The sequence below is a fragment of the Trichosurus vulpecula genome, chromosome 3 (genome assembly GCF_011100635.1).
Source record: "Trichosurus vulpecula isolate mTriVul1 chromosome 3, mTriVul1.pri, whole genome shotgun sequence".
Taxonomy (NCBI): domain Eukaryota; kingdom Metazoa; phylum Chordata; class Mammalia; order Diprotodontia; family Phalangeridae; genus Trichosurus; species Trichosurus vulpecula.
Window position 1 is genome coordinate 431,381,729 of NC_050575.1, and position 71,889 is coordinate 431,453,617.

General features: G+C 44.9%; 2 protein-coding genes across 2 annotated transcripts; one reads left to right on the plus strand and one right to left on the minus strand.

Annotated features, from left to right (window-relative positions):
• Window positions 1-933: 933 nt before the first annotated feature.
• LOC118842821 (zinc finger protein 420-like) lies at window positions 934-43,275 on the minus strand. Its single transcript, XM_036750134.1, has 10 exons — window positions 42,904-43,275; window positions 38,106-38,232; window positions 37,330-37,425; window positions 32,287-33,612; window positions 21,498-21,734; window positions 19,293-19,949; window positions 18,006-18,094; window positions 16,650-16,734; window positions 4,901-5,014; window positions 934-4,446 (listed from the first exon to the last, which is right to left on the minus strand). The coding sequence occupies exons 1-10, from the start codon at window positions 42,946-42,948 to the stop codon at window positions 3,614-3,616; spliced, it is 3,609 nt and encodes a 1,202-aa protein (XP_036606029.1). The 5' UTR covers window positions 42,949-43,275; the 3' UTR covers window positions 934-3,613.
• Window positions 43,276-57,194: 13,919 nt separating this feature from the next.
• LOC118842822 (zinc finger protein 32-like) lies at window positions 57,195-58,848 on the plus strand (the record flags this gene model as incomplete). The annotated part of the gene is made up of 1 exon (XM_036750135.1): window positions 57,195-58,848. A coding segment is annotated over one exon (663 nt), but the record flags the coding sequence as incomplete, so codon positions are not given.
• Between the last annotated feature and the right edge of the window lie 13,041 nt (window positions 58,849-71,889).

Sequence of the window (71,889 nt, forward strand, 5' to 3'; positions counted from 1 at the left end):
AGCAGTGAGGTGATTGTGGCAAGAGGCAATGGGGACCCACCCCAAGGGAGTGGTAGTGAGTGGGAGGCAACCAGAGGTTCTGAGGCAGCTATCTCTCAATCTGTTAATGAAGAGGTCTCCTGGCTTCCCTCCTAGAATACACACTCTCCAAGCTGTGAGCGAGCGAGAACTTGTCAAGGCCCAAGACCAGTCAAGCCTGATGGTGACTTCTGAGGATTCACTAAGCACAAATTATACTTCCAAAGGGAACCAGAAAGCAGTGCTAACAATCCCAAGGTACTGGGCAAGAAGCTGAGTACTGAATTAAAATAATTACAGCTCACATTTATATAGCACCTTAAGGTTTGCAAAGTGCTTTACAAACTTTCTCATTTGATCCTCCCTCACAACCCTGGGAGGCAGACACTATTATTATCCCCATTTGACAGAGGAGGAAACTGAGGCAAACAGAGTGACTTCCCCAGGGTCACACAGCTAGTAACAGTCTGAGTCAGGATTTAAATTCAGGACTTCCTGGCTCTGGGCCATGTTCTATCCCCTTGTGCTACCTAGCTAGTCTTAGGGGTAACAGGAGGTGAGGAATTCATTCAGAAGAGAAAAGGAGATTGGGGGATTGAATAAGAAGCTGGCCTCTGAGAACGAGATTTGGATTTGTGGACACAGGAATGGGATGGAGTACAGCTAGTAATAGTTACAAAGAGCAGATTGCCTATATGTGGATTTGTTTTGCTTGGCCAGGCTTATTTGTTACAAGAATTGTATTGTCTTTTCATATTGGCAGCAGGGGGAGGGGGAAGTTCAGGGGAGGAAAGGGAGCTAGCAATAGGGTGACCACAGAAAAAAGCCAAGAGAGTCACCAAAACATTTGGTAAAAATGCTCAAAAGAAAAGAGCAGGAAATTCAGAGGGAAATGAAGACAAACAGGACAACCTGGAAAGGAATGGGCTGAATTTATTATTTCCCTTTAAAAAAACAAACTACATGGAACAGATTCATGGCTTTACACATAATCCCTTTTCTGTTTTACTTTGTATCTGGAAATGTTCTTATTTTTTAGTGTCCATTAACTTCAGGATAAAAAAATAAAAAAGGTAAAGGCAAGAATGTGTTTGCCTGAAGTCTTGCAAATCCACCACTCACAATGGCGTTAATACTGAAAAGGAAAGTGACATGGGAAAACCAACTCTGCGCACTTACTCAGCCGGAAGGAACAGTATTGGCAGATACCAAGAAGGAAGTCCATCAGACAAAAATCCCAGAAAGGAGCAAGTGACAAAACCCCAGGTCTTGGACGTGTGGACATGTGCACAGGCAAACTACTGCTAATGAGTAAGACGAAGCACAGATCCTAGCAAGAAGTCACATGTGACATTGCATCCCTAGACTCCGTGGAAGAAGACCCATACCTTAATAAAAAAAAATCATTTTGTTAGAGAAAGTCTCCACATAGGAAGGAGGTAATCCAGAAACCCTGGGGTGTGGGGAAGGAAGGTGGACCTCATCTGTGTGAAGGCTGTCGGAAGCAGAAAAAGGCTAACCAGAGAGCCCCTGGACAGAAGCAAAACCCAGAGGCATGCTCCAGCAGGGACAGTCAACTTAAGTTCCCTGGACGTCTCTCTGTGTGAGTCCAAAGCAGACATTCGTTGGAGGTTTGACAGTTTCCTCCTTCAAAAGGCGGAGGAGCAATAAGGGGAAATTGTATTCTGGATGTGATCCTCACCAACAAGGGGCAGGGTGGGAGGAAGGGCAGGGAGGTTGCCATTCATCCCAGGTCTGGGGAGAGCACGTCCAAAAGGCTGCTCAGGGAAAGAATGGGCAGGATCCCATGGACTCAAGTTCAACACCAGTTTGCCCAGAAGGAACGGGAAGCTCTCAAGAATGAAATTTTGAAGAAACAAACAGAAATAGTTCTGAGGAAGAAAAAGGGGATTTGTCTAAAGAGATGGAAGTGGATGCCCAGGAAGCTTACCACCCATCTTGGCACTGAAAAATGAATGGACAGTGGACAGAAGTGGCATCACCATCCCCTGGGAAGCACACTGGCTTTGGAATCAAAGGGACTCAGGGATGAATGCTTGTTACTTTCTTTGTGGCTCTAGGTAAGTGACTTCCCATCTCTGGACCTGTTTCCCCATCTGTCAAATGAAGGGGTTGGCTGAGGAGACCTCTAAGGTCCCCTCCAGTTTTCAATCAAAGATCCAATGATTATAAATACCAAAGTGTGGAAGAGCTTGGGAGAGGAGTATCAGGGCTGTGAATGCAGCTGAAGAAGCCAAAATGGATAAGAAAGTGAAGAACAAAGAAAAGCATTTTTCTTTGCTTTGTTTAGTTAAAATGGGGAAGGAAGATCTCAAAGAAGGGGTAAGCCCCCTTCCTGGAGTCCACAGCATGTGCAGCTGTGGCCTGTTCCTCCCACTTGGAGGATCTGTAGGAAGAGCCACAATAGCCAGCCTGCACACAGCAGCTCAGCTTGTCCACTGTGTGCCTCCACTACCCTGGGCCTGCAGCTTCAGCTTTAATTATGAAGGTTGGACCAGACTGGGCTTGCAGCCTTCTGAGGGTCCTAGATCCCTTTTGCAATTAGATGAAGCCTATGGGCCTCTCCTCAGAATAAGGTTTTAAAATGAATAAAATGTATACGATTGTAAAGGAAACCAATTATACTGAAACACTTACCAAATATTAAAAACAAATCACGGCCCCTGGTTAAGAATCCTTGGCCTACAAGGTCTCTGAGGTTACTTCCAGCTTTTAACCCATGATCCTAACTATCTTATCATGCCTGTGAGACTCATTCTTCAGGATGGTTTTCAACTTTTATAGCTGACTTGTCCACCATCACATAGCTAGTAAGAATTAGAGGCAGGATGTGAAGTCAGGCCTTCTGGATTCCAAATCCAGCACTTTCTCCACTACGCAGTGTAGACATTGAGATTTCAAAGCTGTGAGGCTGGCGGGACCATGGAATTATAAACAGAAAGAGAACTCTGAAAGGGGTTGGGGGGCACTTTGGGTTTTAGAAATATCTTTTTGAGGCTTTGGTGGGTCGTTCATGTGGAGTTGTATAGGAGACAGCTAGAAACACAAGACTGGATGTTAGGAGAGAGGTTGGCATGATGTGTGCCGTCTGAACCCCTTAATGAGTTCATGGCAATGGGTGTAATGGCCAAAGGAGACGATGGGGAGACAAGTGGCCGAGCTTGAGACGCTGGACACATGGAATAAGTGACTAAGTTTAGAATAAAAGAAATAAGATGGGAGGCAGCAGCAACTCAGGAGATTCAAAGAGATTTGGGGTTATTCTTGATAACTGAGTAAAGAGACTCCTCCATGAGCACAATGACCACAAATATCAGGAGGAGGGCGTCTATAAACATAAGCCCCAGAAAGGAACTTAGGCCAGGGGATAACTAATTCCCAAAGTGGGTGATCTGGAGGGCAGGTAGGTCACAAGAACACAGGAGCTGGGGAGATCTGACGAGAGGACAGGGACGAAAGATCAGCAGCAAAGAGGCCTCCTGCTCCCGTTCTGCCGGAGGAGAGGACCGTTGTGGGCCTGCCCTCCATGGGTCCTTGCAGGCAGCAGCAATGTGCCTGTCCCTCTGGACATCTGCTATACATTGTGATGCTGCTGGTGCCGGATGAGAGCTGAGCTGTTGCTGAAGGCTTTGACACACTGGTTACACTTATAGGGCTTTTCTCCAGTGTGTATCCTCTGATGGATGATGAGGGCCGAGCCGTGACTGAAAGCCTTCCCACATGCACTACATTCATAGGGTTTCTCCCCAGTGTGAACTCTCTGGTGTTTAATAAGGGATGAGCGACGGGTGAAAGCTTTCTCACATTCATTACAGTCATAGGGTTTTTCTCCAGTGTGAGTCCTCTGGTGTTCAATAAGGGAGGTGCTTCGAGTAAAGGCTTCCCCACAGTCCTTACATTTGTAGGGCTTCTCTCCGGTGTGGATCCTCTGATGGCGGATACAGGTCGAGCAGTCACTGAAGGTTTTCCCACATTCCTTACACTTATAAGCTTTCTGACCTACACGAATTCTCTTACACTTGATTGGGTCTGAAAATTGCCTGAAGATTTTCCCACATACACCAAGTGTGCGGGGTTTCTCTCCCCTCTGATGGGGGTCGAGTTTTGAGTCTGGACCGAAGGCTCTCCAGGTTCCATCCAGTTCATGGCCGCTCTCCCCACAGGTGATCTTGGGGGAAAATGTCATTTTCCTGAAACTCCTTGGGAACAAAGCCCTCCTGGGACTCACTCGAGCAGGGCTTATCTTCTGTCTCCCTAACTTGTCTTCATTTTCACCCACTTCTCTTAATGTGGAAACTGGGGCAGTATTCCTTCTGGGCCTTTTTGTTACTGAACCTGAGAGTGTTATTGCTTCAGAAATATCTTCCAGAGCAGCTGGCTCCTTGAACTCTGTTCTAGTCTCCCAGGCTGTAAGAAACAAGAAATGAGTCTTTTACTGGGAGAAGGGAAACTACTCTAGTGGAGATGACAGAATAACACCAAAAACCAAGCTTCTTGAGGAGGTCACTTGGGCTTCCACAGTCTGACTCCCCGGTACTTTCCAGCCACTGAGGGACTCTAACGCCTTGCTGCCACCTCCTAGCAGATGAGAAGACCTCAGACCCCCTGCACTAGCACACAGTAGGCACTTAAATGCTTATGGGCTGACTGAATGTGCGAGACAAAGAGACAATGACTGAGGAATGGTGACCTCCAAGCAGCGGGGACAGACAAGGATCTCTGCTGAATGTCTCCATGGTCACCTCTGGCTCCACAGGATGGTGGCGAGACTGAGGAGACATCCCTGGGAAGATCAGAGATGCCATCATATCAACAATCACTTCTAAACTCTATGTATATTAATCAACCCACACTCTAATACCTGAACAGGTGTCCCTTGGGCCCAGGGGCTCTTCACATCCCTGTGCAGTCAGGATCCGTGCTTCTTTCCCTCCATCCAACTCAGGGATAAGATCGGGTTTGGGAACTGAGACTCCTGGGGGTAGGAAATGAAGATGGTCATGTGAATGCAGAGCTGCCTGCCCTCAACCTCGTGGTGTGGGGGAAAGGGAAGGGACGATTCTGGAGAAGACAGTCCAGGGAGGGAAAAGGAAGGTGCTCTCTGAAGGGGTTCAACATCACCCCCTGGTGTGGGTAAGAGGGGAGGTTCAGTCAGGCAGCAAGCACTTATTAAGCACCTACTATGTGCCAGGCACTGCACCAACTCCAAATGAGCAGAATACATTCGTCCTTTCTACCTCCCCACCTGCTGAAATCCTTCCTTCCCTTCCAGCTGCCACCTCTTCCATGACACCTTCCTGGCCCCCGCCTGCCCCAGGCTGAAAGGAGGCTCCTTCATTCTTTTTCTTATAGCTGGAAGGGACCCTGGAGGCCAGAGTCCAACTTGGATAAGAACACTCATTCTTTCTACATCAGACTCTACAAGTCACCTATTTTTTTTGGAGATTTTTTATTTTTCATTTACAACACTCGGTTCTACATAATTTTGAGTTCCAGATTTTCTTTCCCCCTTTCCCCGCCTCCCTCCCCAAAATGGCATGGAATCCAATGTATCTTCTACCTATAGCTTCACATTGAACTTATTTACACACTAGTCAAGTTGTGAAGAATTATGACCCATGGAATGAATGATAAGAAAGAAGAAACAGAACCAAAAAAAACACCCAAAAACAAAAATGAAAGAGAAAAAAAAAAAACAAGGGGAAAAAAAAGGCCAGCATAAAGTGTGCCTCAATCTGCATTCAGACTCCATAGTTCTTTCTCTGGATGTAGCTAGCATTCTCCATTGTGAGTCCTTTGGAGTTGTCTTTCCACCTTTTGTTGCTGAGGAGAGCAAAGTCTTACAGGGTTAGTCATCACGGAATCCATATATCTGTGGTTGTGTATAATGTTCTCCCGGTTCTGCTCTGCTCACTCAGCATTATATTGTGTAGGTTTTTCCAGGTTGTTATGAAGTCCATATCATCCCCATTTCTTATAGCACAATAGTATTCCATTACCTCCATATACCATGACTTGTTCAGCCATTCCCCAATTGATGGGAATCCCCTTGATTTCCAATTCTTTGCTACTACAGAAATAGCCGCTATAAATATTTTTGTACATGTTGGTCCTTTTCCTACATGTGTGATCTCTTTGGGATACAAGCCTAGAAGTGGTATTGCTGGGTCAAAGGGTATGAACATTTTTATAGCCCTTTGAGCATAGTTCCAAATTGCTCTCCAGAATGGCTGATCAGTTCACAACTCCACCGGCAATGTAACAATGTTCCAGTTTTCCCACATTCTCTCCAGTATTTATCATTTTCCTGTTTTGTCATTTTAGCCAGTCTGACAGGAGAGATGTGGTACCTAAGAGTTGTTTTGATTTGCATTTCTCTAATCAGTAGTGATTTCGAGTGTTTTTTCATATGCCTATAGATATCTTTAATTTCTTCCTCTGAAAGCTGCCTGTTCATATCCTTTGACCATTTCTCAACTGGGGAATGACTTGTATTCCTATAAATTTGGTTGAGTTCCCTGTATATTTTAGAGATGAGACCTTTATCAGAGACATTGGTTGTAAAGACTTTCTCCTACCCTCCTAATCTTTGTTGCATTGGCTTTTTTATACAAAAACATTTCCATTTAACATAATCAAAATTATCCACTTTGCATTTTGTAATGCTCCCTATCTCTTGTTGGGTCATGAATTCTTTTCTTTTCCATAAATCTGATAGGCAAACTATTCCTTGCTCTCCCAAATTGCTTATAGTTTCAGCCTTTATTCCTAAATCATGAACCCATTTTGACTTTATTTTGGTATATGGTGTAAGATATTGGTCTATGCCCAGTTTCTGCCCTACCATTTTTCAATTTTCCCAGCAGTTTTTGTGAAATAGTGAATTCTTAGCCCAGAAGTTGGATTTTTTGGGTTTATCAAAGAGTAGATTGCTATAGTCGTTGACTTCTCCATCTTGTGTACCTATCCTATTCCACTGATCCACAACTCTGTTTCTTAGCCAGTACCTGGTAGTTTTGATGACTGCTGCTCTGTAGTACAGTTTAATATCTGGTATGGCTAGGCCACCTTCTCTAGCATTTTTTTTCATTAATACCCTAGATAATCTAGACCTCTTGTTCTTCCAGATGAATTTTGGTATTATTTTATCCAGCTCTGTAAAATAATTTTTGGTAGTTCAATGGGTATGGCATTGAATACACTAATTTAGGTAAAATTGTCATTTTTATTATATTAGCTTGGCCTAACCATGAGCAACTGATATTTTTCCATTTATTTAGATCTGACTTTATTTGCGTGAAAAGTGTTTCATAATTATGTTCATACAGGCCCTGGGTTTGTCTTGGCAGATAGACTCCCAAATATTTTAAAATGTCTACAGTAACTTTGAATAGAATTTCTCTTTCTATCTCTTGCTGTTGGGCTTTGTTAATAATGCATAGGAATGCCAAGGATTTAGGTAGGTTTATTTTATATCCTGCAACTTTGCTAAAGGTGTTTATTATTTCAAATAGTTTTTTACTTGATTCTCTAAGTAAATTATCATGTCATCTACAAAAAGTCATAATTTAGTTTCTTCTTTGCCTATTCTAATTCCTTTAATTTCTTTTTCTTCTCTTATTGCTACAGCTAACATTTCTAGTACCAAACTGAATAGTACGGGTGGTGATGGACATCCTTGTTTCACCCCTGATCTTATTGGGAATGCATCTAGCTTATCCCCATTACAAATAATGCTTGTTGATGGTTTTAGGTAGATGCTATTTATAATTTTAAGGAAGGCTCCATTTATTCCTATGCTTTCTAGTGTTTTTAATAGGAATGGGTGTTGTATTTTGTCAAAGGCTTTTTGTGCATCTATTGAGATAACCATATGGTTTCTGCTAGTTTGGTTGGTGATGTGATCAATTATGCTGATAGTTTTCCTAATATTGAACCAGCCTTGCATTCCTGGAATAAATCCTACCTAGTCATAGTGTATTATTCTCATGATAAGTTGCTGCAATCTTTTTGGTAATATTTTAATTAAAATTTTTGCATCAATATTCATTAGGGAAATTGTTCTATAATTTTCTTTCTGTTTTGACTCTACCTGGTTTAGGTGTTAGTACCATATTTGTATCATGAAAAGAATTTGGTAGGACTCCTTCTTCACCTATTTTCCCAAATAGTCTATAAAGTACAGGAATTAATTGTTCTTTAAATGTTTGATAAAATTCACATGTAAAACCATTTGGCCCCGGAGATTTTTTCCTAGGGGGTTCATTGATGGCTTGCTCAATTTCTTTTTCTGAGATGGGGTAATTTAGAAATTTTACTTCCTCTTCTGTTAACCTGGACAATTAATGTTTTTGTAGATATTCATCCATATCCCTAAGGTTGTCAAATTTATGGGCATACAATTGGGCAAAATAATTCCTAATTATTGTTTTGATTTCCTCTTCATTAGAGGTGAATTCACCCTTTTCATTTTTGATACTGGTAATTTGATTTTCTTTTTTTTTTTAAATCAAATTGACCAAAGGTTTATCAGTTTTATTGGTTTTTTCATAAAACTAGCTCTTTGTTTTATTTATTAATTCAATAGTTTTCTTGGTTTCAATTTTATTAATCTCTCCTTTGATTTTCAGTATTTCTAATTAGGTATTAAACTGGGGATTTTCAATTTGTTCTTTTTCTAGCTTTTTCAATTGTATGCCCAATTCACTGATCTCCTTTTTCTCTATTTTATTCACATAAGCATTTAGAGATATAAAACTTCCCCTAAGAACTGCTTTTGCTGCATCTCATATGTTTTGGTATGTTGTCTCATTATTGTCATTCTCTTGAATGAAGTTATTAATTGTTTCTCTGATTTGTTCTTTGGCCCACTCAGTCTTTAGAATTAGATTATTTAGTTTCCACTTAATTTTTAGCTTATTTTTCCATGGTTCTTTATCACAAATAATTTTTATTGCATTGTGATCTGAAAAATATGCTTTGACTACTTCTGCCTTTCTGCACTGGATTGTGATGTTTTTATGCCCTAGTACATGGTTAATTTTTGAGTATGTGCCATGTACCGCTGAGAAGAAAGCATATTCCTTTTTATCCCCATTCAGTTTTCTCCAGAGGTCTATCATATCTGCCTTTTCTAAAATTCTGTTCACCTCCTTAACGTCTTTCTTATTTATTTTGAGGTTAGATTTATCAAGTTCAGAGAGGGGGAGGTTGAGGTCTCCCATTATTATGGTTTTGCTGTCTATTTCTTCCTGTAACTCCCTTAACCTCTCCTCTAAGAATCTGTATGCCATACACTTGGTGCATATATGTAAACAATGATATTGCTTCATTGTTCATGGTGCGTTTTTAGCAGGATGTAGTGTCCTTCCTTATCTCTTTTAATTAAATCTATCTTTACTTTTGCTTTGTCTGAGATTAGGATTGCTACACCTGCTTTTTTTTACATTAGCTGAAGCACAATATATTTTACTCCAGCCTTTTACCTTTACCCTGGGTTTATCCCCCTGTTTCAGATGTGTTCCTTGTAAACAGCATATTTTAGGATTATGGTTTTTAATCCATTCTGCTACCTGCTTCTGTTTTATGGGAGAGTTCCTCCCATTCACATTCACAGTTATGATTTCTATCTGTGTCTTTTTCTCCATCCTATTTCCCCCCGTTTATATTTTATTTCTCCCTTTCCCCTTCCACTCCTCAACAAAGTTTTGCTTTTGACTGCTGCCTGCCTCAGTTTACCCTCCCTCTTGATTACCCTCCCTTATCTTACCATTTTCCACTTGCTACTTCTTCCCTCCCTTCTGACCACTGCCCTCCCTTTTTTTCCCCTTTTCCCCTCCTACTACCTGTAGGACAAGTCAGATTTCTATGCTTATCAGGGTACGTTATTCCTTTCTTGAACCAGATCTGATGACTGTAAAGTTCAAATATTGCTCTTCTCATTCCCTTCTCTCCCTCTACTATAATGTGTTTTTGTGCCTCTTCATTTGATGCAATTTACCCTTTTCTACTACCTCCTTACCTCTTCTCCCATAACCCTCCCTTTACATCTCTTAATTGTTTTTTATACTTATATCAGTTATTTTATACAGACATCCACAGCCCATGTGTATCCCTTTCAATTGTCATAATAGCTGTACTATTCTCAAGATTGACATGTGTGTGTGTGTATATATATATATAAACATACATGATATAATCCTATATAAAGATGTAAATAATTTACCCTTATTGATTAATCAGGTTTGTGGGAGCTTTTTCCCCCGTTTACCTTTTTATGTCTCTCTTCAGTTTTGTATTTGAAGATCAAATTTTCCATTTGAGTTCTGGCCTTTTCATCAGGAAGGTCTGGAATTCCTTTATTTTGTTGAATGTCCATCTCCTTGCCTGAAAAATTATGCTTAATTTTGCTGGGTAGTTGATCCTTGGTTGTAGTCCCAGCTTCTTTGCCCTTCAGAATATCATATTGCAGTTTCTCCTGTCATTTAATGCAGAAGCTGAAAGATTCTGCGTGATCCTTACTATAGTTCCACGATACTTGAATTGTTTCTTTTTGGCTGCTGGCAGTATTTTCTCCTTGACTTTGTAATTCTGAAATTTGGCTATAATATTTCTTAGTGTTTTCAATTTGGGATCTCTTTCAGGGGGTGATTTTTTTTTTACCCTCTGGTTCTAGGACCTCTGGGCAGTTATCTTTGATAATTCTTTGAAGATACTGTCAAAGCTCTTTTTTTCATCGTGGATTTCCGGTAGACCAATAATTCTTAAATTGTCTCTCCTGGATCTATTTTCCTGGTCAGTTGTTTTTCCAATCAGATATTTCACATTTTTTTCTATTTTTCCATTCTTTACATTTTGTTTTACTATTTTTTGATGCCTCATAGAGTCATTGGTTTCCACTTGCTCAATTCTAATTTTTAATGAGTTGCTGTCTTCATTTTGCTTTTGAGTCTCCTTTTCCAATTGGGTGATTTTACCTCTCAGGGTGTCATTTTCTGTATTTAGATTCTGAATCCCCATAGCCATTTCACCAATCTTATTTTTTAAGGACTTCATTTCGTCAGTGGTTCTTTTTTTTTCTATTTTTTCCATTTTTTCTTTTACCTCCCTAATTTGATTTTTAAAATCCTCCTTTAGCTCTTCCAGTAATGCTTTTGGGGCTTGAGACCAGTTCACACGACCTTTTGAGGCATCAGATGTGGGTATAGTTTCATTGCTATCCTCTTCCAAATTGGTATTTTGATCATGCCTGTCTCCATAAAAAGAATCAATGGTCCTTAGTTTTTTGTGGTCTTCTTCATGTTGGTTAGCTTTTTCCTGAATTTCTGCTTTTGGGGCTCAGGGCTCTCTCTCCCAGGTTTCTTGTTCTGGGGACTGTGAGTCTAGTTACTGGCTTTGTGTATTATAGCCTTCAGTTTCCTGAGGTGTGGGGGAGGGGTCTGGCTGCCTGAAGGCTCCTCTTCCCCTGAAGCTGCTCTCTAGCACTGTTGCTCTTCAGCAATGGTCTCAGCTGCTTGTTTTTTGTGCTGGTGTCTGCCACTTCCCCTGGGGGTGCAAGGGTACGTCGGGGCTCATGGTGTTGACCCCTGCTGGCTCTGCCCCTCTGGGACTCAGGAACTCCCACTGCTCGGCCACTGAAGCCCCACTTCTGTCTCCTCTATTCCAGCGTTTTCTCCCAAGGAATTCTCTGGGTCGGGGGGGGGGGGGGGCGTGGATTAGAGCTATTTACCTGGCCATTATGTCTCCTGGAAGTTCAAGAAGATGCATTTAATACCTTTGGGCTGCAAGCCTCAGGAGTTGATGTCTCACAGCTGGTGGAGTTGTGCTGTTGCCTCTCCTCACTTCCATAGACTCCTGTCCTATGTTGGGATCTTTGCCGGTTTGGGGCACCCAGCTTTCTCCCAGCCTGTCTCACTGGTTGGTTTCCACGGCTGCTTCCGCTCTGGTGCTGTCTGGTGCAGCTCTGCACACTGAGCATTCTCCCAGCCTACCGATGCATCCCGTCAACCTTTTGGACTCTCCTGCCTTGGAAATTTGCCCCACTCAGACTGCTAGCAGTTTGTAACTCCAAGTTACCTATTATTAACTCTGCTGAAAGGCCTGCAAGCACGCTCCACTGCTGGGCAGCTCTAATTAATAGGAAGTTTTTCCTGAAATCAAGCCTCCAGAGGCCTTGTGCAATTTCTAACCTGTCTCCTGGTCCCCCTGCCAGGGCCAAGCAGAACAAGTCTGGTCCCCACTGCCCTTGGCAAACCTCAGCACTTCTGCATGACTGGTTTGGGGGCCAAGGACATGGCACACTTGGCCCATGTGGCCAACGGGGCAGGTCTTGAGGAGATCCCAGGCTACTCTGCCTGCACCTGGTTCTTCTGCATTATGTTCACTCTTTCTTGTCAGTGAGCACCTCAATATCATTTGCTGCCACACTCTGTGGCCTGGGCAGAGGCAGCTGATGCCTGTGGCTAAGTTCCTATATCCTTTCTTGGACTTTGTCTCCTATGACGTAGTGTGTATCTCAATGCTCATCTTTGGTGCAGCACATAGAGCGCAAGGCTGGGAGTCGGAAGACCCAAGTTCAAATGTGGCCTCAGACACTGACTAGCTGGGTGACACTGGGCGAGTCACTTCCCCTCTGTCTGCCTCAGTGTCCTCATCTGTAAAATGGGGGACACAACAGCAGCTGCCTCCTGGGGCAGCCGTGAGGACCCAATGAGACCCTCCCCATTCTGCCATGTTTGGCACTTGGGCTTCCACAGTCTGGCTCCCGGATATTTTCCAGCCCCTGAGGAACTCTAATGCCTTGCTGCCACCTCCTAGCGGATGACAAGACTTCATACCCCCTGCACTAGTGCCCTGGGCCTTCTGTCTCCTGCTGGGCACTGTGGGTCCCCTGAGGAAAGGCTCTGCTGGCTGGGCCAAGTGTTTTCCACCTGTCACCTCCTGCATCCTGCCCAATCTCCTAACTGGGATTTGGAGAACTCCAAGGCAAAGACCAACCCTGCCCCCCTTCTACTCTAGGTCTCCCCCTCTAGCTGCACCTCTGAGGACAGAGGGAGCGGGCCCTCCACTCTACTCAATAATGAACATTCTCACCCCTGGACATACCCTTCACATCCCAGAGATACTGAATTCCTGTAGATCACCACCTGAACCATTCCACATCCTCCACCACCTGATTCCTCATTCTTATCCCTCATAACCCTCCCACTACAAAGTTTCAACCTAACTGCACCCAGACCTCCTTTCAATGTGCCCTTTGGTGTGCCTGTGGCATAGACAACAAATTTCCCTTCATCTTAAAGCTTTTCCTCTCCCACTCCTTCCATCTATTCATTCTTATGAAACCTGGCTTTCCCTGTCAGCCTCCTGGGCCACCCTTTACAGTACTGGCAGCACCTTCCCTCATGCTCCTTGGCCCACTGTTTGAGCCAGAGGAATAGGAATGCTCTTTGCTCCCCTCACTTGGTTCTTCCCTGTCTCCTTCACTTTTTCTTTGAGGTTCATGCTCTTTATATCTACCACTCAAACCTAAATCCTGGGAGCTATTGTCCAGACCCCCCCCAAGTTATTCCTCTTCCTTGCTAGCTCACAACTTTTTTCTCCTCCCTCCCCAACTCCTGCCCCACTACTGGGAGACTTCATCATACCTACTGATTCTCCCTCAAACACCCACAAACTACTCACCTCCACTTCACCTCAGGCATGTAGAGTCACATCCTTGATCTTGTCATCGCCCACAAATGTCCTGCCTCCACATTCAAGAATTCCGATGTCCAACCCTCATCTATTGGCTTTTCACCTCTCCCTCTTCCTTCTACCAAACCCTACCCTTCAGCCACACTATGACCTCCAGTCCTATGACCCCTCGATTTTCTCCCAGGCCATCTCCCTCCTAGCCACTCTCTCCTCTTCTTCCCATCTTGACTCCTTGGTAAACCAATTTAACTCTATGCTGCCCTTCTATATTGAATCCCCAGCCCCCTTATCAAGTGGCTGATTGCACAGAGCCAAGCCTCAGTGTTGGATCACTCCCACTGTCTTCACTCCTGTATGTGCTGCTGAACAAAGGTGGAGAAAACCATGCAACCATTCTGACTTGATCCACTACAAAATTTATGTTACATAACCTCAAATGGACCCTCATCGCTGCTAGGCAATTCTACTATGTCTCCCTCATCAACTCATTCTCCCACCCTCCACAGAAGTTCTTCTAAACCTTTTTAGTCCTTCTCAAATTTCCCATGGCTCCCCTCACCCTGAGAGGGTAGCTCTCAGTTGAGACCCTTGCCTCATATTTTACAGAAAACACTGAGGCCATTCACTATTAGCTCCCCTCTTCCTCATTTCCTACCACTCATCCCTGTCTCCTTACTGACGCTAACTCCTCTGCCGACTCAAGTGGTCCCATTCCATCCATCTCCTCCAGCAGATTGCCCCCCTCCCCCCAGCATCCCCACTCTTGCACTTACTTTCAATATTTTCCTATCTCTTTCCCTACTGCCTACAACACATCCATGTCTCCCCCAGGCTGAAAAACCCTCTTGATCCTCCCTAACTTTCATCCTACCTCTCTTCTGCTTTTTGCAGCTAAACTCCTGAGAGATACCATTTACAACAGACGCCTCCACTTTCTCTCCTCGGCCCCTTACCATCTGGTTTCCCACCTCATCGTTCCTCCAGAACTGCTCTGCCCAGTAACCATTGATCTCTTAGCTGCCAAATGCATGGCCTTCTCTCAGTCCTCTTTCTCCTTGGCCTCTCTGCAGCCTGTGACCCTGTTGCTCACTTTCCCCTCCTTGATGCTCTCTTCTCTCTGTTCAGGACATTTGTATGTATCCAGCTCTCTCCTGGTTCTCCCCCTACCTCTCTGACTGCTCCTTCGCCGAATCCTCCTACAACTCAAACTCTCTGACCACAGGGATCTGTCCTGGGTCCTCTTTTCTTCTTCCTCCAAACCACTTCACTTGGTGATCTCATCAGCTCCCATGGGTTTAATTACGAGCTTTAGGCAGATGATTCTCAGATCTCCCTTTCTTGCCCCAATCTCTTGGCTAACCTCCAGTCTCACTTCTCCAACTGCCTTTCAGACACCCCAAACTGGATGGCCAGTGCACTTCAACTCAACATGTTCAAAACCAAAGCCATTATCTTTCTCCCTAATCCCTTCCTTATTGCTGTAGACTAGAGCAACCCCATACCCCCAGGCCCTCCAGCTCACAACCTGGGAGTCATCCTGGACTCCTTACTTTCTCACCCCCACCCCCCATATACCCAAAGCCTGTTGATTTCGCCTCTGCAGCATCTCTCGAATTCACCCCCTCCTCTCCTCTGACGCTGTCCTCACCCTGGCCCATGCCCTCGTCACCTCATGCCTGCTTCACTGCAATAGCTTTGGGTAGCTGGGGGATCCTGCTTGCCTCAGGTCTCTCCCCACTCCAGTTCATCCTCCATTCAGCCACCAAAGTGATTTTCCTAAAACGCAGATCTGACTATGTCCCCCTCTTCTCAAGGAGCTCCATGGCTCCCTTCTGCCTCTGGGTGCAAATACCAAATGCTCTGCTTGGCCTTCAAAGCCCTTCGTTAACCGGGCCCCTCCCCATCTCCAGGCTTATTGCACCTTCCTCCTCACACCGGCCCTTTGATCCAGTGAAACAAGACCCTCCCTCTGCTGACTCCAGACATTCTCTCTGGCTGTCCTCCATGCCTGGAATGCTCTCCCTTCTCATCTCCACATACCGACTTCCCTGGCTCCCTTTAAGTCCCAACTAAAATCCCATCTTCTTACAGGAAGCCTTCTCCAACCCCTCTCCATTCTGGTGCCTTCGCCATCTGAATTATTTCCTATTTATTCTGTATACAGCTTTGTATAAGTTTGCATGTTCTCTCTCCCATTAGACTCTAAGCTCCTTGAGGGCAGGGACTATCTTTTGCTTCTTTTTGTAGTGCAGTACCCAGCACACAGTAGGCACTTAACTTAAGAAATATTGATTGATGTTATCTTTACAGTGCTTGCCTTCATGTCCTCTACATTCCGGCCACACTGTCCAACCAGCTGGTCCCTGAACAGACTGGTTCTCTCATCTCCACGCCTTTTCACAGGCTCTTCTCCTGTCTAGAATCCTCCTCCTCCTCCTCACTTCTGCCTCTTAAGAGAGGCAGCCAGGGGCGCCATAGGGCACAGAGCCTGTCCGGCCCCAGATGGATGATTCAGTTTCTTCACCTGTAAAATGGGGATACTAGCAGCACCTACCCTGCAGGGTGTTGTGAGGATCAGAGAGGATGTCTGCGAAGCGTTTAGCCCACAACAGGTGCTCAGTAACTGCTGATTTACTTCCTTCCTAGAATCCCTCACTTCCTTCAAGGCTCTGCTCCAGAACCACCTCTATAGGCCTTTCCAGAGCCTTCCAGTTGTTAGTACTCTTCCCCACTCCTGAAATTACCTGTGTTTACCTCTCTGGGCACATGCTGTATGCCAGCACCCACTGAGGTTTGCTGAATGGAATACTTGTGTGTTCAACTAAGATTTCACCAGTTCCAAAAATATTAGAAAACTGAGAAATAAAAGATGATCCACTAGGGATACTGTGAACCCAGAGGTAAGCCTTTCTTACCCAACGACACGAGCTTCCAACATTCTTCTTGTTTTGTGTCCTCGTACGTGTCTGCCTGAGCAGAAATCATCTGTCTCCATTCGTCCTGGGAGAAATAAATCATCACATCCTTGAATATTGCTGGGAGTGGAAGACTGTGCAGACTTAAGGGCCTTCCAAAAGGCAGGTGGGATACTAGAAGTACCAAGGAAAAGATGGTAGGCCTTACTGAACACAGCCTTCTGTTCTAGTACCCAGTGCATGAGGACCTTCAAGGTAGTGTCCTATGATGGCCAAACCCTCCAAAGATCCTGACCCTAAAGTCTGAGGCTAGGAACAGGGCTCAGGAGTCCAGAATCGTAACCCAGGTAACAGGCCAGCCTATGTGGCAGCACAGGAAGCCCCAAGAAGAGAATAGATGGAGAACTTTCTATTTCTTTGGAAGAGATGATGGTCCAGGGACTTAAATTCTACTGTACCCACCAAAAGAAGGATGCTGATTCAGGCCCGATGGGCTTAAACAGTTTTTGTTGCATGAGAAGGTTTATATAAACTAGAGTACATAGCTACAAAAATGTAGACAGAAACAATAATAAATAATAATAAGAGAAAACTGAAAAATGTGGAATGATAATTACTAAGTCTGGCTCCCAAGCAGACTTAGGAAAATGTATCTCCCTTTCTTTATTGTGTGTGTGTGTGTGTGTGTGTGTGTGTGTGTGTGTATTTTGGAGGGTATGGTGGCGGGTGGGGAGCACTGTGGATGAGGAATGTTGTATATACTGTCAGAAGCAGTCAACATGTACAATGGTTTTGCTTATCTATCTTTTTCCTCTAATTTTTGTTACAAAGAAAGGCTCTCTGGATAGAGGAAGGAAGGGATGTATTCAAAAATGAGATATAATAATACAAAAGATATCAATAAGAACATTTTTAAAAGAAAGACTATGAGAATTAAAACTTTTTTTTCAAAAAGAGTTTGTGTTGTATCATCCAGCTGACCCTGGGGCTGGCTCAGCTCCTGGGGGTTCTGGAATCTGGCCTTCCAAACACTCTACAGGGATGACAAATAAAGTCTTCCCTTAGTCCTCAGTAGCAGCAGAGCCCAGGGCCCATATCACAATCAGACTCATTCAGGCACACAGGCCACAGAAACTTTGGTCAGCAATCACATGGTGGTAAATTAGCTGTTGGAGGCTAAATGAGCAGGGAGCATTCTCCCCTCCGGCACTCCCCAGAGCTCCTGGGGCTCAGACCCACCCCCTTGGTTGGAGAGATGGCTGGCCAGAGAGCCTACAGATGAGGGAAAGGAATAGGCTCACAATCTGGGAATGGAAGAGATATTGTGGGAGAGGGAGTAAGAAAACAAAAACTCGCCTGGGAACCAGTGAGCAAGAGAACATGGGGCTTTTCTTCATCTTCTGTGGTCCCTTGGTGGGAAAGGCCTGAGCCTCGAAAAGGCCGAGCTGAAGGAAAGAAAAAGAGCTGTGAAGAAGCCCGGTCCTGCCCAAACTCACGGGGCCAGAAATGCCCCCACACTACTCAGGTATCATTTCCCCACTTCCTACAGACTGAGAAATTAGTAAGATCAAAGCAGTAGCTCCATCTTCTCCTAGGGACTATACAAGACAGAGTATACAAATTGCTTTCTTGGGTCCCAGTTCCTGAAACAGGTTTCAAGGCAATGACCTCTGGCCTAAGAATCAGGGCTGGTAGAGGGGATCATTCACAGTTCTGTTCCTAAATATGCTGGGTGCTCTGTAATAATAACAGCTGGCATCTGTATAGCTTTTAAGTTTGGAAATGGCTTTTATATACATTATCTTACTTGATCCTCATGGTATTTGTGTGAGGTAGACACTACCAAGATTACTATTTGTGCTGTCGAGAGAAGAAACTGAGGCACAGACAAATAAGTTAAGTGACTTGACCATGGTCACAGATCTAGCAAATATTTGGGGCAAGATTCACACCTGGACGTCTCCTGATTACTGAGTCCGGTGCTCCTTTCAATATAACACGCTGCATCCTTCTGCATTTCAGTCAATTTCATATAACCATATATGTATATGCAGAAGGCTTTAACAGACGCATGATAGCACAATATGGTTTAGTTGTGACAGGACGGGAATCAGGACACCTGGGTGCTAATCCCAAATTAGTCAGGAGGTATGTGATGTAAGCTCTTGCAGCATTTGGTGCCTCAGTGTCCTCAGCTATAAAATGTAAACAACTACAGACCACCTATTCAAAGGACTCTGGGGAGAAGGAAATGAAACATTTTATAAATATAACATAGTCCGAACCACTTTGCAGAGCATCTATTTATGGGTGGGATGATAGCACATGCTTTTGCAAGGATTCCTTGGTAGGTAATTCAGCTACGTCTAGCTTAGAAGACCTTCGAGGCTCCTTCCAGCTCCAGATCCATACTCTGTCCAAAAGAGAGGGCCAGACCTGGAAAAGACAGTCTCTCCCACTCATCAGGACCATGTGTTGCTGTGCACACGAAAGCTGCAAGGATCAGGCTGGATGATTTCATAGAGTGAACCCATGTTCAGCTTCCAAACACTGTCAATGGCTGGCCTCCCTGCCAGCAGGAATTAGTCCTTTCTTCACTCTCCAAACTATACTCCTGACTGCCCATGCTTCCTGAATACTCACCTCCTAGCTCAAGCACCTGAGTCAAGTTCTCCACGAGGGTCACTACCTCCTCACTGTTGTCTGGATGCTGTGACTTCACCCAAGCCCGGATCTCCCGGGGCAGGATGGTCAGGAATTGCTCCAGCACCAAGAGTTCCAGGATCTGCTGTTTTGTATGAATCTCCGGCCTCAGCCACTGCAGGCAGAGTTCTCGGAGTTGGCTCAGGGCCTTGCGGGGCCCAGCCACTTCCGTGTACTGAAACTGCCTGAAATTCTGACGAGAAGCTTCAGGGTCTAAGGGCTCATCACCCAGCATGGTTTCTTGCTTCACAGGGACATCCAGTCTCAGGACACTGTCTTGTTTGTCCAGAGGAAGGAGTCGGGGCTTCGGGACAGCCATAGCCATCACTTCCCCTGAGGACAGCATCTCTCCATCAGTGTCTTTTACTCTGTTTTTCAAAGCCTTCTCCCCACCAGGGGGTCCATCCCCTTCGGACTCAGGCTGAGTACCTGTACACTCTACTAAGCATCGCTGTGGGGAAAGATGTTTAGGAGTCAGCAAAAAGCATCCATTAATTCTGGCCGCAGTCTTATTCCAAGTTCCTGGAGAAATTGCTGAGACTCTTGAATGTACCAGTGGACAAAAAGTTGTCCCCAAGAAACATCTCTGTCCTGCTGCTAAATGAGGTCCAAAGTGGCTTCAAAGTAGCCCAGATACACACACACACACACAGACACTGTATCTACCCACTCAAAGTTTGCACAAACAGAAAGAGACACAGAGCAGTTTCCTGCCAAAGTCATCCTCTCTCCCTTTTTTGGGTTGGAAGATAGCTATGCTCTATCTAGTCAGGAAGGGAACAGCAGGAACTGATGGGAAAGCAATGGCTTAAGCCCCAAACTAACATGTTCTATGCTGGCTTGCTGAGCCTCCCTTCCCCTCCTTCTGTCCCTACCCAGTGTCTGGGAAACTATGCTACATAGGTTACAGGGGAGGAGGTCTGAGTCTGAACCCTGACTAAGGGCAAGTCACCGAATCCTGAGGACTCAGTTTTTTTTGCTGACAACATGAAAAGAGCACAGAGTTTTGAGCTATTATTATCTGAAACGATTCTTCAGAATAATCAGGAAAAAGGAGCCATTTCTGTTCCACAATTGTTATGCAAAGGCAGACAATGTGGTTCCTGTAGCTCCCAGATGAAGTCATCCATTTGTTCTGCATGTGAAGTCCAGAGTCTACTGGGGTATTTCCTAACCTACACTGATTGATCTTGTCTCTATGTCAGGGTCCATCCTGGGCTCTGGCCCCAGCTCAGTCACGCCCTCATACCTGGCCAGGGCCCATCCCTGCCCCTCTGGAAAATGAAGGGACTGGACTAGACAACATCTCAAGGTGGCTGCCAGGTCCAGAACTCACACCATTGCCCAGCCTGTGGCAAGCCCACCAGCCACTGGAGGGAGGGCAATGCCACGGGCACCAAGCCAAGCCTAGCCTAGCCTATCTCTCTCGCTGGAGAATCTCTTAGGGGCTCTGGGCGTACCAGGAAGGGGGTGTGAATCCAAGAGGACAAAAACTCACACTCCAGCCTCCACAGCAGACTGTGAAGGTCAGTCAAGGGAGTGCTGGGTGAGTGACCAGTGTGCAGATGACAATACACAAGATCGGAGCGAGGGAATACTTGTGTGTACATGGTGCACCCCAGGAAGGGTCCGGGCAGGGGTCCAAAGCCAGGCGGGTCTTTGGATTCAGAGTCCAAGTCGGGGTGGGCTGGGACTCAGCTCAAGGATAAGGGAAGGGCGGGGGGGGGGGGGGGGGGGGGGGCTCTTTCCTCCGGGCTGGAGCTTTGCCTGCATTGGGTCAGACGGCCTGAGTCGCTGCATCTCTCTGGGCCTCAGTTTCCTCATCTGTAAACACTAATGCCGTCTCCCTTAAGCCTTAGATGTGTGACTCTAAGATCCCCCAAGGAGACCCCTGCCCAGCCTGAGATCCTCCCATGTACCAGGTCCTTATGACTCCCCCTTTCTGAAGGTCCCCTCCCCCAGAGCCCCTTTCCAGAAGGGCCTCCCCTCCTCCCAGCACCCCTCACCTGCCAGAAGGGCCGCCCCTTCCCCCAAACCCTGCGGGTCTCTCCCCCTAGGACGACAGGCTGCCCCTCCCCCCATCTCCAAGGGTCCTTCCTCCCCTCACCCCTCCGCCCAGGGCCGAGAGCGCGGACACTTGCTCACCCAGTCCGGAGTCATGACACACCTGAACAGCCAGCCGGCTCCAAGAGCGCAAGGCCAGTGAGGAGTGGGGGCGGGGCTGCGCGCGCATCCTCAGGCTCGGCCTGCGCAGGCGAGTCCGCACAACTACGATTCCCAGAAGGCCACCTGGGCACGCGGTCCCCCAATTATGAAAGGTCCAAGAGGCTCCGCCCCCTTCCCCTAAGTTCCCACGGCTCTCCTCGCCTTCCAAGCGGTCGTCTGCCGAGGAGGGGCGGGACACAGTGTGCATTTTCACCAATCATGGACCCAGCGCTCTCTGTCTGTCTCCCCTCCCTTCCCCTCTTTCCCGCCCTTCCTGCCCGTAGGTTCGGCGTCTGTCGCCATGGCAACCTCCGGGCAGTCTCCGCCTCCACCTGTCCTGGGAGCAGAAGCTGGCTTCTAGGCTTTGTCTCGGGGCTTGGAGCAGCGCTTTCCAGTCCGGACTAATCCGTGGCCGCAATTCCCCGCCATTATTTCACAGCTACATTCAGAATTAAGTTCAGCAAGCATTGATTAAGCGCCACGGTGCCAGGCACTGTGACTTATTAGCGCCAGGAAGACAAAGACAGCCCCTGCCCTCAAGGAGCTCACGGTCTAATGGAGAAGCTACAATTAGGCAGCTGTGTTCAGACAAAATACAGACGGTGTATATAAATGGGAGGTCATCCGTAGGGGGAAGGCCCTAGCATTAAGGGCGGGGGGGAGGGGGGGGCAGGAAAGGCTTCCTGGAGAAGGTGGGATTTTAGCTGCGACTTGAAGGAAGCCTCGAGATAATAGGAAGCCACTGGAGTTTACTGTGTGTGTGTGGATGTGGTGGTGACATGGTTAGATCTGCATGTTAGGAATCTCATTTTGACAGTAGAGGGTGGGTCAAAGGGTAGACAGAAGTTGCATATGCTCATGCAATTGAGCAAGAAAAGGGTTCCTGGGTCCAATATTTGGGGACCGAGCCTTCTAAAAAGAGAAGAGAGAGTTCCTGGGGCTACATAGTTGGGAACAAAGCATGCTAGAGAGAGAAGGGAGCATTCCTGGGGCACAGGAATTATGTTCATTCTGTGTGAACAAGTAACTCAGATAATTGGACAACATCTACCTACTGAAATCCGTCTCCCCTTCGAGGCCAAGAGCTGCCTGACTTTGTCTGTTAAATCACAGTCTTAGTACTGTTGGTCATTCTCCACTCATCAAGCACAGATCCAGCCTGTAGACCAGTCTCTTTTGCCTCTGGAGTCAACCTTGACGGGCTGGCACATGTGACGCCTTCCTCCTAAGAGCAGTTGATTTGCTTCTGAGATACAGAATTAAGAATGTGGATTTGGGAGGATGCTTCAACTCTATCTCAGGGTCTAGGCACATTCCTGAATGAGCAGAGATCAAAGGCCATATGTATTTGTACCTAGGTCCACCTTTTAACCACTCCCAAGTCCATGGCACTCAACACGCAGCTCAGAAGTCCTTAATTCCAAGGAATCTCTCTGTTCAAAGCAGAATGAAACACCGGTGATTAGACAGCAAAGAAAGGACACATACTTTAAATACTGAATTCAAAGTAAATAACAAAGAATGAAATGAAGCAGGAAACACTCTCACCACCCATTTCCCAAGGCTATCATCTCCCATTGTTGAAGGGACTAGAGGTAGTGAGCTGGTTTGCTCCTGAGTTTCCCTCTGAGTCTTTAACACTATGAGAGGAAGACCCAAAGAGCTTCAGTCACATGGGGAGGTAGGGAAGGTGACTCTAAGGATGTTTAAAGCTTCTATGCCTTAATGGTGTTGTTTTTTGATACCAGATGTGCAGACATCTGCTAATGTCTCTCAGGACCTGGAGGGGCAGTGGTGAAGGAGGGGCCCACTACCACTTCTGCTCTAGCTTTAACCTTATCATGGCCTCAATGCAGCTTATGCTTTCTTTTCCTCTTTTTGTCTCCCGCTGTAGACCTCTGGCTCCCTTCTGCCTCTCCAGCTCAAGAGCCTGCCTCTTAGGGAGACTTCATGTCACCTGTTATCCTCAAGCCTGACTCTCCAGTGAAAGGCAACTCTGCCCATGTCAGATCATCAACAAACCAAGGCTGGCCTGGAAGTAAACATTAAAAGACAGGGGCCATCTCTCTCCCATACCCCCATTACACATCTTTTACAAAACTATAGTCATTCAATCATAGATGGGCATTCCTTCCTTCTCATGGACTGAATGGGTTGAACGTTCATCTCTCTCCCTTGCTGCCCATCTCTGATGTCTTCTCTCTGTTCCTGCACAACACTCCAATAGCTGTTGATTACAAGGTGTCCTATTTACCATCTTGATGATTAATAACTCATTTGACTGTGTGTCTATGATATATTGCAGGATCTCTGTTTCTAGTCTATATAAATTAGCTAGTTACAAAAAGGATCATCATGGAGCAGTCATATCCTGTGCAAGGACCTTGGCTTGTTTGCAGATAGATAACTTATGGATTGGATCCAGTGAGCCCAGGGCCTCTAAACAGACCTTGCACAACATTTCCAGGTCTAGTTTCTTCTCCTCCCTTTTATTTTCTCCCCATTTAATATTTCTAGTTCATGCATTGGATGTCAATTGTCTCTACAATAGTAATTAAAATGACCTGTCTTCTTGGGAGGAGGGTTGTAGCTGAACGGGCTCGCCGGGAAGCCAAAGCAAAGAGTCCTCAACTGTGAGGATTGGAGAGAATTCACAACCTTGTACTCATAGAGGTTACTCCATTGATTCAGCACTATCCTGAGGCAGGATTCCTAATTTCAGAGCTCAGTGTCACACATTCTAGAACTAGGAACAGGGATCAAGGCTTAGAGGATGCACAATCCCCAGGCAGTAAGCCAATCAGTTAATCAATCAAACATTTATTAAGGGTTTAATATGTACTAGGCATTGTGCTCAGCGCCGGAGACACTCCCCCTAAAAAGGGCAAAAAATAAAAAAAAACACATAGGTCCTGCCCTCAAGGAGCTTACATTCTAATGAGAGAGACAGCATGTAAATGACGAGGTAGTCAATACACACACACATCCTAATGTCCCATTTGGGATTCTCTTGGCAAAGATATTAAAGTGGTTTGTCACTTACTTCTCTAATATATCTACAGGTAGGCACAGTATAATGTATCTGTGAGAGAGAGAGAGAGACAGAGAGACAGAGACAGAGAGACAGAGAGAGAGAGAAAGAGACAGAGAGAGACAGACAGACAGAGACAGAGAGAGAAAGAGACAGAGAGAGAGACGGAGAGACAGAGACAGAGAAACAGAGAGACAGAGAGACAGAGACAGAGAGACAGAGACAGAGAGCGCGTTGAAGATGGAACGTAAACTCAGAGGAAAGGTGGAAAGGCACTGGAGGGCTGGGGTGGGGGCAGGGTATGAGACAAAGCCACAGTTCTGCCTCCCCTGTGATCTTTCAGTGGGGTCTGGGTCAGGGAAGGCACTGTAAATCTTGGCCAACTCCCCACACTCAGTCCCTTCCTATTCCCTCTACACAGGAACCCCAGGCTTCATCCCCTAGCCGGACAATGTAGAAGAAGAGTCTCAGTGTCTGAGGTTATGATGAAGGCTCTATCTCCGAACACAGTCTGGACCATGGGTCATGGGTTTTCCATGTTGTTGAGCTCTGCCTTCTTACTGTCTCTATTCTGAAAATCACTAGGTCCATACATTTATTCCCTGCCATGTAAAACTAGGATAGTTGTGCTTTATCCTCTGGGGTGAGGTCAGGAAAAGCAATACGAATTTCAGTATTTTGGGATTCAGGGTTCATTTTATAGAACTTCAAATCATTCAATAGCAGTGGCCAGGCAGTGCCAGCCAAGCTGGTGTGGTGGAGCAAGCCTGTAATCTTCAGCTACCCAGGAGGCTGAAGCTCATCATGTCTTGAGCTCAGAGTTCTGACTTACAAGGGGCTATGCTGACTGAGTATCCATGCTGCTCAGCATTAATATGGTGAAGGCCCAGGTGCAGAAGCTGCCAGGCTACTTAAGGAGGAATAAACAGGAGGATCAGATTTCTAGCCTGAGTGATATAGGGAGACCCAGTCTTTAAAAACAAAAAACTAAAGGACTGATCAGAATTAAATACTCCAGGGGGATACTGAACCCTCAATACTACAGTTCTGGAGCGGGGAGTCTCCTGTTGTGCACTGTCATTAAGGCTTGGTCCTTCATAGATACATTCACATTAACTGGGTTCTTCAAACCAGCTTGTGGACAAGACCATAATGGCTACACTTAGCCAAGTTGAAGGGAGAGAGAAATTGGGTCCACGTTTGGACTCTCACCCTTACCCACTGAGAGAGAGGAGCTACTGAGGAGTCTGTCATTCATCTCCCCCCACCCCCTTCTTTTCACAGAGAAGGGTATATCATCACTTAATAGTGAAATGTATTCTGTGTCCCAAAGCCTTTATAGGCAGTGTTAAGCAGGAAATTCTCTGGCCAGGAAAAAAAAACAATCCCATTTGAAGAGAAGCATGTTCAACAGTTAGGACAAAATCTGTTCACAGAATTTGATTTATGAATGTCAAAGACCTAAGCCTTGCAAGCACACTATTCACCTGATAGAAATGAAAACGAAAGATTTATCCTATTATCTAGAAGGAAGGCAATGGAGAAGTAGAGAGGTCCAGATCTGAAGTCAGAGGATGAGTGCACACCCCAGTGATGCCACCATCTGATCCTCAGTTTACTGATCTGTAAAAGGAGGAGGTGTTTCTGGATCACCTCTAAGGTCTCTTCCACCCCTATGGCTGGAGATCAATCGTACAATCACCTAAGATTACATGACCGTAAGGGAAGAATGTGCCTATAGTCTCTCATAGGGGAAACTATTTCCATTATTTACAACCTGTGAACACATGTTAAAATCAATTTTTATATTCTTCTCTCTATTCGGATTTTAGGTTGTATTAGGAAACAGGAGGCTTTAGGGAAACTTCTAAATTTAAAATCTAGGAGGTAATTTCTGTTTAAGTACCTTTAGTGTTCCCATGGGACTTTGGCAGAATGACAGAGTATACAAGGCATAGTCTAGTAATTAAGCCCTGGGATACGGAACAGATTTTTGTGGCCTTTCCCTTGGTATATAAGGAGGATACCCAGATGGTGCAGAATAACTGACCAGAGATTGTTTACATCTTGAGTTAAGTGAAGGTATCTGCAAGTTGGGCTGGAAATGCCAGAAGGAGGCTTCCTTTGGCCAGGAAGTTCATGCAGCCCCAAAGAGCAGAAAGCACTTGTGGAGCCTTTTTCTACTTTATTTTATCTTTACATTTTTATTAGATCTTTATATCACCACATTCATTTCCAAATATATCTCTCCCCCTCCTAACAAACCACCTCTTGCAACAAACACCTTAAAAAGAGAAAAAACTCAACAGACTGACAACACATGTAATGCACTATGGCTGAAGTCTCTTCTCACCGCTGCAAAGAAGGCAGGCGTGTGTCTCATTTATTCTAGAGGCCAAGTATGGTCATTATTATTACACATCATGCACTTTTCTTTCTGTCATCATTCTTTCCTTTGATGCTGTTGTCGCCATTGTCGTCTTTGTCATCACGGTCTATGTTGCTTTCTTGGTTCTGTGTTCCTTGCCCTGCATCGATTCATGTGTCTTCTTGCATTTCTCTGAATTCCTCACACTCCTTGTTTCTCATGGTGCAGTGATGTTCCATTCCATTCAGATACCACAATTTGTTTCAGTCATTCCATAACTGGATGACCTACTCCCTCCACCCCAGTTCTTTGCTATTACCTAAATTAATCAAGGATCTATTAAACACCTACCATGTCCTGGGAGCTCTGCTTCCTTTTAGATATCTAACCATTTCCACTGATGGCTACTGTATATACAGTTCTTTCAGCTAACTCCTCGACGTGCACAAGGGATCCCCTTATCTCCAGGCTCTTCCTATTTGCTGGCTGACTCCCTACTGCCTACAAACATGCCTTTGTCTCCACTGTCCTCAGAAAATCCTCACTTGGCCGCCTGTTCCCACTAGGTGTTTTCCTATACCTCTTTCCCTTTTACGGGTAAACTCCTCAGGAAGACTACCTACAAAGGGTACCTCCACTTTCCTCCCACTCTCTACAGTCTGGCTTCCAACCTCATTATTCAAAAGAAACTGCTCTCTCCAAAATGACCAGTGTTCACCTTTTCTTAATCCTCATCTTTCTTGACTTCTCTGCAGCCTTTGACACTGTCAATCACTCTTTGCTTCTTCATATTCTCTTCTCTCTAGGTTTCTGGGACACTAATCCTGGTTCTCCTCCTACCTATCAGACTGCTCCTTCTCAGTTTCCTTCACTGATTCTTTATCCAGGTCATATATGCTAACCTTGGTTGTCCAAGAGGGTTCTGTCCCGGGCCCTCTCTTCTACTCCTTCTATATTGCTTCACTTGGTGATCTCACCAGCTCAGGTATTCAACTGATGCTTCTCAAACTACTTATCTAGCCCTAACGCCTCTGATGACCTCCAGTCTCACATCTCCACTTGCCTATGAGACACCTCAAACTGGATGATTTGTAGACATCTTAAACTTAACATGTCCAAAATGAACTCATTACTCCCTCCCCCCAAATACTCCCTCCTTCCAATCTTCCCTATTACTACTGAGAGCACCACCATCCTCCCAGGTTACCTAGCGTTCAAATCGAGGTGTTGACTCTTCGCTACTTCTCCTGTGGTCAAGGTTCATTGATTGTACTTCTTAACATCTCTGGAATATGCATGTGCTCCCTCCTCTCCTCTAACATCGCCAACACCCTGATGTTATAGTGGGGACTTCTTTTATGTGAGCTGAACTAGGCGGCTGAGGTCTTTTCCACTCTCAAATCCTATGATTCTCTGTATTCTATCGAGTATTCATGTTTCATGGCATTCTCAAGTTCTTTCAATCTTGTCTTTTTAAAAGTTTTCATAATTTTCCATTTCTGAATTTTTTCATTCCAATTCTTCTTCTTAAGAGAACATACTGATATGGTACCTGTCTTTTGCTCTAAACTCTCTAATCTCATCTGATTTGCTGATTTCTTACACAAGCTCTTTTTTTGTCCTAAAATATCTTCTTAATGCTTTAGTTGCTTGTCTGAACCATTCTGGATGTTCTTGGAATCCTACCACAGAAGCCTTCAAGAATTATGTTACACTAGCTTCATCTTCTACAGATTTTGACTCAAGTTTGTTTTGTTGAGAAGCACCGACCCACTAGGGTGGATCTTTCCTTTGAATGTTTACTCATTTCCCTTCCTCAGTGACTTTTTGTTTGTCTTAATCACTTGGCTGATTTTTCTAAGGCTCCCTTGCTGAAAATGAGCTTATTGCTAATCCTTTCCCTACAGAAAGCCCACTGCTGCCCTGACCCGCCTCTGGCTCTACATTGGTTAAAGTCAATTTCCCTTAGAGAGTGAGGGCAGCCAGTTGGGATACCACTGCAGGGAGAACATAGAGGGTCTATTCTCCCCTTTCACTGCTCTCAATATTTCAGGCTCAGTGGTTCTTTCTGTACCTAGCTGTCTTCAGTGCCCCAGAAGCCTGGTCACAAAGGGGTCAGGAAAGGGTCTCCCAATACAATACTGAAAGGCATGCTCTGGGAAATCCTTGCAGCTGCTTCTCTTTACCCTTCTTTCAATAGGTACCCTTCCATGCTATATTCCTTTTTAATCAGTGGTGCATTTCTAATTACCTTCTTCCTCCACTTTCTTATCTCCCAGGCTCTATGTTCATCCACCGTTGCCCCTTTCCCTCATTTTTAGGAGCTGGGGGCTTTCTGATGCATGAACTTCAACACCCTTGGAAATGTGGCTCCCCCAGACACTAACAGTATTAACTTCAAAAGATGGAGATTGTGATGTGGGCTGAAGAATATGGGAGCAGGGTGCATGAGGGTGACAGTTCTGGGAGCAGCAACCCTTCTCCCCAACACTAACTACAAAGTTAACATCCGAACCTGCATGCCTAATTAATGTAGCTGCAATAAAAGTAAAAAACAAAACAAAACAAAACAAAAAACAACTGCCCTCTGGTGGACTGTGGGGTGAAGTCAAGAAGGCTAGGAGTGGTGTGAGAAACATGACGGACAGGTGGGTCTTTGGTTATTTTAAAAGACTTACTTTGTGGAGAATTCTTTCACTTATTATTAGTGACTTATTTTCACACTTGCATTATTTGATTTGCTGGGAAGAAGTGGCCCCTAGGAAACTTCTTATTCTGCTATCTTTCTAGGATTCTTCAGAGACCATTTTACATATTTCTTCTGTCATGTGGGTTCCAGGTGACCAAGGACAGTGAGGACACAGAAAATGCAGAGATTGAGAAGAAATAGCCTAGGTCTTATCTTAGATAGTGATTATGACAGTGGTGGAAATGCCAGGATCACTATCATCTCTGGGTTCTGGAGACAGGTGAGAAGCTAGAGAGAAGATACTGGCTTGTGACCTTCCATATACAGAACACAGCCCAACTACATCTTCACCGCCATGTCGAGGCATCTCCCCTGGGAAATGGATGCCGGTGGAGATGCATACAGCAAAGATGTGTTTACTAACACACACATCTGTAACTAGCACATCTAGAAGCATGTAGAATGTGGTCACATTTCAGGGTGTGTGTATCTGTGCACTGAAATAGATTTACCTGCTTTACAGGGTAAATCACATGATAGATACACACTTTTAAAAGAAAGGAATAGGAATCAGGGCAGTTATCACAAATGGCACTGCACTTGGATTCAAAGACATGCATTTATGGCATAACTCTCACTTGTAAATGTGTTATTATTGTTAGTAATAATCTCTCTTATTTATTTTTGGTCTGGGTCTATGATTTAATTTTGAAAGAGAATTCCAAGAACAATTCACACCTAACTTACAATCTTAAAAGAGTCACCTGGGACACTGAAAGGCCAAGAGTCAGTATGCATCCATGGCAGGACTTGAACCCATCTCTTCCTGATTCCAAGGTGGAGTGTCTAGTCACTACACAAAGCCACCTCTCTTGCAGTGACATCATTATTATTATTATTATTATTATTATTATTACAACATTCCTGGCACATAGAAGGTATTTAATAAATGATGGAGAACAAGCAGAGAGTGTCATAGAAAAGCTGAGTGCATCATGGTGAGTATAGAAATGCCTGGGGAAGCCAAGTGTGTATGAAAATGGAAGACCACTTGGTGCTCAAGCATTGAGTTAAATGAATTACTTTTATTAAACAAAAGTCATGCAAAGTGATTGGGAAATAGGCTAGAAAGAGAATTAGTGATGGAAAAATACTGATCTTGTGTATATTTATTCTATTCTTTTACCTAAAATGTTGTTAAGTTTCACTGTTTTCCGTGATATTTGGGTTTTAGTAACGAGATTTTCATGCTTTTTATTGTAGCATAGACTTTAAGCCAATGATCACAACTCCCACACATAATGGCAAGTCCAGCCATAGTCATGTCCTCAAGTGTGGCCACTACGTCTTTCAGGGTTCTGGGGATAGCCCCGAGGAGCTTTTTGGAGGATGTCTTTCTAACGCCCTTGCTCATGAGTCCCCAGTGGTGTGATTACAGAGAAATTATGAATCAGTCAGCCAGACTTAAGTAACTTTTAAAAAGGGGTGTTTACTAAGATGTTTCATAAGAAAAGTTTGTATAAATGCCCCCCCCCCAAAGTCTGTGATATACTATTCCCCAAATCCATGGAGCCCAGAGGAAACAGGGCTCAAGCTTGGAGAGCACGAGTGACAAAGGGCTAACTCATAACTCATCAGTCTCTAGGTTGCTGGAAGTCTTTTTCTTCACTTCCTGGAGTAATCAGATTTCTACAGGAACCTGCCTTCTCATTTCAGCTTCCAACACAGACGCCACCAGCAGCTGCTGCTATCCTAAAAATGATGCTGGTAGGATGATGGGAAGATGGGAAGTCCAGAATCCTCTGTACCCTTCACAAATTTGTGTTCTGCCTGATTCCTTTCCTTCTCAGAGGCAGCTTCTTCTCCTCTCCCTTGCCAGATATTTGCTCAATTCCAAATCCCTCTTAGGCCCAAATTAGACTGATAGGTTCATAGAAGACCCCGAGAAAGGAACCAATTTCCTCAGCTAATCTGAATATGCATTTGTGACTTCTCACCTTACTATGGTGTCCATCACTTTAAATAGGATGGGGTGATTTGAGTGGCTCTTTTGAGACCCACCCCTTAAAGCTTCTGGGGTGACTTTTCCAGATCTCTAAGCAGAGTACTCCTAGCTTGGGCTTCTGCCTAACTACCACCCCTTGGTTTTGTAGAAGGGAGGAAGAAAAACCTCATTTCCCTGCATCTTGAAGTCATCATCATGCCTGGACGCTTCTTAACTACCACACATGTCAAAGCTGGTGACAAACTATGACATCACTATTTTTCCATCAATAAAGCTTTATTCATGCCTTTTCTTTAAACAGTCCTTTCCAGGTGTGGCTTCTATCCACCCAGTAATCCTTCTTCATAACAAAGAAAAACAGCCCAACAAAACCAAATAGCCCAGTGGCCTTGTCTGACAGCACACAAAACATGGGGTACCCATGTTCTTCCACCAAAGAAGAGGCGCGTTTCTCACCTCTCCTCTTAGGCCCATGACTGATTGTTACAATTAAGCTTCACGTTAATGACTGAAGTGATAAATGTAACTGATACTACAATTATTATATCTCCAGGATTGCCCTCTAATGATTAGCCTCTATTTGAGAGGGAAGAGCTAAATCTAAAGACTAAAGATTTTTCCATTTATCAAATTAACAGGGTTTATATTCCACATGAATTTTCTGGTGTTTAATAAGGTATGAGTTCTCACTGAAGGCTTTTCCACATTCATTGCATTCGTAAGGTTTCTCTCCAGTATGAATGAACTGATGTTTAGTGAGATGTGTACCCTGACTGAAGGCTTTCCCACATTTTTCACATTCGTAAGGTTTTTCTCCAGTATGGGTTCTCTGATGTCGAGCAAGATGGGTACTCTGGCCAAAAGCTTTCCCACATTCTTTACATTTATAGGGCTTCTTTCCAGAATGGTTTTTTTGATGTTTATTAAGAGATGAGCTCCGGTTGAAGGCTTTCCCACACTCCTTACATTCATAAGGTTTTTCACCAGTATGAATTCTCAGATGTTGAGTAAGGGATGAGTTTTCACTGAAGGCTTTCCCACATTCCTTACATTTGTAGGGTTTCTCTCCTGTATGAATTCTTAGATGTTGAGTAAGGGCTGAATTCTTGTTGAAGGCTTTTCCACAATCACTACATTTATGAAGCTTTTCTCCCGTATGAATTTTCTGATGTTGAATCAGGTTTGAGTACTCGCTGAAGGCTTTCCCACATTCCTTACATTTGTAGGGCTTCTCTCCTGTATGAATTCTGAGATGCTGAGTAAGGGACGAATTCTTGTTGAAGGCTTTCCCACATTCATTACACTTATAGAGTTTTTCTCCAGTATGAATTTTCCTATGTTGAATAAGGTTTGAGCTCTCACTGAAAGCTTTCCCACATTCTTTACATATATAGGGCTTCTCTCCTGTATGAATTCTATGATGTTTCGTAAGGGATGAAGCATAACTGAAGGCTTTTCCACATTCACAACATTTATATGGCTTCTCCCCTGAATGAGTCCTCTGATGGTTTTCCAGGTGTGTATTGCTGTTGAAGCTTCTCCCACATTCAATGCATTTACAAGGCTTTTCTCCTGAATAAATCTCCTTATGTCTACTTAGGTAAGAATTCTGTTTGAAGAGCTTTCTAGGTGAATCACATTTATGGGTTTTTTCTCCTGAAGGATATCTCCTTTTTCTATAAGAACTGACTTTAGATTGAAATTTCTCAACAATTTTCTTGCGTTTTTGGCCTCTCTGTCCAGCTGAAATTTTCTTGTGAATGACTGTCACATCCCTCAAATGCATCTTGCTTTTTGGTTTTGTCTCCAACTTGCCATCATTTAAGCAGGCAGATTCTCCTGGATTAGAATCCCAATTATCACTCCTCCCAAGGTTTGCCACTTTATCTCCATGGGATGATTTTTCTTCAGAGATATCCTTGTTTGGCATTGCCATTTTGTTCTCAGGCCTAGTTTTCTGGGCTGAAACATAATAAAAATGCAAATGTCCTCTCTGCTTCAAACTAGGAGAAAGGAAACTTCTATTGAAGGACTGGGATGCCGGAAATGACAAGCATGCCTACAATAAGAGTATGGCTTTTACAATTCTCAAATACAGCTGGGCAGTCAGGGCAGAAGAGGGATGGAAGGAGGGATGAAATGGGGTCAAAATTGGGGGAAGTGAGACTGAAACAGTGATGAAGACAGCCTCCTCAGGAGAGCATAACACAGATAACATGGTAAAGCAGGGATTCTGGGAATCAGATTGGTATCATAGGAAGAAGAGGTGCCCCACTATTCCCACCTTAGCCCAGGCCCTCACGACCTTATACCTGCATTACTGAATGATTCCTTCCACGTCTCCCCAATCTAGTTTTACTACTTTCTAATTCACTGGATATATTAATGACAGATATTTTTCTTCTCTACATACAAATGTCACATATTATCTCCTTGTTAAAAAAGCCTTCGAGACAGGATATAGTCAAAATACTTTGGGCTGGTGTTATATCCTCCACAACTGGAGACTATTAGTGCTCCGACTCTCTCTGGGCCCTGACCTCTGTCCATGCCCCCAGCCCCAGGGGAGTTTAATTCACTCATCCTTGGACAGCCTGCCCTTGTGCCCAGCTGAGTTGATTGGTGACTGAGTACAAACTTGCCCATGACATTTACTAGCTGGCCCCAGACAGGCTTCATCTTCACATCTCATCCACCCTCTTAGTGACTCTTCCTTGGCTCTACTGTGCCCAGTGCAGGAGATGGAACCAAGTCAAACCAGCATCTTTACTTATGGAAAGGGCGTGTCCACTAATCCTCTCTTTCTTTCCTTTCAACCCTATTTGATTTCAGCTACCACTGCTTCTCACATCAGCCCTGAATGCTAGTTTATGCCCATGTCCAAGATTTTGCTCCTGCCATTAGCTCTACCTGAAAGAATCTTTCCTATTTCTTCGAGGTCCAGCTCAAGAGGCCATTTTCTCCCCAAAGTCTTTCCCAGCTGACCTGGCCTGCACAGATCTCTCTGACATTCCTGATAGAACTAACCTTCTGTACCACTAAATTTGACACTCATCATCCAGATGTTGCCTTGCATTATTATTTCACTGTCCCAAATGCTTCAAAACTTTTCTCTCCCATGAAATGTGAAGCTCCTTTAAGTATCTATATTTCATACTTGGTTTGAATCATCCTTAGGTCTAGCAGTTAGTAGAAAACTCAATATAAACTCACTAAATGAATGAATGGTTAGGATGTAAGAGAAATAAGGAAAAGGAGACTCCTAACCCAATGAAGGAGGAGAAAGCCTTCTCCCTGCTTGTTGCTATAAAATTCAACCAATCCAACGTTCATTGAGCACTTGTGGGCCTGGCACTCAAAATAAAAAATAAATGCAAGATAGACCCTTCCCTCTAAGGTGTTACAGTGGGGGCAGGGAAGACACGTAAAAATAACAAACACAAAACTACAAACTGTATATCACCAAAGATATGAGCACACAGAACAAGACTTTTAGTAGACAACAGAATTACAAGCAGAGATCATTATCTGCAGGTAAGTTAAGAAAAGCTTGATTTTAGGCAGAACTTAATTTTAGCTTCAAGGGATGTCTATTTAGATTAAGCAGAGAGGATGGACAGGATGTGCCGGGTGGTCACCGGGAAGAATGATGAGAACGAGACATGGTCTAGAGTAGCCTGATTGGAGGATGGTGAAAACTAGCATGTTTGTGGCAAATACACTGGGATACGTAGATCAGGTTCATGGAAGGCGCTGAACGCTAAATGGGAGGACCAAATGAGGTCACAGTAAGTTCTTGACAAGAGAAAGGGGAGATGAGTCTGGCAGGGATATTCGGGATGGAGAGAAGGAAGGAGAGGACTGTCACAGTGGTGGTCAAGGTCCCAACAGGGGTGGAGCTGCAGAGAATAAGACCAAATGCAAGGGAGAGTCAGTAGGAGCTTATGTGAGTTGGGAAAGAGCTGAAATAGCTCCCATTTACCCTACACTGTACGGTTTATAAGGATGAGGCCACAACTAGGGAGTCTGTGCTCCGCTAACAGTGGAAGCACAAGGGACACTCTCCTCTTGGGAGAGACCTGCCAGACAAGAAGCAAAATAAGGGAAGGTGGTAGATGCATCTTGGGAGGTAAGCAAGCACCTCAATGGTGGGACCTTGGCAGGGCAGCTGGTTCAGGCCAGAGAACCACAACGGAGAAAGTATGCTAGTCCAGCACGTCAGCACCTGCCTCCAAAGTCTCTGGAAGAGTAACGGCACCCCGACCAGAAATGGCCAAATGAAGGAAGAAATGATGATGAGTTTGATGAACCTGTAATGAAAGTGGGGTCATCCAAGATGATGTTACTTAGATGTGTAGAAATATGGCATAGATAAGGGTTGGGGTGAATGATGAAGCTAGAATGTAGCACGTACGTAAGGTCTTGGAGACAGTGAATTGGTAAGAGAGGGAGGCAGGCAGGCAGGAAGCATTTATTAAGTGCCTACTATGTGCCGGCTACTGGGCTAAGGGCTTCTTACAAACACAATCTCACCTGAACCTCACAAAATCCCTGGGTGTTGCTATTACCCCATTTTACCACAAGGAGACTGAGGCAAGCAGAGGGGTCACAGAGCTAGGAAGCATCTGAGGCCTTCCTGGCTCCAGGCCCAGAGCTCCATCCATTGTACCCCAATGGCCTTGAGGGAAAGGACCGAGCTTAGTGGGGTACCTGCATTCAGTGGTGGGAGAAAAAAAGAGAAGTCAAGAAACAAAAAGCAAGAGGAGCATGAGTGTCAGGTCAGTCAAATCAAAGGTGGCTACAATCTTAAGCAGTGTCAAAGTGTTAAATGTGACAAGACCGCCAAAGAAGATAAAGCCTGAGGAAAGGTGGCCAGCATCAACTAGGAGCTATATAGCAGTATCTTTTATTTTCCAAAGACTGGATCCCCACATCTTACAGGGACCGCTCAAGGGCCTGGTGTCAGAGTCAGCTGGTAGGAGGCTTTGGCCTAGTCCATTTCCAGCCTGGCCCAGCTCACTTCTCCTTAAGCAACCTGGTGGCTCCCAAGGTTTACGTTCTGGTGCCTGAATGAGTGTAGACACTTGATCAGTTTAGCCTTCGAGAATTCAGACAATCCTGTTACCTTCCCCAGAAGAGGGAATACTGGCATGTATCGCCATGCCCTGCCAGGGAGATTTTCGAGAGAACAGATTTGATGGAGTGGTGGAAATTTAAATCGGACCATGGGGTTTAGAAAGATTAAGTAGTGTGGCGAGAAATTAGGAAGAGCAATTAAAGACTAAATATTTGAGGAATATGTTGGTGAATAGAAAGAGGGAAATGTGACAGTATGTCTACATGGAGGAACATGACCATACAAAGGATTATTTTTGGTTGTCATTTCTTTTAAAGGAAGGTAAGAGACTGAAGATGGCAAAAAGGAAGAGAATAGTCCTCAGAATTTGGGTTGTAATTTAGAGGACGGCTGGCTTCAGGCAGGAGGGTTACCTCTTCTTACTGGATGAAGCATGAGAGGTGCAATGGCAGGAGAATACTATGTTGAGGCTTACAGGCAGTTTCAAGAACGAGCCTCCCTTTGTGCAGTCTGGGCAAGCTCTCCTTCCAACATTTCCAAGACACCAACACCTTTCCAAGCAGCCTCAATGGCTCTGGTCGAACTGATTCTTACTCACTCACCTGGACGGGTGCTTCTTAGGACTTTTCTCTCCAGCATCCACAACTCCTCCCCTTGCTCCAGCTGGAAGATTCTACCAGGTTTGGAAACTGCAAGTCCTGTTAATGGGGAAATAAATGGGACTTGATTGTGCCAGGGATAGATAACCATCTCAGAGCACCATCCCAGCTCTTTGGTCTTGAGAAGTGAAGATAAAACAGGAAGGTCACAAGGAAGAGAGGAAAGATCCCTAAAGGACACAAACTGCTACCTTTATAAGAGAGAGGGGTGAGGAATTCCTTTTGTATCCCTGTACCTAGCATAGAGTAAGTGCTTAATAAATGATGGACTGCATCTAGAAGGACTCAGAAAGACAATTAGCTCATCTGTCCTCCTCTCAGATAAGACGATGAGAATGCCTACGGAGTGATTTGTCCTGAGCATTGTGGGTGAGGAGGATTGGAAAGGTCCAGCCTCAGGCACGCACAAGGAAGGAAGCCTCGCATTTCTAATTCTACATGGATTGTATTGTTTAGCACAGAAGAAGAAATACTGATCCCCAAGGTTAAGAACCCACATTTTAAGTGATTAAAGTTTAATTTTAACCAGTTTTTTAAAAAGGTATCTGTGTCAAAGGTTTTAGTTTATATTTTCCCAACACAGTTATTTATTTATTTTTCAGTTATTCATTTTTTAAAAGCAAAAGATTAGCAGATGAGCACTTCCAAGGCCCCCTAGCTCACAGTGATTGACCAAAGCCCAAAAGGCAGTTTTAAGTTACAGGGAAAACTGTCCTTACCCAGAGAGACCAGGTTCTTATAGTTCTCCAGCATCACATCCCTGTACAGATCCCTCTGAGCTGGGTTCAGTCGCTCCCATTCGTCTCGGGTGAAGTCCACAGCCACATCCTCGAACGTCACTGAGTCCTGAAATACCACACACACACCTGCCAGGGCTCAAGAACCTTCCCCTGAAATGGCCCTGGAGTTGGCCTCATTGTTGAAGAAGCATCACATGTTATAGTTTTAGTAGCATGTTCCCTAATAACTCCCAGGGTTCCGAGTGTAAACCAAATATTGGGCTAGATTCTGGACAATATAAAAGCCATCCAAGAAGAGTCAGTTTATTTTTTTTGAGAGGAAAGACTTACACGAGTGAAACAACCAAAGACTACAAGGCTACAACCTCCAATCTAATGGTGATGTTCCTGGTGCAACTATCAGGACAAAAGGAGCAATCTAAGCGTGCTGGAGTAGTAAGAAGGTGGGAGGTAAGCCACGCTAGAATGAACCAGGGTTAACAGTTCAACAGGCAAAGAAGTGAACAGAAAGCAATACAGTGGAATGATGGGTTTAGAACACAAACCACCCCTAAGACCTCTCCCTGGCTCTAAACTCATCTGCCTTGACCAGGGCAGGTTGTCTTGGGGGGGCTGGATCTTTCTATTCCTGTTTTCTACATATTCTTGAAGATTCCTTTTGTCACAGATGCATACACTGCCTGTATATTCTGTGCACAGAAACATCTCTATCACCTGCAATGGCTGGGGTGTGAGGGAGCCAAGTTTCCAATTAACCAATGGCCATTCTTTAAGTCGGATCCTAAACTTTTGTGTGCCATAGACTCCTCTGGCAGTTTGGTGAGACCTTTGAATCACTCCTTTGAATCTCTCCTTTGAATGATGATAAAAAAAAAAAAACAATGAAAGAGATACTAAATTTCAGTCAGAAGTCAGTGAAATTAAAAATGTTATTTTTTTTCTAATCCAAGTTTATCCCCCACCCCCCAGGTTAAGAACCACATTCTAAGTCATAAAGGTTTCATTTTAACCATTTTTTTTTTAAAAAAAGGAAGTCATTATTAGTGTCAAATACAGGTTTTAGTTCATGCTTTCCCAATACTTATTAATCGTTTTCTTGTTTTAAATAATATTTTATTTTTTCCCCAATTACATTATGTTTTTTTAAAAAATGAAAAAAATTAAAGTTTGAAATAATTTTTAGTTAATTCCTTAATTTAAAAAAAGTCTTCTAAGAAATTAGTATTCGAAGTGAAATATCTTTCATGTTAGATGATGAAGATCTCATTTGCATGGGTTTACTAAAGCAAGGAAAAGAGAGAAGTGCTTAATTTGAGGTACCAGTTATTGTACTTTTAAATTTTTTATCTTATTTATTTTAATGCTTTTTGTTTGTAACATATACATACATATATATGTACGTGTGTGTATACACACACACACACATTCATTTGCCGCAAATTATAAAAAGGACTTTGACAAAATCAAACAGTCCAGAACTATAGGAAAGGAGGGAGGTGCATTTTCTCTACTCTCTGCAGGTCAAGCTCCGTCATTCCAGTTATAGAGTGTGCCTTTTGTTTTTCAGTCATTTTCCAATATACTCCCCCACTGGAGAATCCTCCCTCAAAACAAAGCCAAGAGGGCTGGTAAAACCATCCAACAAAACCACTGTGATCACCGGTGGACACAGCCTGCTGAGCCCGCCATCTCTTGCCTCTCCTGGATGAGGACCACAATTGGCCTGTGTCCCCCGCAGCAAGGTGCACATGGGCCTCTCTGAGTTTTGTTCACAGCACCCGTGGCTGTGGCATGTGTTTGTTCTGGGGGCTCCGCTCTCTTCATTCTGCCCCAGTTCATAGAAGTCTTCTCTTTCAATCAACCGTTTCTATTGATCACACCTTCGGGCACAGTGTTTCATTGCGTTCTTGTAGATAATTTAATTGTTTTCCAATAAATGGCCACTCACTATTCCTTCAGTTTTCTGTCATCACAAAATGCTGCTGGTAAATATTTTCCTATCTACGATCCCTTCTTTCTCTTTACCCTCCTTGGGGGTACATAATGAGTAATGGGCCCATGAGGACAATGGGCAGGAAGATCAAAGTCACTTTTTCTACATCATTACAAAGAACTTTCTAACACGACTGGACCGGTTCAGAGCTCCTCCAGCACCACACGAGCATGCCTCTCTTAACATCATTGCCAGTTTGATGTGTGGGAGGTGAAAGGTGAGAGCGCAGCTGTGCAGTTGGAGGACTGGGGTCCACATGCTAAGTGTCCTTGCCCGGGCCTCACCAGCCTCCTCTGTGCAATGAAGGGGCTGGAGCAGATGCCCCATGGTCTAACTCAGAGCACTTTTTTGTGGGTTGCTGAAGGTTTCATTTCTTCTTTTATAAACTTGTTCATAGTCTTTATCAACTTAACTATCAGAAAATTCAATGAAACTTTCGTGGCCATCATTCTAAATTAATCACTTCCTTTTTTTTCAGAACACGCTCCAACTACCAGACTACGCTGCTGATGCGCATGGTCCTGAGCAGGCCGCAGATCTCAAGCCGCCGCGCCCAGGCCCCCACGCCGCTCTCTCGGCCGGTTGTGTTTTTCTCTCGCCCGCACCGTCACCTCTTCTGTCTTCCCCTGCCTTGGCTCTGCTCCCCGCTGACCGTTAGTGTGTCTCCTCTCCGCTGCTCTTTCTTCTTGCTTGTTTTCCCCCCACTCATCAAATACACCAAAGTTTCAACCCTGGGCTGTGTTCATAAACACATAAAGCCAATCGTATCATGGGTTTTGTTCATCTCTTCCTCTTAGGTTACCCTTGGATCCTTTCTGCGCACGCTTATAGCTGGGAATACTTTTGGTTAGATTTTGAGTTTACAGATACTCTGGACAGTTGAGGGTGCTGGACCAAACGAGGTAACCCATGTTAAAAAGCCTTTGTAAATCTTGAAACACTCTAGAACATTAGCTACTCTCTTTACTTTAAGTAGCTACGTTACTGGAAATGTTCTTTCATATACATGCCAGGGTAATAACCACCAGTTGTGTTTGACAGGAATCAAAGTGTTAATGTAAGGAAGAATCTATGTGTAAGAAGGGAGTCTAAGTGTTCCTCTGTCTCAAAGACTGGCCACTAGAGCAAAAGGCAAGGATGTTCTCTTCCATTTGGAGGAAATGGCTGGGAAGAGGACAGAGGGTGAATGGATCATGCAGGGGGCTGTGGCGATCAGCAATTGGAGTGGAACAGTCCGAACTTTGTGGGTCAGGCAGTGTTTATCTGAAGAAAATAAGGTCAGACCAGTTATGTTAGCAAGTACAACTAACACCACTGTTAATGGATCAGCTTGAACAGGAAATAAACTCTTTTGTAAGAAGTTTTTCTGTTTCTTCTGAAGCCTTGCTCTATCTGGCTATTTCTCAACAATAATTAGGGAGTTGATTAATTTCTCTATCTCTGTTAAAAGTTGTATTTTTCTAAGGTATTACAACCCAAGTTGATTTTCTAATCAATCTGTTATTTTTGTTAAATATCCCTGAAGAAACCTAATCACTAGACCTATGCTACCAACCGGCATCACTGTTCACGAAGAGGTATGCCACATACACATAGGAAGGAAGCAACAAGGTTCCCAAGGTTCTTTTTTGTTCTAACGCCTCTTAATAGGTGATCATCACAGCTCATAATGCAACCAATTTAAACAGATTTTGAAAAATCCCCTTTAAATCATATTCCTGTCTGTACAAGGGTTATCAGTTTCCTCATCTATAAAATCAGGATAATATTTGCACATTATTTAACCCACAGGTTTGTTTTGAGAAATTCAAATGAGACTACATAAAGTCCTAGTAAACTCTAAAGTAATTATATCCAACATCAACATCGAATTCTCTTTTTTCAATCCTTTTCAACCCTCCTCAGTCCAGACACTGCCCTAACTCTGCCCACTGCCTTCCACAGTGCCCTCTGGGATTCCTGTTCCAAGACAAATAAAATGCCTTTCATTCTAGATTGTTCCCACACTACTTTTATCTGTCTGTCCTTACTGAGACCTGGTTTCCTTCATTTAAAACTTCATCTTTGGCCATCCTTTCACCACTGGCTGTACTGTATTTTATCCCTATCCCAATACCGCCAGTCCCCAAGGCGGGGGGAGAGGAATGCTGCCCGTTGCTATTTCCAGACTTTGCCTTTGCTATTATCACTCAGCAACGTCTCCTCTGAAATGTACAGTGCCAACATTTTTCACCGCACTCAGATCATGGTAGTGGTTTTTTGCTGGCCACCAGGTTATTTTCCTTTATTTCTCAAGGAATTTACCACATGGATCAATGTCTTCCCTAAGCTCCCAGTTCCTCAAACATACTCACTATTCAAGTCCACTTTATCCCTCCCATGTACCTACCCACCTCCGCTCTCCCCTTCCATTGGGCTGTAGTCCTATCCTCCCAATACTCTCTTTTCCTTAAGATCTTATGGCACCCATCTTTTCTGGCCCTTTCACTGACTCCTCCTCACTCCCCTCTGCTGGCTCATCTTCCATGTCATACCTAATAAAATGGGCATTTCACAAGGCTGTTTTCTCAGGCCTCTTCTCTACCCTCTTTCAGTGACCTTCTCTGTTCCCATGGGTTTAAGCATCATATCTATGCAGAAGATTCAAAGATCTACATATCTAGTCCCAGTCTATCTCCTGAGCTCCATCTAACTGCCTCCTGAACATTTCAAACTGGATACCTCAGAGGCATCTCGAACTCAACATGTGCAAAACAGGACTCATAACTTTTCCCCCAAGCTTACCCTTCTTCTTCCAAACTTCTGTATTTCCGTCAAAAGCAACATCATTCTTCTGGCTTCCCAGGTTTGTAACCCTGGCCATATCTTGGACTCAGCACTTTAATTCAGCCCATGTATCCAAGCAGCTACTGAATCTGGTTATTTCTACCTTGGCAACATCTTTTGAATCTGACGCTTGTTCTCTCCTCACACTGCCCCTCCCATCTTACTTCACATTACCTCTCACCTACATTTCTGCAATGGTCTCCTAACTGGTCTTTCCCTTCTCTGGTCTATCCACCAAATAGCAGCCCACCTGACTGTCCTTAAATGGGAGTCTGAGTGTATCACTACCCAACTAAGAAAAGCCAGCAGGGCCCTTTGCCTCCAGGACCAAATGCAAACTCCTCTATTTAGCTTTTAAAGCTCTCCGCCGCCTGGTTCCGACCCATACTTCTAGCTTCACCGTGTACTACCCCTTCTCAACTCCATCTTCTGCACTCTAGCTGAAAGGGTCTTCCCTTTGTCCCTCCTAGATGGCATCCATCCCCCATCTCCTTGCCTCCATGGGGGCTGTCCTTCATGCCCGGGGGACACTCCCTCCTCACAGCATCCCTTTCTCCAATATGCAGTGCTGAAGTCTTTCTTGATGCCACCATCTGCTAGTGCCTTCCCTCCCTATCAGCTTTATGTTAACTGGCTTTTATTTACTTGTATTGGCCTCTTTACATTGATGTCACGTGCATGTTTGTGTGCAAACACGTGCATGCACACACGTCTACTGTTTCCCCATTAGGACACAGCAAGCTCTTTGTAAGCAGGGACGATTTCACTGCTTGTGCCAGCACAGTGGTTGGCACGTAGGGAGTATTTAATAAATGCCTGCTGATTGCCAAACGGCCTGCAAAAGTGCTGGGTGGTCACAGAGTGAAGGGATCAGTTTCCTCAGCTATCAAGTAAAGACAATGACCCTCTCATGACCTGCCTTCCGGACGGTTGTGAAGAAAGCGCTTTAAATCTCCAAGCACCACCTCAGTGTGACTCACAGGCGTCACTAACATGGGGGGAGGGTGGGCTCATTGTATTCGTTCTTCGGGCATCTTCCTGCAAGGTGACTGGCTGCCCACCGTGGTGCTTGGCTAGTGAGGGCCTTGGCCGACCAGCGAGGCTTGGTAAGAAAGAGCAGGTCTATTATGCTTACGTATAAGAATAAACTCTTTCTTAATAAGCAGATCAATCGCTCAAAGCCACACTTCTATAACATGAGATACTGCCATCTGGAATACGATACACCTGGAAAAAATTTGGTACCTATTTCATTAAATCTTAACTGCCAACATCACTATTTAATTCACCCTAATTTTCTTGCTACTAAAAAAAAAAAAACCACCCCCTCCCTTGATTTTTCCTCTTGCTTGTGCTGATTTGAGTAATGAAAAGTCCCAGGCTTTACAGGGTTTGATGATCATGATGCTAAGCTGTCTCTCTGGCCCATCAGAAGCCAAAGGCTGGATGCTTCTAATGGCCTGGTTGTTGTGACCGAGGGTCTAGCTGGCAGCCTGCATTTTCTCTTTCTTGGCTGTAGCAGAGTGAATATGAGGAGCCCCGGCTGTGCTGCCTGGGAGTGTGTGACCCAAGTCCCAAGCCCTTTCTGGGCTTTATTTCCTGACTTCCCAATTGAGGGAGCAGTGATTCTCTGATTCTAGTTCTACAGTCAGAGATGCTCATGCTCAGTCTGTTGTCTCGTCAAGGGCTGGTGTTAGTGTTCATTCACATCAAACAGCAAGCCTGGTTCACATGTACACAGATAAGGGAGTTAATCTACAAAGTGATTTCCTGAACATCTGTATGAGATTGTTCAGGGAAACTGAGACTGAGAAGTAAAGGTGCCTTGCCCATAGCCCTAAAGCTAAATGTTTAATTCAATTCCTGAATACTCCCAACTCATTTGGGAGCTGGAGGGACCTTGGGGGTCCTCACATCCTAGCTTTTGTAATGGTAATTTAAATTTGAAGATCTTTCCCACCCATTAATAGGCCCATGTGACCTGCTTAAGCCACAGGGAGTCTAAGTCACATGTGGTGGGAGGAGCTTGCTGAATGAGAGGACTAAGAAAGAGTAGAACAGGAAATTCTCAGAGCGGTTAGAGGTGGGGGAGAGAGCAGAAGTGTCCTAGTTGTGCTGTGAGTGTGTTTGGTGGTGGCAAGGCCCCAGCAGCGGGAGGGGAGGTTATGGAACTGAATCATTCTCTGCTGTGATAATGTGTATTAATTTCTTTGCTGCTATGATGGATGAGGCTTATTGTTTTTGTGATCTGGTTCTCTGGTGTCTGAATAAATGGTTTACTTCTTCTACCTTCTATATGGAGAGTGCCTTATATTCTGCGATACAGAACTACATAGGCATATCGACCATTACTGTCTATTGTGGTTATTGCCTTGCTAATACATTTGGCAACTAGGAGGACAGGATCGCAAGGTATAAGATTTCTATTTAGAGGTAGAAGGGCTTTAGAGGAAGAAATGGTTATCCTAGGATGGGATGACGTACCTTACTCCTCCCTAACAAGGGAACGGTTAAATGGAGCCAGGCTTTGTGAAAACTGGAACAAGGTGCTACAGAGGGGAGAACCGAGAGATCTGGAAAAATGTTTGCAAGAAATTAAAGTTAAGCCAGGGAGAGAACTGCCAACAGCATTCTCTTGGACAGGCTGGATTTATATAAAAGCAGGGACAGACTGTCAAGAGAGAAAACTTAGACAGAGAATTGGCTAGCTTGAATGACAATGTTTCTTTCCCACAGCAAGATGGGGAATCTCAGGTGGCAGAACAGATTATTATTCAGGAATAGACTGATTTTGCTGTTAGTTTGGCTACAAGAAAGGGAGCCAAGGAGGTCAAAAGTGCATTTGAGTTTAGCCCAGGCCAAGTCTAGCTGCCGTCTTGTTGCCATGGTGATGTGGAAGCAAATCAGGAGAGAATGATACAATATTAGGAGCTAAGGCACAAAATGATACTTTGTGGCATGATGCTCCTGAGCCTGAAAATGATACAATATCCGACCAGGCTTCTCAAATAGAAGTGCGCCCCATGTTGCGAAGGAGGCAAGAGACCCAAGAAAATAATACAGTATTTCAAGAAGTGTTGGAGGATTTTTTACAGCAGGAAATCACAGATATCTTGAATAGGTTTGCCAAGGAATGGGAGAATTGGTAATATCTTGAATTGTGAGAATCAGTGATGAAGGGGCCACAGGAATATCTGTGGATAATGTGGACTGTACGAAATTCATAAGCATTAGTCAGAATCCTTTTGTACAGCAAGCTTTGGGGGATTATCATCTGCAAGGGGGTAACAGGACAATTAGCCTGTTGGCTTTAGCAGCAGAGGGATGTAACCAAGAGAATCCCACTGATTCTATGGGGTCCAGTGCAGATAGGCCCTGGTATTCACTTAGGAACTGTATGAGAAAGTTAAAGGAGGAGATAATGAAGACTGCTATTATGATGGGAAAAGTAGGTGCATGCTATGATACTTCCTTGGGAGTCTGTCATAGAAATTTAATAGTTAAGACCGCTCCCCCTGCTTATAAACACCTAATTCTGACTCTGCTAATTGGGGAGGTAGGGCACCCTCTTTCAGAGGTGCTAGATAAGATTTCACAATTAAGTGACTTAGGAGACTGGGGAAAAGATAAATTTCCTCAAGACAGAAGAGTGAATAGCCGGCATATGTAACATCAGGATAGAGTGACAAGAAAAGAAATATTTACTGCTCGATTGAGAGCAGGGGTAGATTTTGAAAGAATAGATGGTATTCCAACTAGTGAGCTATACAAAATGTACTGAGACAAGGGGCTTAATAGCAGATGGAAGAAAGACATAAGAACTGCCCCTACAAATCCTACAGATCTTGAACCATTGTATCCAAGTGAGTCACAGCTTCAGGGAGACTAGGAAATAGGCCCAGCCCTAGCTCAGATAAAGAAACACACAGACTGGATTACAGACCCACATAAATCTGACTATATATTGGAAAAATGGATCACATACTGTAAATAGGGAACTGATAGAGATACTGGAGCAGAGGCCTCCCTTATATGTGGAAATCCTGACAAATTTAAGCATGGAACTCCTATTACCATCACAGGACTAGGAGGGGCTAAAATATCAGCCAGACAAGTCAAACTAATGATGAAAATTGGACAACTGCCTAAGAAAGAATATACCATGGTCACTGTACCCATTCCTGAATATATCATTGGAACAGATATATTGAAAGGTATGACTCTGAATTTACCTGAAGGGAGATATCAATTTGCAGTATGGAAGATAGGAATTAATACAGTTTTAGCAGGAAAAATAAAAATGGACCCCATCACTGTACCTGAACCTTCTGAAGAAATTACTTTGAAGCAGTATCGTGTGCCAGGTGGAAAAGATGAAATTGCCAATACTATAAAGGAATATCTTACAGCAGGAATGTTAGTCCCTACAACCACTCGATGGAATAACCCTGTCTGGCCAGTCCAAGAGTCAGAGAGAATGTGGAGAATGACAGTAATTATAGACAACTGAATAAAGTGACTCTTTCCTTGTATGCTGCTGTTCCAGATACTGTTATCTTAATAGAAATGATCCAGAAATATGATGGGACGTCATACACAGTTGTTGATTTAGCCAATGCTTTTCTTGAGGGGGAAAAGAAACCCAGGGATGTAGGGATCCCAAACCAAAGTTCCCAGGGCAAGGCCGCACAGACCCAAGCATTCTTTAAGTCAAGGAGGCAAAGATTTATTACACTTTACAGTGGGCAAGAGTTCTTAAGGAACCTGCAACCATAAAGAGGTGCAGGGGAAATTTTTATAGAAGCTTTTAGGGGATTAAAGGGGGGACACATGTCAGTTAGGTGTTTGGGGTGGGATTAGGGAGTGGTTAAGGCATGGTTAAGGAGTGGTTGGTTCTTAAAGGAACATGCACACTTAGTATCTATTGCACAGGCGTATTACCCAGAGTTTTCTAGGAAATAGCCTACAGGAGGGTTACTAGGGGTGTGGTTTTTACTGTGAAATGTCACTGAATTCACTACCAGTTGGGGCTAAAGGGAATCTCTATATAGTTTCTTATCTAATGTCTTGTTAGACAAAATACTCTGCCTGGGATACATGTTAGAAAGGTCAGTAAATAGTAAATATGGTTATGACTCAGTGTACTAAGGAAGAAGCAGAGATAAGTTGGGGCATGCTGCCCTTTAGCTACAGAGAGACTGCCTGAGACAGAATATGTTTTGAGAACTAGATGTGTTTTGGAATTGGGATTCTGGCACAGGCACCCAAGCAGAGGCTGTTAGAATTAAGATCCAAGCACAAGCACCCCATCACTTTCTTTACTTTTCTTTACTCTAAACGATGCGACCAGTTTGCTTTCATGTGGCAAGGCTGACAATATACTTTTACCCACCTGCCACAGGAATATCTGCATAGCCCAAGTATTTATCACAGGATTGTGGCTGAACATTTGGATGAATTAAAGCTACCTGGTGTACAGCTTACCCACTACATGGATGATATTATGATACAGGGAGAAATGTGAAAGAGTGGAGAAGAGTCTGACGCTATTAAATGAGCATATGAAAAGCAAACGATGGGAAATTAACCCTGCAAAGATTCAAGGGCCAGCTCAAACTGTAAAATTTTGGGGTATACAGTGAAATAAAGGACTGTGAGAAATTCTCCCACAAGCTGGACAAAAGATTCAAGACTCTCCTATCCCTACCAATAAGAAAGAGGCCCAAAAGTTCAGAGGACTATTTGGATATTGGAGACATCACATTCCACATTTGGGACAGACTTTGAAACCCTTATATAAAGTTACTAGGAAAAAGTAAGAATTTGACTGGGAACTTGAACAAAGTAAAGCTTCTGAAGAAGCAAAGGCTGCTATACAATTGGCTCTAGATTTATGGCCTACGCAAAGTGGCCTGGTGGAATTACAAGTGACTGTACAACATGACTACGCAAACTGGACTTTATGGCAAAAACAACAAAGCCGAAGAGTACCTTTAGGATTTTGGTCTAGGTAACTTTGTTCATCTGCAGGTCAATATACACCTTTGAAAAGCAGTTGTTAGCTGCACCCTTGAACAGGAGAGGGCTGTGGTTTGCTCAGGCCCCAAAGCCCCAAGCCCAGCCCTCCCATGACCCACAGGGCTTCATTCACACAAATCCACCCACTATGGGTCCAGGAGGGCCCTCCACAGCCATGTGCCACCTTCCCTTCTGTATTGGCCATCAAGATGGGCTCTTAGCACTTATTCAATCAAGTGCCCTTGAAGAGTTTTGGCCTTTATCTCCTTGATTCAATTAGGTAGCTAAGGTGGGGCTCCAGGTGGGGCCCCTGAAGGGAGGTCTGATTATATCTTGCTCCCAAGTAGGCTCAAAACTCCTAACTATTAGGTGCTAAGTCGATGTGGGCGTGAAGCCCTCAAGGTCCTAGGCGGAGGTGCTAACTCCAGAGCCAATAGTAAGAGCTCAAGTTCCGGTTGCTCAGATGACGTTTGATGACAGCTGAAGAGTGCATAAAAAGAGAAGACAGAGTTATTTGCTCGGGGCTCTCACTCTTGGTGGTGTGCTGATGTGGAGACTCTGGGCAGCTATAGTTAAGAGCCTTCCAGCTTGTAAACCTGGATGTTTGGACTTTGTTAAACTCTGGTAACTATGAGTTGGGATTTGAATCAGACACGGTCTGTCTGTTGATGTTTGTAATTTGTTTGTATTTGCTCTGAAGTTCAGGGTGCTGGCTTTTTCACCTGAGCTAAGTGAATGATATTTGTATGCTGGATTAAAGTAAGATTGTTAACCCCTTAATGTTGCTTTCCTTAGTAAAGCAGATCAAAAGAACCTGGGCTTGCAGCGTTCTGTGAGCTGGTTGTTGTTGGTTTTACACCCCCACAGCAGCTGCTAGCTGAACTGTTGCAACACCTTCAAACAAAATTGAACTCATTATTCAACCCTCATCCCACTCCCAAGCTTTCCTCATCAATCAATGCTCACTGGTACAGTAAGTGGGGGGATGGCTCTTCCAAATCTCAGGAGGAGTCCTTTGTAGTGGTGGCTAATAAGCATCATGTGTCATGCACAGAGTTAGCTTTCTACAAGAAACCATGCCAGAAGCTGTCCCTTTCTCCATGGGGAATTGGGAGATAGCTTATTTATGAAGGTAAAGACTCACTCTTTATATCACTTGGAAGCATCCAAGGAAAACTGTCAGCAAGGAACAATAATCCTAATTTGAGAGGAAGGGGTGAGAAGGGTCAGGACTGGTTATTTCATTGTTATAAGCCTTCCCCTCCCCTCAACTCCTCCTAATTCAGGTGAGGCCCTTGCTCTGGAATGGACAGTCTCAGGGGGTAGCCAAAGGCACAGAGCGAAGTGATTTGTCCATAGACACAAGAAGCCAGGAAGCTCATGAGGCAAGTCTTGAACTCGAGTCTTCCTGACTCAAGGGCTCTTTGTCTACCCTGCCATGTGCATGAAAATGCCAGTGTGTCATGGACATACATGTTGAAATGAAGGGCGATGATGCAGGAACAAACCATCACTGCCAAATATTAAGCTCCTGCAGTACACTGGTTTCTGAGGCATTAGGAAATAACCTTCTGAAATAAGATGGCAAAGAGGCAGTTTCCCTGATGAAAGCCCCCATTCCAGAGCCTGCTAGAGTGATCCATTTCTTTTCTGGAGAGTTCTACTTCTCAGAAAGTTTGTCCTTCTGGAGAATTGAAATCTCCCTCCCTATTACTTCTCTCCACTGATTCTACCTCCACTTTCTGGGAACAGACATAATAAGTCTAATGTCTACACCACGTGCCAGAGCATGAAATATGTGGAGACGGTGATTGTGTTCCCCTCCCCCAACGCCCACCCACCAGGCTTTCATTCTCCAGGGCTGTCATGAAGATCAAACGAGATGACAGAGCTGTACCTACCCATGGCCACATGCTCTGGAGTTTTTAAAATGTGCTTTACAAACAATCACCTGACAAGGCACACAGATAACATTCAAATTTCAGACTGGCCATTTTGTAAAATAAAATGTCTGTTTATAATAACAACGCTACAAAATGACTCTATTTACCTTGTAAAGGACTGGCAATGGGGAAGAAGTTTTCATAGAGGTGTAATTTATTAACTTGTCAAGTTTGTCACCACAAGATGAAAGGCCCAACATAAGGCCTATATCGAAGTGGTATCCAAAGGCTACCAAAGGGAGGGCGTTTCAAGTCTACCAAATCCTGGACCCTCCCTATGTCTCTCACCTTATCTCTATTTCAACAGCTGCTTTGAGCCTGATTTTTCTCATTGGTTGCACTGGTGGCCTCAAACTGTGTTTGTCCCAAGATACCTACTGGGCATATGGCTCTATCCACAACATTCCCAAATGCCTGGTCTAACCCTCTTCCAGAATATGCATATAATGATGCACTTTCTACTTAAGATTTTTGTATCTGCAAAGTGCCAACTTCTCCAGTAAAGATCAATGACCTGACGCTGCTTGCATCTGGATATCTACATGTACATTAAGCTCTGTGGAGAGAGATGCTATAGCCAGATGAGCAAGAAATTTCCAGGAGGTTTCAGAAGAGTTTCAGAAGAGGAAGATGGGACCACTAGCTAAGACCTCCATTTCCCAAACATTAGGATTCCGGCCAACTCACCTCCCTATCCAGGTCAGAGTTTCTACGCAGAATCTCAAGGAGAAGCTGTGAATGCTTTCAAGTCAAGGCTAAGTGGTACCCCACCAAAGAGCATGCCTAAAGGACATTTTCCCTGGCAATGGAAAAAAGCTATTGAGAAGATAAGGAAACTGCCAGAAGATGCTTTTACTCCCAAAGTCAAGGAACTGAGATAGCTTTTCAGGAAAAGAGGAAATTCTCACTCACCTGGGCCTTGGCATGGAGGCCGACGGTGGCCATATCCACCTCTTCTAATGCAAGGACAAAAATCTTAGGAAGACACAGCTAGGAGAAAAGAAAAGGGGTATGAAAGAGCAGCAGCTTCAGACTTCCCAGGCAGAGAGTGCCCCCCACCCAGAAGACCAAATGTGCTGCAGCAGCACCTGGACCTTGGGCTGAGACAACACTGAGTTCCAGGGGACGGAGCTTTGGGAACCACAGCACAGGACCTGAACTGTGTTCTAAGTGATCTGAGCAAATGGGCTCTACCCAGCACAGGCTACACATGCCCATGTGGGCCCTCATGAAATCCTGAGGCTGGCATTCATCAGCAGAGACAACCAGGAGACAGCATGGCCCCAAAGAAGAGAGTCGTGAGAAGACCCATGCCCGCCCCACCACCTGTACAGAGGAGGGAGGCCCGGAAGTGGCCTTTTTCAATGCACTGATCAATTCTGTGTCTTTTTAAAAGTATTACTTGTTAGGAAGAATGGCCCTCTGGGATGGGGAAGAGGGAAAGATACTGGAAGAAACTGTGGTGATACAAAAAGAATATCAGTAAAACTCATTAAAAATAAGCATTGTGCATAATGAATTTTACAAAATAAAGACAACATAGTTAAAAAATAAAAGTGGTTGGGGAGAGAAGGCACTAGCAGTTATGGGGGAGGGGATGGGAACAGAAAAAGCTTGGATCCATGGTGGTACATGAGTGGCATCTGGGAGGAAGTGAAAGATTCCATGAGCAGAGGTGAGGGCAGGGCCTTCCAGGCATGAGGGAGTCAGAAACAAAGAAGCCCTGCGTGGCCAGACTGTAGTGTTGTAGAATAAGGCTGCAAGGTCAGAGTGGGGCTAGGCTGTGAAGGACTTTACAAAGGAGCTGATCTTTTCATTCTAGAGCAGGGTTCTTACTATTTTTAGGATAATAGACTCTGCCAAAACTAATGGAGCCTTTGTCAGAACAATGTTTTTTAAATCTAATCATCATAACTAGCATTTTACAAATATGATCTCACTGCACCCTCACAGGAGCCCTGAGAAGTAGGCGCCGTTGTTATCCTCATTCTACAGACTGAAGCAGAGGACCGGAAGTCACTTGTCCAGGGTTCAGATGCTCCTGACTTCAAGTACTAAGATCTCACTCATTTTGCACAATAAGATGACAAAGGAAACCTGAGATAGAGATACAGTCATCCAAACATTTAAAAAGCAAGTTCCTCACCGCAGGTTAAAAGCCCTGGAGCTGGAGAAAACTGGGAGGCCGTGGGATTTATCGGCCACACGTTCCCACCAGTGTTTGAGGACAATCCCTTTGGCCATTTTTGAGGCAGGAAGGAGGCCCTGAGAGAAGACAAGTGCCTGGAAAGGTACCTGTGGGAGGAGGGAGAGGGCTAGCTGTGAGAGCTGACCTGAAGAGACAGACAGAGTAAGGGGTGCCAAGTGACTGGCCACATGGGAGGGAAGGAGGCCCTCGGGAGCCTCATCCATGCTCCCCAGGTCTAACTGTGCCAGCTACTCAGACAGCATGGAGGCTGCCAGGATCCAGTGGGAGCCCTTCCTGACCTTTCTAGGCTGGTGCCCTTCATGAGCCTATGGACCAGCCCAATGGGCTGCACAAGGCCCTCCATCCTCTATCCCATGCTTGGAAAGCTCTCCCTCCTCCTGGTTGCCTCTTGGTGACCTTGGAGGCTGGTCCCTCTTCCTCAGATCATCCTGTTGGTCACACTGCTGAGGCCCAAGCTGACCATGAAAAGCGCCTTCACACACTTTTCCTCCAGAAGAACCAGATCCTCCTTTGTCAGCAACTACAGTACTGGCTTCCTCCTTTGGCCCCTCTCCACTTCCTTCCACGGGGGGGGGGGTGCCCAGAACTGAAGGCAGCGCAGAGCCCAGAGGGGTCCCCCGGGCTTGTCGAGTCCCCTCTCCTGGCAGCCCCAGGGGCCATGAAAGTGCATTTTGGGGCAGCTCCCAACAAAGGCCCGAGTGCAAAACTCTTCGTGAGTGCAGTCCATGCCCTCAGTCCTCCTCTGGCCCCCATGCCTGTCTCTGACCTTGGTGCCAGCCATACCAGCAGAGACACAACGCCTGTTCGCTATCCGAGGACCAGCTCGGATCTGGCCCTGTGTGATGCCAGGCCTCAGTTTCCCTATCTGTAAAAGGAAGGGTTTTCAGCCGATGATCCCAGCTGGCCTGATTTCAAGTCCATTCACCAAGCAGTGATGGGGTGACCAACTGGCCAGGAAAGGCCATGGGGCGGCATAGGGCCGGGTGTGTCCAGCAGCTGCCCTCTGCCTCGGGGAGGACCCTGGACCCTCTCTCCTCTCTGGGCTGTGCCTCCCGGCCCCTCGCCGGCCCTCAGACCCCCCTCCTGAGCAAGGGGTGATTTCTGTGCCCCGCACACCCCAAGCGCCTCATAAATGCTGGCTGACTTCCACATGCGGCTCTGCATTTACGCTCCTGCGGGTGGAGGCCCAGCATACCGGGCAAACCTCAGTTTCCTCATCTGTAAAATGGTAGCTACGGCTGGCAGAGAGCAAGAAGTGCTTCGTCAACACGTAGGCGCTACAAAAGAACCTGGGGGCCGGCGCGGCAGGTCCCTTCCCACGCCCCCTTCCCACCTCGGGGCCTCCCTTTGCCCAGCGGGGAAGGGTGAGGGGGCGGTGGAACTCAGAGCCTCAGCCGGAGCTCCATCGCCGCGCATGCGCACTCCGCCCCAGGAGTGACGTCCCAGAGAGCTGGGATGGTTGCCATGGAGACGTTGAAAACGAGCGCGCGCCGCCACCTCCGTTCCATTCAGGACTCAGCTCCCGCCGGCCTCAGGGCTCGCAGGTGCTCCACCACATAAAAGCGAGAAGGAGGGAAGAGGGAAGAGGGGCGGGACTCACCTCCGGGGCTGGGCAAAAAATGCACCAGGAACTAGAGCTATGTAGCGGTAGACCCAAAGCGCCCCAGGCCACGGCGCCTGACGCGCAGACTCGTTCCCAGAGGCCTCCGCGGCGGCCCTCACGAATGCGCCTGCTCAGTAAGCCCTGGGCCTGACACCGCCCCCGGGGCACTCTGGGTAATGTAGTCCGCTTCGCCCCGAGCTAGAGCTGAAGGTGGGCAGGCCCTGTGAGCGGTCCGGAGGGTTGGGACCGGAGCGCCTCGCGATGACGGAGGTCTGGGCCGGCGCCGTCCGGAGGAGCCTGGGAAATGTAGTTTGGGGTGAGGGGGCGGGTGCAAGGGAGGAGATGCGCGCGCAGCTCTGTCCCCGCGACCAGAGGAGTGCCTGTCTCTGGACCCGGAGGTTGTTCGGTCCTAGAGGTGAGTCCGCGACGCCCCCCTACCCCGGTCCGAACCGAGCTCGGGTCTGAGTGGGAGGTTCTGAGGTGGAGGTGGCTAGGGAGGTTTGCTCGTGGTCACCATAGTAACCGACCCCCCCGCGTGACGTCATTCCTCGAGATGGGAGGGGTGTCACCATGGTAACCTCCCGCCCACTAGAATCCTGTGACGTCATACCGCGGCGCTGGGTTGGGATACGTGGCAGGAGGCCTCATTTTACAGATGGGGAAACTGAGGCACAGAGCGTCCAAGACTCTTGACCAGGGCCTCACAGCTGGTGAGCGTCTGAGGTGGGATTTGAACTCGAGTCTCCTAGATTCCAAGTTTATCCATTGCCTTAGAATATAAGCGTGTGGAGGGCAGGAGGTGTTTGCTTCTCTTTTAGCCTGTGATAGGCACTTCATCCATGTTGATGGATTGATAGACAGACTTAGAGCTGGAGGAGATCCACATTTGCCCAGCCTCCACATTTTTAGAGATAGAGAAACAGGCTCGAGAGGCCAAGTGTGTGCCCTTGTCTGCCTCTGTGTCTGTAGACTCCTTTGGGTGCTTCCTGGCCGGGGAGCTGCTGCTGCCTGAAGAGCTGCCACACCTGGCTGGTGCCCCTGCCCTGTCATCAATCAGCTGCAGCCTGCACCTGTCCTTCCTGCATGAGAGAAGGTCAGCCCTTCTCTGCCACCCGGGGCCCTCCCCGGGGGCTGGCCCTGCGTCTGCACTGGACAGACGTCCAGGCTCCGAGGAACCGCCTGCCTTCCTCCCTCCTCCCTCTCCCCTCTCAGGACTCACAATAATGTCACAGGGATGGACAGTGAGGGGCTAGAGGACAGCCAGCCCCATCTGTGTCCCAGCTCTGTAGGACTGGGGGCCAAGCTGGATGGGTCCTTGGGCTCTACAGATCCAGAAGGACAAGGGAGGTGTCCTCCAGAGTCACTGAACTAGAGGAATCTCATTTGGGAAATTTCTGTTTCCGCGACAGATTGTGCGTTTACTTTCCACAGGCAGTCTGCACTGCAGCCACACTTAGCGAGCAAAAATAACGCCCAGAAAATGAATGAGTAACGACTTCCCTGACTGTAGCCCTTCAGGAGATGCAGCCACTCTGTGTCTCTGTCCTTGCTTATGTTTACCTGTCTGCCCCTGTGCACAGTGCCCGGTGGGCTCGTTCATAAATGCTTATTGGTGATGGTGATGAAGAGGATAATGATGTGACTCAGCTCCGTGAGGCATGTTGTTAGGAAAGTGGTTCCGGGGTCAACGTCCCGTTTTACAGAGGGACAAGCGACCCGGAGGTCGGAGCACTTGTCAGGGCTGCCCAGCTAGCAGGCCGTCAGACTGGTTCAATGCAGCTAGATTGGGCGAGGCACAGAAGAGGTCTGACAGAAATGCAAAGCTGAATCAGAGGGAGGCAGAGTTGGTCGGAGATCTGGTGGCTCAAGGTCTTCACTTTCATGCCCGGCCTGGGCCGAAGCAAAGAGGCGTTTAGGGTGGGCAGGCTGGCTTGGATTGAGTGGAGAGTCCCGGCTGGGAAGGCACAAGCGTTCAGAGGAGGGACGGTGGGTGGGTCATGACGGCTAGCAATTCTATAAGTGCTTTACGATTTACAAAGCGTTTTACAAATATTGTCTCTTTTAGACCCCACAACAACTCTGGGAGGTAGTGCTGTTACTACTCCCAATTTACAGATGAGGAAACCGAGGCAGACTTGTCCAAGCTGGACTTGAACTCAGGTCTTCCTGGCCACTTGGCTGCCTGTAATGAACACACAGTGTGTGTGTGTGTGTGTGTATACATACATAGTACATACACAAACACGCAGTGCATGCATGTACCGGCCTCCATTTAGAGGGTGTTTGAGGTCCGCAAGTTTCTCTGGGGTGGAACAAAGGGGAAAATCAGGCCAAAGGAGCACTGTGTGGATGTGGCCGCCCTCCTTCCCTGCCATTAACCATCTCTGGCCCTCTTTTCTTCTTTCAGGGCCCCTTGGTCCGGATGCAGTTGTAGGAGGACATGGTGAGGCCGGCCGGCAGGGCCATCAGGTGACTCTTTCGTCCTGTCCCGACCCGAGAAGCCGAGGAGACGGAGCCCGAGCAGCGTGAGCCGCGGGCCCCGGCCCCCTCCAAGGAGCCGGCCGCCGGGGCCCCGGCCGCATCCGTGATGCAGATGCACTGCCAGTGCCACCTGTGCGTGAGCACGTTCCAGGCCCAGATGAGCCTGAGCGTGCACTTCAAGGAGCACTATGCCCCGAAGATCTACGAGTGCGCTGAGTGCCAGAAGACCTTCAAGCAGAAGGGCAGCCTGACTGTCCACGAGCGGATGCACACGGGGGAGAAGCCCTACGTGTGCCTGGACTGCGGTAAATGCTTCCGCAACGGAGGCAACCTCACGGTGCACCGGCGCGTCCACACGGGCGAGCAGCCGTACAAGTGTGACGCCTGTGGCACCGGCTTCAGCCAGAAGGGCAGCCTCGTGGTGCACCTGCGCATCCACACGGGACAGAAACCGTACGAGTGCACGCAGTGTGGGAAGCGGTTCAGCACCCGCGGGAACCTGGTCAAGCACCTCCGCGTGCACACGGGAGACCGGCCGTACAAGTGCAGCCAGTGCGAGAAGACGTTCACGCAGAGGGGCAGCCTGACCGTGCACATGCGGAGCTGCGCCAAGGCCGCCCACCTCGCCTGCTGTGTGCCCGACGGCTGCTTCCCGTAACTTGGCTTGTTTCGCTTTCCTTCGCCCCTTCAACCGCAACGGCCACTTTCCTTCGCCCTCTCAACCGCAAGGACCGCCGAACAACATGCCCCCAGACCCAGACGGGCAGCTTGTTTTCCTTTGCTTTTACCGATCTCAACGTGCTTGAGGTCACAGGGAGGCTATTTAGTTCCCATTTTATTTTGTGCCATATCACCCTGTTTGCTCTGTTCTTTGGTGTCTTTTTAGGATATGAATCAGCTTTAAATAATCCCTTCTGCAGGTAATGTCTTTTCTTGTCGACAAAACTCAAAAGAACACCGAGTTCCGAGCAATGATTATTGTATCTTGAGTGCAAAGACGGCTTGAGTTGTGATGCCAGTTTGTCTTATCAAAGGAGACTTGGACTGGAGGTGCATTTGGCTGATTCTGTCATTAGCCAGGTTGAATTTCTGCCATCATTAAAAACAAAGTACCCTTACAAGTACCCTCCTTAACATCTGATGTAGGCCTCTGTTGAATACACTAGTAGATTATGAATTACTGTCCACAATACTGCCAATCCGGTAATGGACTTTGAAGTTTTCTTTGCCAACATTTCTTTACCGTATGTAAAAAGTATCTTCTTTTTGTATATTACCTTTTACCGTTTATTTCTCGAAGTTAAAGTATTCACATGGGATCATCCTGCAGTAACATGTTCAAAGATAACTTTAGTGAGCTACCAAACCAGGTGTGTCCGACAAAAGGTCCCACCCTACAAGCGATCAACATCTTTCTGTCTTGGCAATCTTTAGTTGGAACTTGACATATTGACACTATCATTAAGGCATTTATGTAACTTAGGAACAATATCTTTGGGGCGCTGGCCCCATCCATCTATCAATATTTGTAATTCCAAAAGAATTTTTGAGCTCTTGGTGACTTAGTACAAAATCCTGATGTCACAAAATATTTGTTGCCTGGATAAACATTACAATAAAGTGCCTAATTTGTAGGTGTTCAAACCATGGTACTTGAATATTCATTGTTTTTTTTTCCTGTTCTTAATGAGCATGGCACCATTCCAACTGTCTGACAAGGTGAAACAAATTCATCCTCTAGATTTTTGAGGCATATAGGTTTTATGCTCAAGCTGATACATTTATGTTTAGGATGACTTTTTTGACATGAATTTGTTTCTCAATCTGTCCCATACTTGTAATGAAGGTTTGAGGAATGGATTTGATGCTATCCAAACATATAGATACGGTTCGCGTCTATGATTTCACTGGTTGGGGCTCTGGATGAGAAAGCTCCATCAGTGCCCTTAGGCTGCACCTTCTCAACAACTTAAGAGTATTGGAAGTTATATATCGGACTCTGAGAAGTAAGGTGACATCCCCAGGGTCACAGAGCAGGACTTGAACGCAGGTCTTCCTGGCTTGGAGTCTGGCTCTCTCTCCATTAAATGTGGCTACCTTTCTTCCCACACAAGTCCTTCCTTTAGTTATCTTCATTCTGACCCCTCTAGGGCAAGAAAGAATTCTTAGTATGAGGTCTGGGATTAAAAAAAATGATAACTGCATTTAAATATGGTTGGGTTCCTCTGTATTTTATGTATTAAAAACATTCTGAGAAGGAGGAAAGAGCAAAAGCAGGGATCCCTGCTTGAAGGAGAAGAAATGGTTCCTGTGGCTGACCAGTTGGAGAGATTTATCTCCCTTCCTTTCACGTTTCCTCCCTCAGCCAGTGAGGAATGTGGCATCCTCATCGATTCTTGTCTTAAGTCCTTCCTTCAATGGAGGGAATGTACACACCAAGGAGATGACAGATCTATGGCATCTGAGAACAGAGGGAGGATCCTAGAGCACAGAGGGAAGAGTTTAGAGTCAGAGCAGGAATTAAATCTTACCTCTGACACTGAATAGCTGTCAGACAGACTCTATGCATTTAATAGAGCACACCATAGACCTAAAATCTGGGTTTCCCCCTTTACTTTCTCTGAGAGTCATCTCCTATTCTCTGTTGATATTGTAGGCCTTTTTCTACTCCATATAGAATAAACAACTGTTTTTTTTTTTGGCCAGATTAGTTGGGGCAATATAAACACCAATTATATTAATGCAATTATTATATAATAATTATTAATAATTATCTGAAATTTTGCCACTAATATTAGGAAGTTTGATCAGTGCTAGGCTGTAGCTTTTTTAATTTGATAAAATAATTTTTTTTATAATTAAGAGCAAATTGGAGAATGAAGGCAACATATTCTAATAGTCTTTCCAAGATTTCACATGGGGCTAAGTACAGTATGGGGAATGAACAGAGTAAGGTCAATCAATCAATATTTAAATGCCTCCTTTGTGCCAAACTTTGGGAGATAAAAAACCAAATATGGAACAGTTCTTACTCTGAAGGAGTTTACAATCTATTGAAGGAGAAGTGTACGTATAGGTACATATTAATGTATATGGGAGACACTGGCACAAGACTGCTCAGCATGGCATGCCCACATCAGAGAAGGTGCTGTGCTCTATGTGCAAAGCAGAATTGAAACAGCTCAAAGGAAACGCAGGATGTGCAAATTTAGAGTACCCACCCCAAATGTTCACACATACTATTTGTGCCCAGCCTGTGGTAGAGCATTCCAAGCTCGTATTGGTCTGATCAGCCACAGTTGGATGCATTGAAACTTGACCCTAGCATAGTGATGTTATTCTGGTCCTCTTTGAGAACAAAGGACAGCAACCTGTGTGTGTGTGTGTGTGTGTGTGTGTGTGTGTGTGTACATACATTTACACATATGTGTGCAATTGAGGCAGTAGTAGCAGCTTTGGGGCTTCCAGAGGATTGAAGGAATACAATCCACACTTCCATTTCTAGGCATTGTCTAATGACCACCACTCTGCCTGCTTTCTTTTTAGATGCTGAGGGTAGGGGTGCTCTGATGATCCCTTCATTTCCAAGGAATCTTTAATCCATTTTTTGGTGGTGGGTTGCAAAGTGACCAACTTGACTCCAAATTTCCAGGAATTTGTTGGAGCAACATTTCGTGGAACTCCCCGTGAATGACCCAAAGATGACATTTTATTGCCATCCCCTTCTTCTAAACTATCCAAACGCCCAACAATAATCCTTAATGTATTGATCAGACTTCCCCACTATCCCTTCTACCTCTTTCTACAATCCTTTTCTTCCCAAACTGACTGATGCACGTTTATTAGCAGACCTAGCTAAACCTTCCCCCCACCAAATCCCAGGTCCTCCCCCTTCCTCTCCACTCCTCCCCCCCCCCCCGCCCCACATTATATAGCAGAAGGTTTTTTTTTGAATAGTTCTGTATCTGGCTTTCCCAACTGTTTCTCAGAACATTAGAAAAATGTGTTGCTGCCAAATTTGAATTTTTCTTCATTTTGAATCAAAAAATAAAAAGGAAGGTCCAATCCTATTCCATTTATGGCTTCATTGCAAGATGTAAGGGTTTATGAATACACTTGGTTATGTATGTCAGGTTCCTAATCTAAAGTCTTAATCAGCATGGGGAAGTCTTCCTCAGCTTGCGTTATTTCTAAGAGTTTTCAAATGAGTAATTAGTAATTAGTGCCCCTTTGGGATTAGCCAGATGATTCATTAGGGTCAGACTCGAGTGTTCAGGTGGGCAATCTGTACATTAGTGGTGTTACTGAAATCTCCATACAGAGAACTTTGTCAGACAGTCAATAAGCATTTATTAAGTGCCCACTCTGCTCCTCCTACTCTGCTGGTTGGTTGGTTGCTGTCCTTTGTTCTCGAGGAGAACTAAAATGGCATCATGATGTTAGAGTCCAGTTACAGTGTCTCTGACTGTGGCTGATCAGACCGATACAAGTTCCCAAGGTTCTACCACAGGTTGGGCACAAATAGTCAATGTGAACATTTGGGATTGATTCTTTGTCTCTGTCTCTCTGTCTCTGTCTCTCTCTGTCTCTGTCTCTCTCTCTCCCTCTCTCCCTGTCTCTCTCTCTCTCTCTCTCTCTCTCTCTCTCTCTCTCTCTCTCCCTCTCTCTTTCTCTCAGCAATTGGGGTTAAGTGACTTGCAAGGGACCCACAGCAAGTAACTGAGGCTGGATTTGAAATCAGGTCCTCCTCACTCCAGGGCGGGTGCTCTATCCACTTCGCCACCTAGCTGCCCCTGTGGATTCTCTAAATTTACACTTCTCAAGTTTCTTTTGAGCTTCTTCAATTGGGCTTTGTCCATAGGGATAAGGGAACGCCAGACAGAGTCACTGCCCTCCATGAATTCCCAGTCCAGTTGGGGAGACAACATGCAAACCAGTTGGCACAAACTAGATATAGAGAGAGTAGAGGGAAGGTGATCTCTGCAGAGAAGACACCAGCATCTGGTTGGTGGGGCGGGGGCGGGGGGGTGTGGGGAGGGAGATTTCAGGTGAGCTGGGAAGGAAGACAGAGAAAGGAGGAGGAGAGGAGGGAGAACATTTCCGGCACAGGAGAGAGCTGATGCCAAGGCAGAGAGTCCCGAGATGGTGCCCCGTGCCGGGAATGATAAGTGAGGCCAGCGTGGGCTGCGTCACAGTTTGTAGGGAGGCATGATGTGTATGAAGCCTGGAGAGTTATGAAAGGGGCCCTGTGGGGAAGGGCTTTCCACAACGACCAGAGGATTTCATGTTTGGTTGTGGGGACAATAATAAGAATAGCCAGAGCTTATATAATGTACTTTACATATGTTAACTGATTTCATCCTCACGTTGGCGCTTGCTAGTATAATTATCCCCCTATTTAAGGATGAGGAATGTTAGAAATACGCTTGACACTGAAATTCAGGTATCAAGGGCGATTTGTTATTATTGAGAAATTCACAGGAATTGGTGAACGTTCCTGGCCAGGAACAGACTCCACCCTTCTTTAGGAAGAGGGAGTGGGGAGTACAGGAGTGAGGCCAATTTTATTCTGTTAGACTGACATAGATTGATGCACCATCAGCTCAGTACCTCCCTTCAGAGAACAGATTGGTCCGCTCCCTTCTGGGTTACACTCTTCCCTACACACACCCAAAATGCAACTCCTTGATATGTTCCCCACCCTCAACATACGTCCCATGTTCAAAAATTTATGAGGTAATATTCAATTAGCCAATTAAGCATACATGGTAGCCATTTGACCCAGTTTTCTCTTCAACCCTGACCATTATCTGGACAGTTTAGATCAGTTTTCCTAATATCCTGGATAACATCCTGAATCTGTGGTTTCTGCAAAACCTCAGACTTTATTCCCATTGGTATTCCCTCATCCTGGTTAATTTTTACTCCTTCTTTGTTCAAGCTTACAATTAATTATTCTGTAGAACTCAATTAACTCTTCTGTGGAAACCTAACTTTCCCTAACTTTTATCCATCTCTCACAGGAAATAGAGATTAAGAGACTTGTCCAAGGTCACACAACCAGTAAGACTGGATTCAAATTCAGGTCTCCCCCCCTGCCTCAAGGGATCCCTAATAAGGAACCACTGAAGTGTACTGAACAGGGAGTGAATGAGCCCTGTGCTTTAGAGAAATCTCTTTGCCAGTTGAGTGAAGGGCAGATTGAAAGGGTGAGACAAGGCAGAAGTGCCAATGAAGGCCAGTGCCATGATCCAAGGGTAAGGGGTTAAGAGTCAGCATCCTAGTCTGGGGTGGTGGCTGTGTTGGAGCAGAGGAGAAGGCATATAGGAAAGCTTCTATGCAGGACAAGCTTGTTTTTTTATAGGGAGAGTTAGTAAGGAGGTCAGGATGGCATGAGTTTGTGAGCCTAAGGCACCAGCTGGATTGTGGGGCCCTTGATGGCAAGAGGGAGTTCCTTTCAGAAGAGGGAAGGGTTTTGTGAGTTAAAGATGCCTACAACATGGCAGAATGGATCAGACTGTGGGACTCAAAGGCAGGAAGACTGGAGTCAGTTCATATTTCTCATCCCCAGCCTTCTGACTTGTAAGATGGGGATAATAATAGCCGACGCTGCACAGGGTTTTTGTGTGGATCAAATGAGACAATATATGTAAAGCCTTTTGCAAACTTTTATGCACTATACGTTACTTATTAATATGTCTGAGGGCACTAGGTGGTGCCATAGAGCAAAACGTGCTGTGCCTGGAGTCTGGAAGACTCATCTCCCTGAGTTCAAACGCAGCCTCAGAGATTTACTAGCTGTGTGACCCTGAATAAGTCACTTTACCCTGCTTGCCTCAGTTTCCTCATCTGTAAAATGAGCTGGAGAAGGAATTGGCAAACCATTCCAGTATCTTTGCCAAGAAAACACCAAATAGGGTCATGAAGAGTCAGACATGACTGAAAAATGAATGAAAAACCACAATTATTATGTCCAAAAGGCTGATGGAGATACAAGACTGGAGGTCAGGAGAAACTAGGGCTAGAGATATATCTATATATTTACATATTTAAGAGTCATCTACATAGAGATGATCTTTGAGGAGCTGATGTGATCACTAAGGGAGATAGCACAGAGGGAGAAAAGAAGTCCCAGGACAGAGTCTTGGACAGCAATGTGCTATTAGTGGGCATGACCTGGGCCAAAATACAGCACAGGAACCTAAGAAGAGGCGGTCATACATAAAGGAGAACCAGGACAGAGCGGCATGAGGGAAGCTGAGAGAGGAGAAGGTGATTGTCAGTGGTAAATGCTGCGTAGTGGTCAGGAAGGATGAGGTCTGAGAAAAGGCCACTTTTGTTGTTGTTAGTGGTTTGCCATTTCCTTCTTAGATTTGGCCTTTAAGAGATAGCTTTAGGGAGAACATTTTCAGTTGAATGATAAGGTCAGAAGACGGACTGCAGAGGGTTTAGGAGAGAGGAAAGGAGAGGAGAGGAGAGGATGCAAAGGCCAAGTTTAGATAGCTTTCCCTAGAACAGCTGAGAAGGGGAAGAGGGCTATAGGATACCAGCTAGTAGGCATGGTAACTTCCAGGGAGGGTGTTTTAAGGATAAGAGAGACTCAGGCATGTTTGTATTAAACAGGGAAGGATCCAGAGAGAGGGAGAGATTTAAGATAAAGGAGAGAGTAGGCATGATAATAGGGCAGCCAGGTGGCTCAGTGGATTGAGCGCTGACCCTGCAGTCAGGAAGATCTGAGTTCAAATCCAGCCTCAGATACTTACTAGCTATGTGACCCTGGGCAAATCATTTAACCCTGTTTTCCTCAGTTTCCTCATCTGTAAAATGAGCTGGAGAAGGAAAATGGCAGCACCACTCCAGCATCTTTGCCAAGAAAACCTCAAATAGGGTCATGAAGAGTGGGGCATGACCAAAAACAGCTGAAGACACACAAGGGGAGGATGGTAGGGGTAAACTGCTGGAGATGATAAGAGTGCATGGGATGGGTCTTGGCAGACAGAAGGGCCACTGCTTCATCTGAGGGTAGAGAGACAAGGAAAGGAGGAAGAAGAGTTCTCTGTGAGTGACCCAGGTACCTCAGCTGAGAGTCTGTGGGGAGAAATTGGGAGAGCTGGATAGAGACTGGATGTGGGGAAGGAATACAATGATTGCCTTTCTGTAATAAGGGCCCGGCGAAGATTAGGCAACAGAAACTTGTAATGGACTCAGTCAACTGCATTTCGTGATTTTTTTTTTCCAACTCTATTCGGTAGCATATGACTGAGGGCAAAGAAGGTAGAGGGTAGGAGTAATTCAAGATTGGAGATAAGAGGACAAGGGGTTTCGGGGAGGAGGACAGTGCAGATTGGAGTTAGTCTCCCAAGGGGCTGAACTAGGGAAGGGAGTAGAGGGTAACCAGTGCAGGGATAATAGGCTGGGAAAGAGATGAGGCACGGAGGAGATGGAGGTTATGGTGAGGATGAAGGGCGAGTGGGGGAAGGGCAAAAAGCAAAGGGAAGTAGGGGATGATTGGATCCCACTTATGGGCCATGGCAAGAGCAGAGTGGAACTGGGTGGGGTTGAGGGATGAGTCCTGGACACTGAATAAATTGAAAAACTGGGAAATTAGGGTATTTGAGGATCCTCAATATGCATGCGAAATTCCCATAGCATGAGAGCAGAAGAGGTTAGGGAGAGAATATTCTAAGGCAGGCATGCAGCTCAATGGGAAGGGAAGGAAAATGTCCTGGGGGTTGATAGATAACAATTACCAAGCAGTGATATTGTGTGATCTGAGGGTCCCAGAGGCCCACCTCACAAGAAGGTAGGAACAGGAGGAGGTATACAATTCTGGCCTGTGCTAGAGAAGGTCCTAGCAGGGGTGGGATGATGTGAGAGCCCGAGGGGATCTTTCCTAGGGACAGGTTAGAGGTGCTGCCTGAACCCAGAGCTTGGGGCAGTGGATAGAGCACAGGACCTGGAATTAGGAAGACTTGAGTTCAAATACAGCCCCAGACACTCCCTAGCTTTTTGACCCTGGGTAAGTCACTTCACTTCAGTGTCTGTTTCCCCATCTGTAAAATGGGGTTAGTAATAGCATCTCCCTTCGTCCCAGGGTTGCTGTGAGGATAAAATAATCTTTGTGAAGCACTTCGCAATCCTTCAAACACTGTATCAATGCTAAATGTTACCTTTATCATTCTTATTTTATTCCTAGAACCCAGGACTGACCACATCGCTTTTGTCTTCAGGAAGTTTCAGCGATTCCCTCCAGATCAGAATCAAACACAAATTCTTCTGTTTGGCATTTAAAGCCCTTTGCAATCTGGCCCCGACCTATTTTTACAGACTGATTTCACATTTTCTCTTTCACATACTCCCCATTCCAGCCAATCTGGTTGACGTGCTATTCCCAGTACATGCCATTGTATCTCCCACCTCCATGGTTTTGCAAAAGCCGTCCTCCATGGCCATGTGTCGTGCTCTGGAGCCATTCTCTCAGCTCCTCAGTGTGGCAGGTCTGGTCCCCAGAGCACAGCTACTACAACTCCCCCAGGGTTACAGACAACCCTGAGGGATTGGGGAATAGAAGAATCTAGTGCCATAGCTCCCTCAAGTGGGCATCACCCCAAAGATAAACAGTTGTTAGAAACTAACCCAACTTTTAGCTTTTAGTCAGGGGTATTTACTAAAGCCCTATGCTCCATGTCCTATCTTGAAGATAATTGTGATAAACGATTTTAGGCCCTCCAGATTTTTGGACCATCCATCCTGGTAATTAAGCCAAGTTTTGCTAGGGGAAATATTTTCAGGACTCAGTTTCCCTTCAAAGCAGCCTGGAGAGATTGGATTTTAGGGGGATGGAGAACGATTTTGCTCTTCTAATACAAATTCAGAAGTTTGGTCTTTGGCTGGGTCTGGATGCTTTTGTGTGGCTACTGGTCATGATTCCACAATTGCCTCAAGGGTGGCCTCCTGAAAAGGCTCCCCACCTTCTACTTCCCAGCTTGAAGGGACTCTTATTTATGTAAGTGATTTGGTTTTAAATGGCTTTTTCGAAATGACAATGCAGCTGAGCCTGCAGTCTTCAGTCCCATAACTGAATATGGACATAACCAGCCATTGTGGGGAACAGTGAGGGAACACAGACCAAGACAAATCCTTGTGTGGAGGGAGGATGAGCTACAGGGGGTGGGGGAATTTGGTTGGAGACTGGGAGACCAATTAGGAGGTCAGCCTAGGCTGGGAGGTGATGAAAGCCTAAACCAGGCTGATGGTTGTGGGAGAAGAGATAGGAGAAAGATCGACACCATTTGGCATCAGGTGGGATATGAGAGCTGAGAGATAGTGAAGAGGTGAGGGTGAGCCTGGTACCTGGAAGAATGGTGCTGTCCTGAACAGCTAAAGCTGCAAATAATCTCTGATGCGCACTGGGATTCTAGGTGCAGGCCAACTGCATGTTACATTACCAGTGGAGATTCATGAAGATGTAATCTATCTTCAAGGACAGACTATAATGAAGCAGAAAAGGCACAGTCCAGGAGGGAGCACAGGCTTAGGAGTGAGAGCATCTGATTCCCAGGTCATCTCTGTTAGCTCTGGGACTCAAGTCACTTCCCCTCTCTGACACTGAGGTTCCTCTTCTGTGAACTGAGGATACTAATCCAGCCCTGGAGTGAGAAGGACCTGAGTTCAAATCTGACCTCAGACACTTCCTAGCTATGTGACCCTGGGCAAGTCACTTAATCCTGTTTGCCTCAATTCCTCTTCTGTAAAATGAGCTGGAGATGGGGTCATGGACAGTTGGACACAACTGAAAAGACCCAACAACAGCAACAACAACCACAATCCTTACAGGGTAGTTGTGAGGAAAGACCTTCAAGTGCTATCAAAATACAAACTAATATTAATACCTGTTCAAGCCCTTAGAAAACAAATGATATTCTTGTTCAATAGTGGCTAACTAAACAATTTTCTGTATTTCCTGTAACCCACTGGATCACGTTGGCATCTCCTTTCAGCCGTTGTTGTATTATTCTATTTTTATGGGATTATTTAGGGGTCAGTAAGCCACAGCTTGGGAGCCAAATCTATTCTTTGTTTTCGTGTGGTTCATGAGCTAAGGATGTAAGTACTTTTAAAATAACTTCATTTTAAAATATAAAAAGTTATTAATTATTTTAAACTTTATTTAAAATCTTGATATGAAAATGTAAAAAACAAATAAACCCCAAATCATTCTTAGCTCATGGGCCATACAAAAACAATGAGCTGGATTTGGCCCAGGGGCTGTAGTTTTTGGATGCTTGATTTAGATGATTGTGTATCCAGTAAAATTATTAAGTCTTTTGTCCATTCTTATCAAGGATTTCCTTGATGCATGTTTAGATTTTTCTCATAAAATTTTTTATAGATAGGGAAATAGGCATATATTTCAGTAGTTATTGATAATCTTTCATTCACTTAAAAATATATTAATAAGATCTAAGGTTTTTATCCATGTTTGCTGACTGAGGAACTTTTTAAGCTCTCTTAGTGTCTTTGGTGTAGTAGTTGATTCACATTGGTTAAACTTAGGTTTGAACTTATTTTAATCAGGTTTGATGTTCTGCCATCTATATCCCACTTTCAGCAGCAATAATATACAAATAGATCAAATTTAGGTTGTTTTAATTACACACCATATCTTTTTCTCAGTTTTATTCTTTCATTTTGCTTAGTATTAATTTTGATTTTTTTCTGTAACAAATTGATGGTCTGATTGTAATTAGCTGATTCAGGGATGAGTTATTTATTGTCTCTTAAATACAATTAATTAATTTACTTTGTCTTTTCATTTGATGTTGTTTTGATGTCTGCCATATATATTGCCTTCTGGTTGTTTCTCAAAGAAAGCATTCAAGATATATAGGGTTCAGGTTTCATTGTAGCTTATAAGTCTTTTGACTCATTCCTCATTACTGATTCACATTTTCCAACATTTTTCACCAGCCTTAGCTATTCAAAATTGTCCATAGAAGTCACCAAGTATTAATGAATTTGTTGATTTAATTTGGAGAATTTTACTGAATTAGTAAGTTCCCTTTGGATTTGTTACACTGTTGATTCCTTTTCGGTATGGATTGGGCTAGATGGTGGTGTAGGTCCCTTACAATTTACAATGACTGCATGAGATCTTTACAAAATTCCTCTACTTTCCTATCTTTTTCAACAAATGTTAGTATATAACATAGTTATTTTAATTGAGGTGTTTTTGCAAATATTTGCAATGAGCACTACAATTTATGAGATGACAAGATGTTTCATGAAATGGTTTCTTGTTGTCTCAGAATGCATGATAAAAAACCAACTCTGACAAATTCCTTATTTTCTTCTCCCAACAAAAGTCTACAAGTCATTTTTCCTTTATGTGGAAAAATCAAATTGTCTTCTGGTTTCATTTATAAGTAGAAAGACAAGATTGGTAGAATTATACTCTTTTAGAGGTGTGTCTGTTGGTCATCGGACAAGGATCTCCAAAACTTTAATCTGTAAGTAGTTTAAAGACTCTATGATTAACACTCTCTTTCCCCTCTTTCTTCCTTCTGCAACTGCAAAAAAGGGTGGAGGTTGAGCTGGACCAAGGGTCTTTTCTTTGTTTTATGGGTAGTCACAGCCAGGGAAATAGTTGCCAGGGAAGTAGTGGCCAGGTTATTGGCTTCATCCTTGATAAGAGTAACATAAAGAGTTTGACTCAACCATAAGAGAACAAACAAATTTACACAAGAGATACTCCTAGATAATAGTATCATAGTTCAAGAGCTGGAAGGGATATTAGAGGCCATTAAGACCAACTCTAATTTTATAGAAGAAAAAACCAAGGCACTGAGAAGTTATGTGCCAAGAATGCCATAGCTAGTTATGAGCCTGAGGCAGGATTCGAATCCAGGTCTTTGTCTCACCAAGTAGAGCACTCTACTCAGGTCTTGCTCTAAGTGCCTATTTCCAATGTACATTGCATCTTTACCATCACATTAGTAACTTGAAGATGCAGAGAACACAATATCCTACTGTTTCTATTGTTACCTGACTGTAAGATAGCATCTGATTCTGCTGAGCAAAATGCTACCTCTAACAAGGTTTCTCCCACACATACGTCCTAAGACTCCTTGAAATTTATTACAGAAGTAAAAGAAAACCTTTCAAGAACCCTGTGATAATTCATATTGGACAAGGCATAAAGCAAGGGACTTTTGCTTGTCAAAAGTATTCACAACTGTCATGGATGAGATTCAGCAGTGTCCAAACTGAAGAGAGATGCCCTGGAGATCAGGGGTTCTTAACCTGGAGTCCATGAATTTTTAAAAATATTTGGATAACTGTATTTCAATATAACTGATTTCTTTGTAACCTGGCATATTTACACATTTAAAAAGTTATTCTGAGAAGGGATCCATGGGCTTCACCCAAATGTCAATGAAGTCCTTCACACACAAAAAAAGGGTTTTTTTTTTTGTTTTTGAATGTCTTTTTTTAAAACTTTGAGTTCCAAATTCCCTCCCCTCTTTCCTCCCCACCCACCCTCCCTAAGAAGGCAAGCAATTCAATATAGGCCACATGCATATCATTATGTAAAACCCTTCCACAATACTCATGTTGTGAAAGATTAACTATGTTTTGCTCTTTCCTAACCTATCCCCCTTTATTGAATTTGCTCCCTTGACCCTGTCCCTTCTCAAAAGTATTTGTTTTTGATTACCTCCTCCCCCTGTCTGCCCTCCCTTCTATCATCCCCCCTTTTTTATCTTCTTCCTCCTTCTTTCCTGTGGGGTAAGATACCCAATTTAGTGTGTATGGTATTCCATCCTCAGGTCAAATCCGATGTGAGCAAGATTTACTCATTCCTCCTCACCTGCCCCCTCTTCCCTTCCTACAGAACTGCTTTTTTCTTGCCACTTTTATGTGAGATAATTTACCCCATTCTATCTCTCCCTTTCTCCCTCTCTCAATATATTCCTCTCTTATTCCTTATCCCTTAATTTGATTTTATTTTTTTAGATATCATCCCTTCATATTCAACTCACCCTGTGCCCTCTGTATGTATGTATGTATACACACACACACAAAACCCTACATATATACATACATTGACACACATATGTGTACATATATATATACATACATACATATATATATATATACATATATATATATATGCATATTCCCTTCAGCTACTATGATACTGAGGTCTCATGAATCATAAACATCATCTCTCCATATAGGAACATACACAAAACAGTTCAACTTTAGTAAGTCCCTTATGATTTCTCTTTCTTGTTTACCTTTTCATGCTTCTCTTGATTCTTGTGTTTGAAAGTCAAATTTTCTATTCAACTCTGGTCTTTTCACTGAGAAAGCTTGAGAGTCCTCTATTTTGTTGAAAATCCATATTTTGGCTTGGAGCATGATACTCAGTTTTGCTGGGTAGGTGATTCTTGGTTTTAATCCTAGCTCCATTGACCTCCAGAATATTATATTCCAAGCCCTTCAGTGTCTTAATGTGGAAGCTATTAGATCCTGTATTATCCTGATTGTTTTTCCACAATACTCAAATTGTTTCTTTCTGGCTGCTTGCAGTATTTTCTCCTTGACCTGGGAGCTCTGGAATTTGGCGTCAATATTCCTAGGAGTTTTCCTTTTGGGATCTATTTGGGGAGGTGATCGGTGGATTC

Coding starts and splice junctions, on each gene's coding strand:
- LOC118842821 (XM_036750134.1), bottom strand. CDS start 42,948: ATGATGTTGCTTTTGACGGAAATACAGAAGTTTGGAAGAAGAAGG. Junction 21,735..32,286: donor TCATGTGGAATATAAACCCT/GTTAATTTGATA, acceptor CCTCCTCGGCAG/ACGACCGCTTGGAAGGCGAG. Junction 5,015..16,649: donor TTGGAAGCTCGTGTCGTTGG/GTAAGAAAGGCT, acceptor TCCTACCCCCAG/GAGTCTCAGTTCCCAAACCC.